General features: G+C 46.2%; 8 protein-coding genes across 14 annotated transcripts; 4 read left to right on the top strand and 4 right to left on the bottom strand.

Moving 5' to 3' along the window:
- Positions 1–23,765: 23,765 nt before the first annotated feature.
- LOC123123047 (pentatricopeptide repeat-containing protein At4g21300) lies at positions 23,766–32,555 on the bottom strand. 6 transcript variants are annotated; one of them, XM_044543472.1, is made up of 8 exons: positions 29,949–32,555; positions 29,227–29,277; positions 29,076–29,135; positions 28,784–28,922; positions 28,325–28,487; positions 28,170–28,226; positions 27,540–27,798; positions 23,766–25,163 (listed from the first exon to the last, which is right to left on the bottom strand). In XM_044543472.1, exons 1-2 carry the CDS (start codon positions 32,487–32,489, stop codon positions 29,263–29,265), a joined length of 2,556 nt encoding a protein of 851 aa, XP_044399407.1. In that variant the 5' UTR covers positions 32,490–32,555; the 3' UTR covers positions 23,766–25,163; positions 27,540–27,798; positions 28,170–28,226; positions 28,325–28,487; positions 28,784–28,922; positions 29,076–29,135; positions 29,227–29,262. The 6 variants fall into 6 exon arrangements, with proteins under 6 accessions (XP_044399407.1, XP_044399406.1, XP_044399405.1 ...); XM_044543471.1 differs by having other exon boundaries at positions 28,325–28,479; XM_044543470.1 differs by having other exon boundaries at positions 28,325–28,479; positions 29,076–29,277.
- On the top strand, positions 24,144–26,462 carry LOC123123050 (probable ribose-5-phosphate isomerase 4, chloroplastic). Its single transcript, XM_044543474.1, has 9 exons — positions 24,144–24,422; positions 24,513–24,640; positions 24,789–24,858; positions 24,946–25,053; positions 25,354–25,449; positions 25,531–25,587; positions 25,706–25,823; positions 25,934–26,000; positions 26,152–26,462. Exons 1-9 carry the CDS (start codon positions 24,243–24,245, stop codon positions 26,225–26,227), a joined length of 900 nt encoding a protein of 299 aa, XP_044399409.1. The 5' UTR covers positions 24,144–24,242; the 3' UTR covers positions 26,228–26,462.
- Positions 26,738–28,016, top strand: LOC123123051 (uncharacterized). The gene is made up of 2 exons (XM_044543475.1): positions 26,738–27,276; positions 27,655–28,016. The coding sequence occupies exons 1-2, from the start codon at positions 27,100–27,102 to the stop codon at positions 27,823–27,825; spliced, it is 348 nt and encodes a 115-aa protein (XP_044399410.1). The 5' UTR covers positions 26,738–27,099; the 3' UTR covers positions 27,826–28,016.
- Positions 32,556–32,565: 10 nt separating the features above from the next.
- Positions 32,566–35,804, top strand: LOC123123049 (ribosome-binding ATPase YchF). Its single transcript, XM_044543473.1, has 11 exons — positions 32,566–32,942; positions 33,355–33,543; positions 33,646–33,699; positions 34,004–34,114; positions 34,221–34,283; positions 34,354–34,608; positions 34,706–34,852; positions 34,933–34,960; positions 35,086–35,156; positions 35,275–35,334; positions 35,434–35,804. The coding sequence occupies exons 1-11, from the start codon at positions 32,676–32,678 to the stop codon at positions 35,500–35,502; spliced, it is 1,314 nt and encodes a 437-aa protein (XP_044399408.1). The 5' UTR covers positions 32,566–32,675; the 3' UTR covers positions 35,503–35,804.
- A 2,272-nt stretch (positions 35,805–38,076) lies between these two features.
- LOC123123045 (alpha N-terminal protein methyltransferase 1) lies at positions 38,077–40,678 on the top strand. Its single transcript, XM_044543464.1, has 8 exons — positions 38,077–38,382; positions 38,503–38,641; positions 38,782–38,840; positions 39,110–39,229; positions 39,317–39,418; positions 39,875–39,929; positions 40,042–40,139; positions 40,228–40,678. The coding sequence occupies exons 1-8, from the start codon at positions 38,158–38,160 to the stop codon at positions 40,354–40,356; spliced, it is 927 nt and encodes a 308-aa protein (XP_044399399.1). The 5' UTR covers positions 38,077–38,157; the 3' UTR covers positions 40,357–40,678.
- A 384-nt stretch (positions 40,679–41,062) lies between these two features.
- Positions 41,063–43,762, bottom strand: LOC123123046 (dihydroceramide fatty acyl 2-hydroxylase FAH1). Of its 2 annotated transcripts, XM_044543466.1 has the most exons (8): positions 43,463–43,762; positions 43,271–43,353; positions 42,919–42,992; positions 42,402–42,494; positions 42,111–42,307; positions 41,862–41,967; positions 41,605–41,751; positions 41,063–41,516 (listed from the first exon to the last, which is right to left on the bottom strand). In XM_044543466.1, the coding sequence occupies exons 3-8, from the start codon at positions 42,967–42,969 to the stop codon at positions 41,397–41,399; spliced, it is 714 nt and encodes a 237-aa protein (XP_044399401.1). In that variant the 5' UTR covers positions 42,970–42,992; positions 43,271–43,353; positions 43,463–43,762; the 3' UTR covers positions 41,063–41,396. The 2 variants fall into 2 exon arrangements, with proteins under 2 accessions (XP_044399401.1, XP_044399400.1); XM_044543465.1 differs by lacking the exon at positions 43,271–43,353.
- A 761-nt stretch (positions 43,763–44,523) lies between these two features.
- Positions 44,524–47,507, bottom strand: LOC543260 (tubulin beta-4 chain-like). Its single transcript, NM_001405743.1, has 3 exons — positions 47,028–47,507; positions 45,814–46,083; positions 44,524–45,711 (listed from the first exon to the last, which is right to left on the bottom strand). Exons 1-3 carry the CDS (start codon positions 47,419–47,421, stop codon positions 45,038–45,040), a joined length of 1,338 nt encoding a protein of 445 aa, NP_001392672.1. The 5' UTR covers positions 47,422–47,507; the 3' UTR covers positions 44,524–45,037.
- Positions 47,508–48,612: 1,105 nt separating this feature from the next.
- Positions 48,613–53,910, bottom strand: LOC123123044 (inosine-5'-monophosphate dehydrogenase-like). Its single transcript, NM_001405741.1, has 4 exons — positions 52,833–53,910; positions 51,696–51,875; positions 50,862–51,119; positions 48,613–48,922 (listed from the first exon to the last, which is right to left on the bottom strand). The coding sequence occupies exons 1-4, from the start codon at positions 53,814–53,816 to the stop codon at positions 48,851–48,853; spliced, it is 1,494 nt and encodes a 497-aa protein (NP_001392670.1). The 5' UTR covers positions 53,817–53,910; the 3' UTR covers positions 48,613–48,850.
- Positions 53,911–68,785: the final 14,875 nt, after the last annotated feature.

The following is a 68,785-nucleotide window of genomic DNA, read 5'->3' as shown; positions in this document are numbered from 1 at the left end:
TACTAAAATCTAACTTTAGGTTCTCGAAAATACTTTCTCCCGGAGAGCCCCTTCAGTCCAGATGATCGCCGGCTGCACCAGAAGATTTCGAAGATACTCTCCGATATTCTCTCGAGACCTTGTGCCCGTTGCTTTTGCAATTCCCTTCCACCGAAATATCCCTATGGATAAATACTTACACCTGTCGTGCTTACTTTTATTCCCAGTCGATCTTGTTATTACAAGATACCCAGAGAATATTTTGTGCCTACTGCCTTGCAGTTTTTGCCACCTGAATACCCCTAAGAATAATTTCTCGCACTTTCCAAGTATTCGCTCATCCCCAGTTGTTCAGGTGTTTCACAAAAGTCTTCGAAATACTATTCGATCCTCCAAAAATCCTTAGCAGCTTATTGCTCTGCAAATACTTGTCTGCTTGCATTATGGATGCTTCCCATATGTCTAGCAATATTCATTAGTCTCCTTTGACACCGTCATTTTATCCTATTGATTCAACATGAGTGCGAATGCACGCAATCATCGGTTTACCCTTTTAAATTATATTTTTGGCTCAGATGTCATTTTGAACATGAGCTGGTTCTCGACCAAACTAATTGCCGTCGATTGTACCCCTAAATCTATTCAACTTATCCATTCTTAATCAGACCGTTGGCTTCTGATCCCTTGATTTGAAAATCATAATTCCTTTGCAGATGAGCTCTGAATTAGTTAGTTGTTTCTATAATCCAATGCCTTCGCATTGTTTCTTCTTCTAGTTGAGTACCGATGCTCACATCAGATCTCTTGTGGACCATCAACTCCTTTGTTGGATTTTATCCGACAACGTCCTTCATATTCAATAACTTTGTGAGTATTTTCTCGGATACATAATGCTTTTGGTAAATTGTATCCTCTGCTTTGTCGAACATGCTCTGCTTTCGAGCTTGTGTTGTTTACTCCTGAAGTTTGTGGTATATGTTCCTTAGGTACCCCGATGGGTTGAATCTATGCCTTCCATAAGCTGTGTGAACCCGGAAACTTCTACGGGTCATACTCTACTGGTGTTATGCCAGATAAAATCTCAACACTACGACTTCCTCGAAAATGAGAAGTGAATGAAAGGGTATGCATTGGAGAAGTGGGAGTCGACCTTGAACTCTGTGTTCATGCCCATGGACCCGATGTGGAACTTATCATGGAAGCTTCTTGCCAAGTATTTACTCATTCGAGTAATTCTTTCGGTGTCATTAAACTGGACCCCTTGTAGTTATGGTTTCGACCATATTGTTCTTCTTTGTTCCCATTTCTCGGGCAAGTTTAAGCACTTGTCTTCTGTGGATCAATACACCATTCTAACCTTTACTTTGATCTTTCGTCGAGTATTACCCCCCTGGTATCTCGAGATTATCTTGGAACTGCATAACTTCTTATGAGTTCTTCATCAAGTACTACATTCTCACTGATTACAATTTTTCATGGGCTCTGAGTTATTAAACACTCAAAGACACCGATAACTGGACCGAGTCCGCACTACGGTTCAACAACCTTTAGTAATCTTATTTAAGTACGATTTTGTACCCGATCAAGTCAGTCCTAGCCTGATCAACTATATCGTTATCGTGCTATAGTTTAACTGTGCCACCCGGTCCTTATTCTCGGAGCACAGCTTTCGAATATAAGCTAAGCTTATGTCGATTTCCTCGTCTTATCGTTTCACCTCGAACCACAAACTTGATTCCGAGTTTGTGTCATATATGTGGTTCAAATAATCTTTCGTTGCATCAGTCCTTTTGCTTGATGCAGTCGTTGTTCGATTGCTTCTCCGTGGAGCCTCTCGACAACAATTGTCATGATCATCATCAACAATTTTTGGCTCCTTCCAGGATATCGATCGAATTCATGATGATAAGTGTCATCCTCGTCCCTTGGTAATTTGAGTTACCATGAACAACATCCTTATCTTCCTTCATCACAACATTGATCATGTTGTGGATGCGACTTGCTATACAGCTTGTATTATGTTCTATCTTGAAGTATTACCATCTTTTATGTCAAGATAGTCGTGAGAATTTCACCACCTCTTAAGAATTCTTGATACAGGTGATACTTCTTGCCATATTCATTCATTCCTTGGTCCCCGTGTTGTTTCTAACCAGAAAACCAACAATTAAACTATGATGTGCGACTTCAAAACTTTTAGCAACCCTATTGCTTTGGGGTTAATGGTCAATAGTTTCATTCTAAGTCTATTGCTTATTGAATCATCATTCAAACATTGATCGTGCTACCTAGTCCAGATTTCCGGGTGCACCCTTCTATCATTGTTAAATTGTGTATGTTTTCCTCGATCATACGTCATTATATCATTGATCTGACTAATGATATCTCCTTGTTCACGCAATTGTGGAAATCCCTCTTTTTGGAAGTCTTGATGAATTATTGTTGAGTTCATCAGCCACCTCCTCATCCTCTCCTTGGTTTAATGATGAACTCCTGTTCCGGAACTCGCTTCCATAGTTCATTTCCCGAGAATCTTACAATGTCATCTCGTCAAATTGTGCCGCACCTTTTCTTCTCAGGCGTCCTAAGTCTGAGGTATCGTGACACCAATCAGATCTGAATCTCGGTCAGATATGATGGTTGGAACATATTTCCAAGAGTTATAATGTTGGTCTTTATATGACCCGGTAAGGTTATGTCATGCCTAGCACACCTGGCCAGAGGACCTATTGTTATAGTTTCTTTTTAGCAAGCTTAGCGATTCTTCCATGAGGAAATCGTAAGACTTACTTTACAAGTTGTTCCTGATGGATCCCTTGTGTATCGAAAGTCCGACCTTTGCTTGAAGACCATGTCAATGCAATCTCGAAGCATGTATGTGGTACTCCTATCATCAATAGGAACATTTGAAGCATAATGCTAAGTTTTCTTTATCAATTATCCAAACACCGTTGTACGGGTAATATCATGAAATTCCTCCCCCCTTACCTCAATGGTTTTCTACTTTCTATCCTGTCATGGATATCATGCTCCGCTTGTCCTTGGGAAGGATATACCCCTGAAATATGTGCGTGTATACATTTTCCTTTCCATTGTTCTGTTTAAAACTAATAATCACTTTTCCTTTCCGTTGGTTTGTTTAACCCTTCTTGTGATCTATATCATATAAGCAGTAATATTCCCTGCTTATGTAAACACCTCATTGTACCACTCTGTCAGTAAGACCCTATTACTATTGTTGATGACATTCGGGTAACCACGGCTGGACGAGAACTTTGCCTTATTGGTCCGCCTCGTTCAACGAGCAGGAAAATAGTTCTCTTCGTCCCTCGCCCTTGGTACCAACGATGCTGCCAACATAACTGACCGGTTATCCTCTGACATGCCTTGCTTACATGATTGTGCAAGATGTCACCGCCCTTCCTACTTTTAACCCACATGGTGGGCCCATAACCCACAGTTCCACATGATCGAAACCTGACTCTCCTATACACCCCTGTTCCCAAAGTCAATCCTCGTGTTTGGCTTCGTATGTAATTCATGAGCCACCTTCCGAAAGATCACCAATTCTGGTATCAGACACAATACTTATTCCCATTGCTATGAACCCTATCACGTTTTGTTTCAGGCAATGAACGATTGCCTATCCTCTCAAAACTTCTTATTGCACCGTCTTACTTGCTCTCGGTGTTTTCTTAAGTTCCAATTCGAGAGTTACTTTCCGCCACCTTCCCCGATGTTATCGACCAGATAGTCAACCTTGTGGAGATCCATTCTCCTGGAACACCCACCCCTTTATTCTTTCGTAAGTACGATGGAGTTCCCGAAGAAAGGATGCCGACTTCATCATGACACTACAGGAAACAGGTAATTTGCCATCTGTGGATCACAGACGGCAAAGACCTAAATCCAGACGGCAAAGATTTTGCCGTCAAGAAGCAGACGGCAAAGTCAGACGGCAAAGAATACTTTGCCGTCAGCTTTTCATCCGACAGACGGCAAAGACTTTGCCGTCGGCCAAATCTGCTTCGCCATCAGCCTTATAAATCACAGACGGCAAAGAAAAGTACTTTTGCTGTCAGCCATACTACATCTTTACCGTCAGCTATTCGTGTATTTGCCGTCAGCCTCGTATATCACAGACGGCGAAGAAATGGGTCAAATTAAAAAAAACACAACAGTGTTGACTCGAGGGATGCGGTAAACGCACGCAGTGCACTGCCTATGTTTCTTCTTCTTCATTTAACACGCAAAGGCTCGGCCTTGTTTAGTGCTTTCATTCCATGATAGTCTAGTACAAAATGCAAACATGACCCCAAAAAAACTAAAGCTACAGAATAGTCCTAGAAATTAACACAAAGAACCCTAAAAAGTAAAACTAAAAAGCAATCGAGTCCTTCTTCTCCCCTGCAGTGCCCTGTTCGCCCCGCCGCCCGGCCCCAACGCTCGCCGGACTGCTCTTCTCGGTGCGCCGTCTCCCGGCCCCAACGCTCGCCGGACTGCTCTGCTCGGTGCGCCGTCGCCCGGCCCTGCTCAACCGTGTCGCTCCGGCCTAGCCGCGCTCGGGAGCTGTCTCGCTCCGACACCACGGCGAGGCACGCGAGGGAGGTCAGGGATGGGCGGTGCTCGACCAGCGGAGCTCGCGAGGCGGAGCGCACGGCTGCTCTAGCGGCGGAGCTCGGAGTGTGGACGGGCTCGGGTGCCCGGCCGGAGGAGCTGTGGTGCGCACGGCCGGTAGGTGAAGATGAGCTCGCGAGGTGGACCTTCACGCGGCGCTGGCGAGGTGGCGGATGGACGGGCAGGAGGGTGTTGGGCGTGGCGGTGGACGGACGGCGGGAGGGCGCTGGCCGCGGCATGCGGCTGCTCGGGGGCGGACGGACGGGTGGGAGGGTGTTGGGCACGGTGGTGGACGGACGGCGGGAGGGTGCTGGCCGCGGCGTCTGCTTAGGGACGGGCGGGCGCTGGTCTCAGCACGCGGCTGCTCGAGGGCGGACGGACGGGCCGGAGGGTGTTGGGCGCGGCGGTGGACGGACGGCGGGAGGGCGCTGGCCGCGGCGTGCGGCTGCTTGGTGACGGGCGGGCGCTGGGCTCAGCCCGGCGGCCTGTGGCTGCTCAGGGGAGACGTAGCTAGGGAGGAGGGAGCAGGAGAGAGGAAGGCACTGGCCGGTGGTGTGCTACTGCTCGGGGAGGTGGAGATCCGGTGGAGAGAAGAGGGAGCACAGGAGAGGAGATGGGAGTCGTGGGTGGGGCAGGTAGGCTCGTGGCCTCGTGGGTGGGGGCATGTGTGGGGGTGCGTGCATCGTGGGGTGGGTGGAGGCATGCGACCAATGGTGTGGGATGTGCGTCTGAGATATTGCCAACTCATCGATCCGTGTGATTGATCCGCGTGATTTGTTTCTTCTTTGCCGTCTGTGAAAATAAATACAGACAGCAAAGAGCTTATTTTGCCGTCTGACAAAAAAATATAGACGGCAAAGAATATTTGCCGTCTGCCAAAAAAACACAGACGGCAAAGATTCTTTGCCGTCTATGATTTTTGTTGCAGACGGCAAAGTCAGCTCTTTGTCGTATGTATTTTTTTCCGCAGACGGCAAAGTTTATTTTACCGTCAGTTTTTCTTTGCCGTCTACTGATGACGGCAAACCCACTCGTTGTCGTCTGCCCGACGAAAAGCTGACGGCAAAGACCCCTCCTGATGGCAAATTAGCTGTTTCCCGTAGTGTGATGACCTGAAGCAGAGAAATGAAGACATCAACGTAATGGATTGACCTCTTCGAGAAGAGCAACCAAGACCGACGACACTCGTCAAAATTTCGTAACCAAATCCATTCCCCCTTACTCCCGCTCCTAAATCTCGGGATGAGATTTCTTGTAGTGGAGGAGATTTGTGACGCCCGGATAATTAGGCTACAGTAATCCCGCGTTAATGATGCCTCATCACCTCGGTTACTGCTGATAATCTTGCGTTAGTTCGAAACGGATTCAAATTCAAAATTTGAACTAAAGTTAAAATAATTAAAGTTTTCAAAAGTCAAAACTAAAATGTTTGATGTGTTGAAAATATTCCCTAACTATTTGTCATGTAGAAACCATGTTTTTATACAAGGCCTATATATTTAAAATGAGCAAAAATAGAAAAGAAAAATAAATAAAAAGAGAAAGAAAAACAAAACAGAAAAAACAAATGAGGGAGACCCCCTGGCCAACTGGGCCAAATGGCCCAGCCAGCCAGCCCACCGTCCCAGCCTGGCCCAACCCCCACGCACCCATTAACCCCCCGAAACCCTAACGCCCATCCCTACTCGCTCCCACTTTCCCCCACTCGCGCACCCACTCTCCCTCTCCCCCCGATCCAATCGGGAGCGGGCTTGACGCCGCATCGCGCCACTAGGAGGACCACCTCGCCGTCGCCGCCGCCCGGAGCCCCACACCTCGCCGGACCTCCCCGACCGCCTCCCCGTCGTCCCCATCTTCCTCCTCAACCCCCGTTGCTGTTTCCCTACAATCCTGCGGTGAGGCCCCGGCCTCCTCTCTCTCCTCTGCGTCCTCGCACTCCCTCCGCTCCACACGGTCACCGCGCCGTCCCGCACCCCGCTGCTCCCGCTGCCGCCCGCGCACCCGCGCTGTGGCCAGCCCCTGTTGCTGGCTCTACACCACCGGCGCCACTCACCGCCGGCGCCGCTCGCTGTGAACCACCTGGGCCGCGCACGACCCCGCTCGGGCGCCCATGCTCGTGCACCCGTAGCCGTGCCGCCCGGGCCTCGCCTCTGTTGCCCCTGCTCCCACTCCGCCACGCGCCGCCCTGCCGACGCAGTCGCGCACCGGTCTGCGCCGATGCCGCTCGCCGGTGAGCGCACGCCCCGGCTCGCCGTGCCCCCCCCCCCCCGTTGGCCGCGCCTGAGAGAGCGGACGGGCGCCCGCTGCGCCAGTTCAGGTTGCGCCCGACGCCCACTAGGCCCAATGACAAGGGGGCCCCGCGCCTAGAACGATTAAAAAAGAATTAAATAATAATAATAATAAGTAAATAAAAATATTAATTAATTCTGATTAGTTAAACTAATTAAACTTAGTTAATCTAATTTAACTACTTAAAATATCTAATCTATTAGTTAGTACTAACAGTCTATGACAGCTGGGACCCACACGTTAGTTTGACCAGTCAACACCTCTGTTGACTGCTGACGTCATGATGACGTCAGCATGCACTGTTCTGGATAATGTTGATTTAAAATAATTAAATAAATCCTAAAATTGATTTAAATCTTTTAAAATTAATATAAAATAAACCGTAGCTCGGATCAAAAAACTTTGTACATGGAAGTTGCTCAGAACGATGAGACGAATCTGATTATGTAGCCCGTTCGTCCGCCACACATCCTTAGTATAGCAAACTCGCAACTTTCCCCCTCCGGTTCATCTGTCCGAAAACGCGAAACACCGGGAATACTTTCCCGGATGTTTTCCCCCCTTCGCCAGTATGGCCTAGTACCGCGTTAGGTCACCCTAGCACCGCGTATTGCCATGTTATGCTTTGTGTTGCTTTGATTGCTCTATTATTTATTGTGTTCCCCATCCGTTATTTCTTTCCGGTAGACCCCGAGACTGCCGGCGACCCCCAGTTCGACTACGGTGTTGACGACCCCTCCTTCTCGGCTGAGCTTCCAGGCAAGCCCCCCCTTGATCACCAGATATCGCCTATTCCTTCTCTCTACTGCTTGCATTAGAGTAGTGTAGCATGTTACTGCTTTCGGTTAATCCTATTCTGATGCATAGCCTGTCATTGTTGCTACAGTTGTTACCCTTACCTGCTATCCTACTGCTTAGTGTAGGATGCTAGTGTTCCATCAGTGGCCCTACCTCTTGTCCGTCTGCCATGCTATACTACTGGGCCGTGATCACTTCGGGAGGTGATCACGGGCATATGTTTTATACTTTATACTGTTACATTACTTATGATACTGTTCGGAGATGGGGGCTGAAGGGGCAGGTGGCTCCATCCCGGTAGAGGTGGGCCTGGGTTCCCGACGGCCCCCGACCGTTACTTTGTGGCGGAGCGACAGGGCAGGTTGAGACCACCTAGGAGAGAGGTGGGCCTTGTTGGGAATCGTAGCATAATTTAAAAAAAAATCCTACGCTCCCCAAGATGCATCTATGGAGTCTACTAGCAACGAGGGGAAAGGAGTGGATCTACATACCCTTGTAGATCGCGAGCGGAAGCGTTCCAATGAACGTGGATGACGGAGTCGTACTCGCCGTGATCCAAATCACCGATGACCGAGTGCCGAACGGACAGCACCTCCGCGTTCAACACACGTACGGTGCAGCGACGTCTCCTCCTTCTTGATCCAGCAAGGGGGGAGGAGAGGTTGATGGAGATCCAACAGCACGACGGCGTGGTGGTGGATGTAGCGGGTCTCCGCCAGGGCTTCGCAAGCTTCTGCGAGAGAGAGAGAGAGGTGTTGCAGGGGAGGAGGGAGGCGCCCAAGGCTTAGATGTTGCTGCCCTCCCTTCCCCCCACTATATATAGGGCCAAGGGAGAGGGGGGGCGCAGCCTTGCCCCTTCCTCCCCAAGGCACCTCGGAGGTGCCTTCCCCCTTTAGGACTCTCCCTTTTTTCTTATCTTTTGCGCATGGGCCTCTTGGGGCTGGTGCCCTTGGTCCATATAGGCCAAGGTGCACCCCTTACAGCCCATGTGGCCCCCCGGGGCTGGTGGACCCCCTTGGTGGACCCCCGTACCCCTTTCGGCACTCCCGGTACAATACCGATAAAGCGCGAAACTTTTCCGGCGACCAAAATAAGACTTCCCATATATAAATCTTTACCTCCGGACCATTCCGGAACCTCTCGTGACGTCCGGGATCTCATCCGGGACTCCGAACAACTTTCGGGTTTCCGCATACATATATCTCTACAACCCTAGCGTCACCGGACCTTAAGTGTGTAGACCCTACGGGTTCGGGAGACATGCAGACATGACCGAGACGCCTCTCCAGTCAATAACCAACAGCGGGATCTGGATACCCATGTTGGCTCCAACATGTTCCACGATGATATCATCGGATGAACCACGGTGTCGAGGATTCAATCAATCCGTATGCAATTCCCTTTGTCAAACGGTATGTTACTTGCCCGAGATTCGATCGTCGGTATCCCAATACCTTGTTCAATCTCGTTACCGGCAAATCTCTTTACTCGTACCGCAATGCATGATCCCGTGACTAACGCCTTAGTCACATTGAGCTCATTATGATGATGCATTACCGAGTGGGCCCAGAGATACCTCTCCGTTTACACGGAGTGACAAATCCCAGTCTCGATCCGTGCCAACCCAACAGACACTTTCGGAGATACCCGTAATGCACCTTTATAGTCACCCAGTTACGTTGTGACGTTTGGCACACCCAAAGCACTCCTACGGTATCCGGGAGTTGCACGATCTCATGGTCTAAGGAAAAGATACTTGACATTGGAAAAGCTCTAGCAAACGAAACTACACGATCTTTTATGCTATGCTTAGGATTGGGTCTTGTCCATCACATCATTCTCCTAATGATGTGATCCCGTTATCAATGACATCCAATGTCCATAGTCAGGAAACCATGACTATCTGTTGATCAACGAGCTAGTCAACTAGAGGCTTACTAGGGACAGGTTGTGGTCTATGTATTCACACATGTATTACGATTTCCAGACAATACAATTATAGCATGAATAATAGGCAATTACCATGAACAAAGAAATATAATAATAACCATTTATTATTGCCTCTAGGGCATATTTCCAACAGTCTCCCACTTGCACTAGAGTCAATAATCTAGTTCACATCACCATGTGATTAACACTCACTGGTCACATCACCATGTGACCAACATCTAAAGAGTTTACTAGAGTCAACGATCTAGTTCACATCACTATGTAATTATCACTCAATGTGTTCTGGTTTGGTCATGTTATGCTTGTGAGAGAGGTTATTAGTCAACGGGTCTGAACCTTTCAGAACCGTGTGCTTTACGAATATCTATGTCATCTTGTGGATGCTACCACGCGCTATTTGGAGCCATTTCAAATAATTGATCTACTATACGAATCCGGTTTACTACTCAGAGTCATCCGGATTAGTGTCAAAGTTCGCATCGACGTAACCCTTTACGACGAACTCCTTTCCACCTCCATAATCGAGAAAATTCCTTAATCCACTAGGTGCTAAGGATAAGTTCGACCGCTGTCATGAGATCCTTTCCCGGATCACCATTGTACCCTCTTGACCAACTCATGGCAAGGCACACTACATGTGCGGTACACAGCATAGCATACTATAGAGCCTATGTCTAAAGCATAGGGGACGACCTTCGTCCTTTCTCTATCTTCTGCTGTGGTCAGGTCTTGAGTCTCACTCAATACTCACACCTTGTAACACAGCCAAGAACTCCTTCTTTGCTGATCTATTTTGAACTCTTTCAAAATCATGTCAAGGTGTGCTGTCTTTTGAAAGTATCATCAGGCGTCTTGATCTATCTATGCCCAATATGTAAGTAGCTTTATCCAGGTCTTCCTTTGAAAAACTCCTTTCAAACAACCCTTTATGCTTTCCAGAAATTTTACATCATTTCGGATCAACAATATGTCATTCACATATACTTATCAGAAATGTTGTAGCGCTCCCACTCACTTTATTATAAATACAAGTTTCTAACAAACTTTGTATAAACCCAAAAACTTTGATCACCCCATCAAAGCGTATATTCTGACTCCGAGATGCTTGCTCTAATCCATGGAAGGATCGCTGGAGCTAGCATACCTTTTAGCATCCTTAGGATCGACAAAACCTTTCTGATTGTATCACATACAACCTTTCCTCACGAAAACTGGTAAGGAAACTTGTTTTGACATCCATCTGCCAGATTTCATAAATGTAGCTAATGCTAACATGATTCCGACGGACCTAAGCATCGCTACGGATGAGAAAAACTCATCGTAGTCAACTCCTTGAACTTGTGAAAATACTCTTTGCCACAAGTCGAGCTTCATATACGGTAACTTTACCGTCCATGTCCGTCTTCTTCTTAAAGATCCATTTATCTCAATGGCTTGCCGATCATCGGGCAAGTTCACCAAAGTCCATGCTTTGTTCTGATACATGGATTCTATCTCGGATTTCATGGCCTCGAGCCATTCGTCGGAATATGGGCCCACCACCGCTTCTCCATAGCTCGTAGGTTCATTGTTGTCTAGCAACATGACTTCCAAGACAGGATCACGCATTACTCTGAAGTAGTGCGCATCCTCGTCGTCCTACGAGGTTTGGTAGTGACTTGATCCGAAGTTTCATGATCACTATCATAAGCTTCCACTTCAATTGGTGTAGGTGCCACAGGAACAACTTCCTGTGCCCTGCTACACACTAGTTGAAGCGACGGTTCAATAACCTTATCAAGTCTCCACCATCCTCCCACTCAATTCTTTCGAGAGAAACTTTTCCTCGAGAAAGGACTCGTTTCTAGAAGCAATTACTTTTGCTTCCAGATCTGAAATAGGAGGTATACCCAACTGTTTTGGGTATTCTATGAAGATGCATTTGTCCGCTTTGGGTTCGAGCTTATCAGCCTGAAACTTTTTCACATAAGCTTCACAGCCCCAAACTTTTAAGAAACGACAACTTAGGTTTCTCTAAACGGTGTCGTCTCAACGGAATTGCGTGGTGCCCCTTTTAAAGTGAATGTGGTTGTCTCTAATGCCTAACCCATAAACGATAGTGGTAATTCGATAAGAGACATCATGGTATGCACCATATCCAATAGGGTGCAGCTATGATGTCGGACACACCATCACACTATGGTGTTCCAGGCGGTATTAATTGTGAAACACTTTCCACAATGTCTTAATTGTGTGCCAAACTCGTAACTCAGATACTCATCTCTATGATCATATCACAGACATTTTATCCTCTTGTCACGACGATCTTCAACTTCACTCTGAAATTACTTGAACCTTTCAATAATTCAGATTTGTGTTTCATCAAGTAAATATTCTCAGCATCTACTCAAATCATCTGTGAAGTAAGAACATAACGATATCCACTGCATGCCTCAGCACTCATTGGACTGCGTACATCAAAATGTATTACTTCCAATAAGTTGCTCTCTTGTTCCATCTTACTGAAAACGAGGACTTTCAGTCATCTTGCCCATGTGGTATGATTTGCATGTCTCAAGTGATTCATAATCAAGTGAGTCCAAATGACCCATCTGCATGGAGTTTCTTCATGCATATATACCAATAGACATGGTTCGCATGTCTCAATCTTTTCAAAACGAGTGAGTCCAAAGATCCATCCACATGGAGCTTCTTCATGCGTTCTATACCAATATGACTCAAGTGGCAGTGCCACAAGTATGTGGTACTATCATTACTATCTTATATCTTTTTGGCATGAACATGTGTATCACTACGATCGAGATTCATTTTAGGTGCAAGACCATTGAAGGTATTATTCAAATAAACAGAGTAACCATTATTCTCCTTAAATGAATAACCGTTTTGCGATAAACATAATCCAATCATGTTCAACGCAAACACCAAATCTCGATAGTAGAGGGAGCATGCGATGCTTGATCACATCAACCTTGGAAACACTTCCAACGCACATCGTCATCTCACCTTTAGCTAGTCTCCATTTATTCCGCAGCTTTTATTTCGAGTTACTAACACTTAGCAACCGAACCAGTATCTAATACCCTGGTGCTGCTAGGAGTACTAGTAAAGTACACATTCATATAACGTATATCCAATATACTTTGTCGACCTTGCCTGCCTTCTCATCTACCAAGTATCTAGGGTAGTACTGCTTCAGCGACCGTTCCTCTCATTACAGAAGCACTTAGTCTCGGGTTTGGGTTCAACCTTGGGATTCTTCACTAGAGCAGCAAACGACTTGCTGTTTCATGAAGTATCCCTTTTGCCCTTGCCCTTCTTAAACTAGTGGTTCTACTAACCATCAACAATTGATGCTCCTTCTTGATTTCTACTCTCGCGGTGTCAAACATCGCGAATAGCTCAAGGATCATCATAACTATCCTTGATATGTTATAGTTCATCACGAAGCTCTACTAGCTTGGTGGCAGTGACTATGGAGAACTATCACTATCTCATCTGGGAGATTAACTCCCACTCGATTCAAGCGATTGTGGCACTCAGACAATCTGAGCACACGCTCAACGATTGAGCTTTTCTCCCTTAGTTTGCAGGCTTAAGAAACTTGTCAGAGGTCTCATACCTCTTGACATGGGCACTAGTCTGAAATCCCAATTTCAGTCTTCGGAACATCTCATATGTTCTGCGACGTTTCAAAAACGTCTTTGGTGCCACAATTCTAAACCGTAGCATACGCATTGAACTATCACGTAGTCATCAAAACGTGTATGTCAGATGTTTCGTAACATCTACAAACGACGCTGAGGTTCAGCACACCGAGCGGTGCATTAAGGACATAAGCCTTCTGTGCAGCAATGAGGACAATCCTCAGTTTACGGACCCAGTCCGCATAATTGCTACTACCAACTTTCAACTAAATTTTCTCTAGGAACATATCTTAATCAGTAGAACTAAAGCGCAAGCTATGACATAATTTGCAAATACCTTTTTGACTATGTTCATGATAATGAAGTTCATCTGATTATGAACTCCCACTCAGATAGACATCCCTCTAGTCATCTAAGTGAAACATGATACGAGTTCAACTAGGCCGTGTCCGATCAACACGTGAGACGGACTAGTCAAGATCGGTGAACATCTCCATGTTGATCGTATCTTCTATACGACTCATGCTCGACCTTTCGGTCCTCCGTGTTCCGAGGCCATGTCTGTACATGCTAGGCTCGTCAAGTCAACCTAAGTGTATTGCGTGTGTTCCGAGGCCATGTCTGTACATGCTAGGCTCGTCAACACCCGTTGTATTCGAACGTAAGAATCTATCACACCCGATCATCACGTGGTGCTTCGAAACGACAAACCTTCGCAACGGTGCACAGTTAGGGTGAACACTTTCTTGAAATTATTATAAGGGATCATCTTACTTACTACCGTCGTTCTAAGCAAATAAGATGCAAAAACATGATAAACATCACATGCAATCAAATAGTGACATGATATGGCCAATATCATTATGCTCCTTTGATCTCCATCTTCGGGGCACCATGATCATCTTTGTCACCGGCATGACACCATGATCTCCATCATCATGATCTCCATCATTGTGTCTTCATGAAGTCGTCACGCCAACGATTACTTCTACTTCTATGGCTAACGCGTTTAGCAACAAAGTAAAGTAATTTACATGGCGTTATTCAATGACACGCAGGTCATACAAAATAATAAAGACAACTCCTATGGCTCCTGCCGGTTGTCATACTCATCGACATGCAAGTCGTGATTCCTATTACAAGAATATGATCAATCTCATACATCATATATATCATTCATCACATCTTCTGGCCATATCACATCACATAGCACTTGCTGCAAAAACAAGTTAGACGTCCTCTAATTGTTGTTGCAAGTTTTTACGTGGTTTGTAGGTTTCTAGCAAGAACGTTTCTTACCTACGTATGACCACAACGTGATTTGCCAATTTCTATTTACCCTTCATAAGGACCCTTTTCATCGAATCCGTTCCGACTAAAGTAGGAGAGACAGACACCCGCTAGCCACCTTATGCAACTTGTGCATGTCAGTCAGTGGAACCCGTCTCACGTAAGAGTACGTGTAAGGTCGGTCCGGGCCGCTTCATCCTACAATGCCGCCGAAACAAGAAAAGACTAGTAGCGGCAAGAAGAATTGGCAAACTCAACGCCCACAACTACTTTGTGTTCTACTCGTGCATAGTAACTACGCATAGACCTGGCTCATGATGCCACTGTTGGGAATCGTAGCATAATTTTAAAAAAATTTCCTACGCTCACCAAGATGCATCTATGGAGTCTACTAGCAACGAGGGGAAAGGAGTGGATCTACATACCCTTGTAGATCGCGAGCGGAAGCGTTCCAATGAACGTGGATGACGGAGTCGTACTCGCCGTGATCCAAATCACCGATGACCGAGTGCCGAACGGATAACACCTCCGCGTTCAACACACGTACGGTGCAGCGACGTCTCCTCCTTCTTGATCCAGCAAGGGGGGAGGAGAGGTTGATGGAGATCCAACAGCACGACGGCGTGGTGGTGGATGTAGCGGGTCTCCGGCCAGGGCTTCGCAAGCTTCTGCGAGAGAGAGAGAGAGAGGTGTTGCAGGGGAGGAGGGAGGCGCCCAAGGCTTAGATGTTGCTGCCCTCCCTTCCCCCCACTATATATAGGGCCAAGGGAGAGGGGGGGCGCAGCCTTGCCCCTTCCTCCAAGGAAGGGTGCGGCCAGGGGGGAGTCCTTCCCCCCCAAGGCACCTCGGAGGTGCCTTCCCCCTTTAGGACTCTCCCTTTTTTCTTATCTCTTGCGCATGGGCCTCTTGGGGCTGGTGCCCTTGGCCCATATAGGCCAAGGCGCACCCCTTACAGCCCATGTGGCCCCCCGGGGCTGGTGGACCCCCTTGGTGGACCCCCGGACCCCTTTCGGCACTCCCGGTACAATACCGATAAAGCGCGAAACTTTTCCGGCGACCAAAATAAGACTTCCCATATATAAATCTTTACCTCCGGACCATTCCGGAACCTCTCGTGACGTCCGGGATCTCATCCGGGACTCCGAACAACTTTCGGGTTTCCGCATACATATATCTCTACAACCCTAGCGTCACCGGACCTTAAGTGTGTAGACCCTACGGGTTCGGGAGACATGCAGACATGACCGAGACGCCTCTCCGGTCAATAACCAACAGCGGGATCTGGATACCCATGTTGGCTCCCACATGTTCCACGATGATATCATCGGATGAACCACGGTGTCGAGGATTCAATCAATCCGTATGCAATTCCCTTTGTCAAACGGTATGTTACTTGCCCGAGATTCGATCGTCGGTATCCCAATACCTTGTTCAATCTCGTTACCGGCAAGTCTCTTTACTCGTACCGCAATGCATGATCCCGTGACTAACGCCTTAGTCACATTGAGCTCATTATGATGATGCATTACCGAGTGGGCCCAGAGATACCTCTCCGTTTACACGGAGTGACAAATCCCAGTCTCGATCTGTGCCAACCCAACAGACACTTTCGGAGATACCCGTAATGCACCTTTATAGTCACCCAGTTACGTTGTGACGTTTGGCACACCCAAAGCACTCCTACGGTATCCGGGAGTTGCACAATCTCATGGTCTAAGGAAAAGATACTTGACATTGGAAAAGCTCTAGCAAACGAAACTACACGATCTTTTATGCTATGCTTAGGATTGGGTCTTGTCCATCACATCATTCTCCTAATGATGTGATCCCGTTATCAATGACATCCAATGTTCATAGTCAGGAAACCATGACTATCTGTTGATCAACGAGCTAGTCAACTAGAGGCTTACTAGGGACAGGTTGTGGTCTATGTATTCACACATGTATTACGATTTCCGGACAATACAATTATAGCATGAATAATAGACAATTACCATGAACAAAGAAATATAATAATAACCATTTATTATTGCCTCTAGGGCATATTTCCAACAGGCCTGGCCTTGGTCGGCGTTCGTGGATACTTAACACGCTTAACGAGTTCTTAGTATTTGATCTGAGTCTGGCCATTTGGCCTATACGCACTAACCAACTACGCGGGAACAGTTATGGGCACTCGACGTCGTGGTATCAGCCGAAGCCTTCTTGACGTCAGTGACTGAGCGGCGCTCGCCGGATTGGACTGGAACGCCTGCTAGGCTAGGTCTGCTTCCGGCCGCGTTCGCAACGTGCAGGTGTGCAATAGGCGATGGGCCCAGACCCCTGCGCCATAGGATTTAGACCGCCGTGCTGACCTCTCTGTTGTGCCTAGGTGGGGCTGCGACGTGTTGATCTTCCGAGGCCGGGCATGACCCAGGAAAGTGTGTCCGGCCAAATGGGATCGAGCGTGTTGGGTTATGTGGTGCACCCCTGCAGGGAAGTTTATCTATTCGAATAGCCGTGTCCCTCAGTAAAAGGACGACCCGGAGTTGTACCTTGACCTTATGACAACTAGAACCGGATACTTAATAAAACACACCCTTCCAAGTGCCAGATATAACCCGGTGATCGCTCTCTAACAGGGCGACGAGGAGGGGATCGCCGGGGAGGTTTATGCTATGCGATGCTACTTGGTGAACTTACCATCTACTCTATTCTACATGCTGCAAGATGGAGGTGGCCTGAAGCGTAGTCTTCGACAGGATTAGCTATCCCCCTCTTATTCTGGCATTCTGCAGTTCAGTCCACCGATATGGCCCTTTACACATATACCCATGCATATGTAATGTAGCTCCTTGCTTGCGAGTACTTTGGATGAGTACTCACGGTTGCAGGTTCGGGTTAACGACGGGCTGGCTCCTCACCAAGCTGCGCCCCTCGGAAGGTAGCGCCTCCTAGTACCAGCCCGACGGAGCCCAGTCCCAGACATGTCCCCTCTGATCAAGCAGGCCTCCTCCGCCGAGTCGATGACGAGGATGCGGGATAGGCATCGTCGACGTCGATGCGGGAATAATTGCTTTAACTAAAAAAAATAACAACAAATGTGACATGTTCAAAATAAACTAGTTCTATTAATTTTCTTACTAAAAATAAACTAGTTCTATAGTAAAATTTTAATTAGATCATCAAATCTCATATACCTAAATTTTCTTACTAAAAATAAACTAGCTCTATTAATTCAACTAGTTCAACTAAGCATTTACTATAAATAAAAATAAACTAGTTCTTACTAAAAATAAACTAGTTCAACTAGTTCTATTAATTTTCTTACTAATTCTATTAAACACTTACTAAAAACAATAAAAAACTACATAATACAATAGTAAGAAAACTACAGAAAAAATAGAGATGTAGGGAGGAGGGAGGAGGAGGGGGGAGGAGGAGGAGGGAGGAGAGAGGAGGAGGGGGAGGAGGGTGGTGGGATCGGAGGAGGGAGGAGGGGGCGGCCGAAGGAGGAGGGAGGAGGGGCGGCTGGAGGAGGAGGGAGGAGGGCGCGGTGGGAGGAGGAGGGAGGGGAGGAGGGATGGAGGGACTACCTCAGTTCCGGAGGAGCAGGACGACGGGCGCGGCGATGTCGACGACGGTGGTCGAGGAACGGCGGCGGCGGCGGACGACGGGGGTTGCGGGGGAGAGTGAGTGAGAGGGAGAGTGAGAGGGTCGACCGCGCGGGGACGATAAGTTAGGGGTAGTAGCAGCGCGGGTTAGAGAAAATCGCTACTACTATGGAGAATAGCAGTAGCGCTGGGTAAGTATACGCACTGCTGCTAAGTGGGGCTAGCCATGTGCGCCCAGTTCAAACATAGCAGCAGCGCGTTTTGCTAAAACGCGCTACTGCTAACAGGATAGCAGTAGCGTCTTTTACTTCCACGCGCTACTACTAAGTAGCAGTAGCGCTTCATTTTATCAAGCGCTACTAAGATTCTGTGTATAAGGTTTTCCTTAGTAGTGCATGGACGACCTTGGCAAGCCGCCGCCTATCTCGATGCTCTGCTCGCCCTGTGTCGCCAGTTGCCCCCGGCCATCTCCAGGTTGCCGCTGCCTAGTTCGTCCTCCATGTCCATGTCCAAGCCGCCGCCTCCGGACTGAACTATCACTGGCCAATGCTCCTGCAGTGTTTTGACATCGACGTTGTCTGCGCTCTCTGTTGCTCCCCTTGTTGTCCGCCTTTGAACTCGACATCGACGACAAACTCTGAATTTTTATCATGCTTGTGTGTGCATTGAGCAGTGATAATTCTGTCATGCTTTTGTGTGCGATATGAAACAATGAGCATATTCGTTAGATGGTAATTGAGACTGAACATATTTGATAGTTGTAGAGAGTGAGCATATTTGATACTCCCTCCGTCTCATAATTTTAGAGCGTTTTTTACACTACATTAGTGTCAAAAACACTTTTATATTATGAGGCAGGACTAGATGATAATTGAGTTGTATGCATTTTTTATAGATGGTAGGCAAAGTCGATTTGGTGTCAGTTCCCTTATCTTGATGTCAGATCGGCGCTAGATCCTCACATCGCCGGTACGGTCACTCGACGCTGCTTTGCAATCCCGTCTTGAGTCGCTTGCTGGAAGGACTCGGCATCGAAGCTCCCTGAGGATACACATGTTGGGCGCGTAATACGCCCATGAGCAACCATATTGGAGGATTAATTCCTTAACTCTTTCGATTTATATAGATGGACATAAATACCCTATTTAAAACTTTTGAGAACGGGTGTACGAGGAAAGCCTATTTTTGAAGCACGGGTGTGCATGGGAGCATTTTATTATGAATAATTTAAAAATTACATTTTAAAGTTTCAAAAACCTTCAAAAAAATCCTACAAGTTTATATGGATCTGTATTACACAATTATTAATCTAAACACAAATTCTAAACATGTGTAAAATGTACTAATAGAAATGCACCCGATTCGGGAAGTCGGGAAATCACTCAACCCGGAAAAAAAGTTAGAGAAATCACTCCATGACAGTGCCACAGTCACCGCGTGCATCTTCCAGAGCCATGACAGTGCCGGAAGGGCCAAGTGGCCTTGTGAATACTGTTATTAAGTTCAATAAGAATATAGAATGTTGGGATGCCGAATGCAATGAGTGCGACAGTCACCGTGTGCATCTTCCAGAGCCATGACAGCGCCGGGAGAGCTGATGTGGGACGCATCTTATGAGGAAGAAGCCGATGCACGTCCATGCAAATTGGTTTTGAGCGCTTTACCGAGGCTATGTTTCACCTTGATGGATCCAGCCAGGTAAGCCATCCATGCCTTGTCAACCTAAGATGTAGAAGATGTTTTCACGATGCCACTCATTTCAAAGTAGTGCTTGCATGCACCACATTCGCATCAGCAAAATAATTTTATCTTCAAGACACTCGGCAAACAAAGAATCTAGGAGGTATGGGCTTAATTAAGACTCACAACATTGTGTGCATGCGTGTGTCCGTGTGTGAACTGACCTTTAGATAGGGAAATACAAAGATCATGCTACTTTATTTATACTACTTGGTCAAGGAACCGAGGTAATAAAGCTTTGCACATGGCAAAGTTACTTTCAAGTCTCTCCCTGCCATGTTGATGGCTCTAAGTACCGTGCAATTATTAACCATGATAGGTGACAAGTAGAAGAACTCAGCCTCTTAGAGCATCTACAGCCGGGCCTCTCATACCCGTCTCAAACGCATGGGCAGACTGTCCGGTCAATGACCGGTCACAAAAATTTGATCCAATCAGACCTCTCAAACGGGCCTCAAACGCCCGGGCTGACCGGCACCCCTCACATCCAACCCAAATATAGGGCGGATATGGGGCTGCTCGGGCACGCCCGGGCGCGTCCACCTGACAGGTCCGGCCCACCACGGACCCCACAAAAAATCACAATCCGGGCGGTGACCTCAAACCCTAGCTCACTCTCTCCCTCTCTCGCTCCGTCCATCCACTCCTCTCCCTCTCCGGTTCCGATCCCATCCACCACCATGAGCAGCTCCGGCAGCGACTCTGGCTCGGAGCTCGACTACGAGGAGGAGATGGCCCTTCACATTGCGCTGGAGCGGTCCAAGGTGGAGACCGGCGGCAGCTCCGGATCTGGAGCGTCGCCGCACCTCCCGCGTCGGCGCAGCACGGACGTCGGTGCTAGACCTTCTCGGCCCGCGCGCAGCGAGGCCCGGTCAGCACAGTCTGCGCTAGCCCCGCGTCGTCTCCTCCCCCCCCCCCCTCGGCCGCTCCTGCATGCGGCCAGCGCCGGGCCCGCACGCGCACTCCGGAGTCGGAGGCGCGCACTGCACGCCGCAAGAGGCAGCGTGCACGGGAGAGGGAGGCGGCAGAGCAGTCCGCGCACCGCCGCCGCGGCGGAGACGGGCGCTCGCCGCCTCCGACGAAAGAACGGCAAGGCGCTCCGGCTAGCCATTGAGCACTTGGACCTCGAGGCGAAGGAGGCAGCACCGGAGAAGGCTCGGGTCGCAAGGCTGAAGCGGGAGCAGGACAGGGCGGTCCGTCGGATGAAGGTGCTCATTGTCCTCTCAGACTCCGACTCCGACGGCGGTGACAGATGCACCTCGTCGTCCGACGACCAAGATCCTCCACCAGACGCGGACGCCTACAGCTGCGCCGGCACCCGGAAGGGCAAAGGCCCGGCGAGGAAGTGGTGATTCCGGCCCCCCTCCTCATCAATGTTTATATCGTTTTAGTTGTAGAAGTTTATGAGCTGCAAACGTGGCCGGACGCGTCCGCGGGTTTGAGGGACCGGATTTGCCAAGTCCGACTGTAGATGCTCTTATTTTACTCATTTTTTTTTAACCTACCATCATGGTGTCCAAGGTCGGGGCCAAGCTGTGTCTATCTTGAGTGAAATATGCTTCTACATCACTCACTAGATACAAGCCAGTGTGACCAAATATTAATAACGACTTGTATACACTTTTACACCGCGTAAGTATCATTATACCAGCCTTAGAATCATTTGATAAACATAACTCATTTTATTCATGCGAAGCTCAGGACGCTAGGCCAAAAACAACATGCAAAAAAAAAATTCGGTTATCATCGCTTAAGCAGACCACCGATTACACGACAGCATGTTAATCTTGCAATTCATTACTAAATTTAAACCACTAAAAAGAGGCAACACATTTAGTATATGGGTCAGGGCACCAAGACAACACATTCAACAAGGTATCAACACCAGCACACCAGCATCTCTTGAACCAGTCACTGAAGGCGGAACACATGATTTTACTGTCTGAGTTCGCCTCACTACCATCTTCCTGATCCAACAACTGAAGGCTAGATTTCAGCAGAGGCATACTAATATCCAAGACAACCAACACATAGTCAATGACACACGACTTATAGTTGTCAGATCCAACCAATGAAAGCTGATGTGTCAAAAAATGTCAACAACCGCTCGGCCCAACCAACGTAGGAAAGCTGATGTGTGGTTGTATGGCAAAGCCAAGGTGATCGAAGAAGCTCCCTGCCGCTTTTACCAGATTCGAAAAGATTAGTCATGCAGTGCACGCTAGCATTGCACTGCTACAGTGTCAAAAATCCTATGGGGCCACCCCGCCACCTGCATCTGTGAACTAATCCTAAAAATGACCCTCCAATCATTTGATGGATCCATAGAGTGTGGATGGATGAAGACAACATCAAGGTACACCGTGAAAGGACACCTGCACAACCACCATGTATGGTGACCGACACAATGTCTAGATTTCTCTTGCCTAGTGTACAGTACTTCCATGGTCGTCCAGCCGACAAATCCAGCGCAACAAAAATCGTTATCGGTATGAAACAAATCATCAATAGAAATGATTTAAATGAAATGTTTAGACATAGTGGAAGTTCAAGAATTTGTTTTCTTAGATGGAACTCTTGATTCCATTAGCACCAACACTATAACATCATCGGGCACACCTTCTTGTCATAGTAGCCTAGGTCCATGCGTCCCCACTCCCATTGCCGCCAAGGAATGGGCAATTTTATTACAAGCCCCGTGGTTCAAAGAAATAACGACTGAAGCAAAGTTTATGACGCCAGTAATGTCATGATACACAGGGACACAGGGTCGAAGTCTAATCTGCAGTGCACCAGTCAATGAGAAGTCAAGGATTGGTAGAAAGAAAATAGATCAGAAGTCACGTACGGGAGAAGATGTAACAAAAAAAACTAGCAGAAATATCTATACTACTTGCAGGGGATTGGGGGGGGGGGGGGGGTAAACCAAAGGTCAAAACGGCCTGGGAAATTGGAGAGAAAAACTTACATCTGCCATAGAGAAACTAAAAGAAGTGAAGCGCGACAAACTTGATGTCTCCAAAGACCAAACTATGATAGTTATTTTCCTGAGACCACTTATTCCGAGTAACTTATAAAACGGTTAACTTGTCTATATATGTTACAACGCGCACCTTGTGCATCATGCCAATATATGGCGCTTCCACTGACAACCTCAAGTGATGTAAATTCCATGTTCGAGTATGGTCTTGTTTTGGTGGTCTATTCGAACAAACTAACATGTACTAGAATGATAGAGCTTAAATGATCACATAGTTTGAACCATTCACAAGGGGCGCTTCTGATGTATACATGAGTAGTAGTTTCATTGTTATATATAGAAGTGTATTTAGAGCAAGATGCAGCTGGTAGATGACATATATTAGACCTATTAAATGCACTTTCCCATATGAACCGGAACATGTAAAAGTTCAAAGTTGTACATATAGGCTGCCGCATGAGGTAGATGACAGTGGTTTCTAGGGTTCGTTGATGTTGTCGCCCATGTGGCAGCAGCAATAATGGCTAAGATGTAAGGCACGCTTGACTTGAAGAGTACAACACAAAGACATACAAGTACTAATTGCTAAAGATTCCGCAAACAAAAAAAAAACTACTCAATAACGGACATGGATAATCTAATCTCAAGCACAAATGCACCTGCATGAATAGTACATTACGAAAAATAGTAAAAAAATAAAAAAAACATCTGAATATTTTTGTGGATGAACATTTTCTGACATCATGCAAATTTCACCTTGAAATGACATCCGAGGAGGCCTGCACATAAAAAAAACAAAATTCAAGGCTCGAAAAGACACATTTTGGAGCACACATTTTTTGGCACAAACCTCAATATATATATATATATATATTAGTGGAGAAATTTTGCAGGATGTTGGAGAACTTGTTGATGTTCATCCAAAAAAATCAGATGTCTTTTAATATATTTTTGCAATTTTTTTGGAATTTAGTGTCCATGCGGGTGCATTTGCGCTCGAGATTAGAGTGACACTTTCGCTCAATAGCACCTACTAATTAACACGTGACACGTTTTTACAGTTATCTCTTGAAACTGAGGATAACAAAAGTATCATTATACCACGATGAAAATCTATAAAAAAAACAGATAACTTCACAATTTTTTTGGAGTGGGCAGAACAGAGAAAAACATGGGTTCCCAAGTCCCAACACATCTTATTCACTTGGAATTTGTCGCGCTGCTCGTGCGCTGTCACACTCCTTATCCTCTGAAGCGCTGGTGCTTACCCAAACTGTGTGGCAGGTCTCGAAACCGCTAGGCTGCACCGGCAAAGCTGACGCTCGAGCAGAGAGGCAGCCCCCGTATTCGCCGCTCGTCTCCATGGAGGCAGTCGCCAGAGCAAGCATCGCGGCAAGCTCGCACGCGCGGGTCCCCCTGTGCCGGCGACCGCGGCCGCGGCAGCGCCACGCCGCTCGGTGTCTCCAGGGGCGACGTTCGGTGGCCTGCGCGGCCGCCGCCGACGCCGATGTCGTCCGCCTCTTCGACGCCGCCAAGCTCACGGTAATAAGGGAGACACTTGCTGACTCTTCCGCCCGCCGGCTTCGTCTGAATGCTGAGGCACTTACCTCATGTTATGCGGCATTGATTCAGGTGGACGAGTTCGTGAAGAGCGGCATGGTGGTCGGGCTCGGATCCGGCGCCGCGTCGGGGCTCGCCGTCCAGTACCTCGGCACGCGCCTCCGGCGAGGCTCGCTGACCGGCATTGTCGGCATACCCTCGTAAGCGTTGCAATTGCTTCACTGCCACTCCGTGGTTCATCTGTGCCACATGAGCTTTACTTGCATCCTGAACATCTGAAATCCCTCGTGCATTCGCTCACTCTGATCATCGGTTGCGTCTAATCGGTTGTTGGGGTTGATCAGCCAGGTCTGTGATCTGTGCAAGTGAGGCAGAGAAAGCAGGGATAAAGGTCGGCAACCACGAGGAAGGCGCCCAAGTAAGCTCTATTCTCTTGTCACCATTGTAAATCCTGCAGGCAGGAAAGAAAAGAATTTTGGCTGAAACCATGCTCACTGACGTATAGATTGATTTTGCTTTCGCTGATGCTGATGTAATTGAAGAGGGCACACTCGCTGCTGTCATCGGGCGCGGGAAAACCGAAAGCGGACAGCCTTCTTTCATACAAGAGAAGGTTAGCGCAACTCTTCAGAAATTTGTTAAGCCAGCTCTTCGGAAACTGCTTAAACCCATTCAGGCTCCCTGACTTGTGTCTGTCTAAATTATCACTTGTCCTTTTGTTTCCTGAAAAGTCGAACAAGCATGCATCTTAGTAATAAGTTCATCAAAATGGAACTGTCGCTGTTTTCTGAAAAAAAAAATACTCTATATATAACTATTTGCTTGTGTTCAGTGCAGATACTTCTGTTATGTCAATTACTATATGATTATCTCATCTTCCTATATGCAACTCTTGATTGGTCTGGATCCACAGGGTATTGTTAAATCGGCTGACAAGGTTGCCTTTATCATTGACAACGACAAATATGTGAATGGCATAGAGGGTTCCATTCCAGTTTTGGTCAAAAGTGTAAGCAATCTCTACCTTCTGCCACCAGATACCAGATCAGTTTTGTGTGATGTTCATTAAGAGAGGAGCAGATCATTTCAGGGAAACTGGATTGACACCGCTGAAGAGATTGATGATCTGTTCCTAGGTGACGCAGAGGTGCACACCACCCATCAATCTGATAATTATTTATACTAGACTTCTGAACCTGAAACCTGTCCGTGCCGACCCGGCAAAAGAAAATAAAAAACCTTTTGACTGATACCATTGCCTGAAGGTTTGGAGGAGGCCATCCATTGGAACTGCCGGTCCATCAGGAGGCGACTTTCCCCTGGTTACCAAGGAGGGCCATCACGTACTTGATGTTATCTTCACAACCCCCATCCAGGATCTTGGTATGTATAAATGGAAGCTTGCCACTCTTTGAGGATCTAAATTCGACATGATAATTCAGTAACTATTTCTCCAATGGAGGTTTAGCTGGTTTGCCTTGGTCACCTTGCAGGAAAGGTAGCGGAAGGCTTGGAGAAAATTGTTGGCGTTGTGGAGCATGGGATAATTTGCAACACTACGTGAGTTTCTCAACCTAGACAAACTATATAGTAAAATCTAGTTATTAACCAGCATGTTTCAAGAAAGAAAGAAAAGCTCTTATACCAAGAAAGCAGCCCGTGTGTGGTTACACAGTGCAGTGCCTAAGACATTGCAATCTGTTGCATGCAGGCCGTATGCTGTCATCGCGTCGAAAGGGGAAGTTCAGGTCTTGGATCGGAAGTCATCGGTGATACCAAACACATAAAGCTACAATTGAGTTGCAGAGCAACCATTTCTCCTGCATTTCGACAGGAGAATCTGCTGCTGGTCGGCTGAAAAATGCAACCGAATCAACCGCGCGAAAGCTTTTTTTTTCTGTCGGTAAAATTCTGTGTGGCATGTCCAAACTCCAAAGTTTTCCCCTCCGGATGTACGAGTATATCCACAGATGTGCAGACTCTGCAAGCACCCTGGAGAATCTAAATCACATGTTTATGTAAGTTGGCCATGTGATGAGAGTTTTGTGAGGGCATCTTCCAGTTCCAAGAGAAGCGGCTGGCCTGGCCAGCGGGCCAAGTAAAGTATGGCCCGGCTTGAGGCATCTTTTTTCCAGCTAAAACCTCTACGCTTTCACTACTACTGTGACTTGCGTATTGCAATGGACCGTCTCTGACCCAGCCGTGCACACAAAGGAATGCATGGCTGCGATCAACCATGGCTAACTAAGCCTGTGGACTTAACTTGGATTGGAAGCCACGCTTAATCCTACTGTAGATGGTCGCTACCTCGTTTTCGCCCAAGTAAGAGCCCTGATTACTTGGTCCGCGGACTGGAAACAAAAGTGATCAGCGAAGAGGCCAAACGCGTTCCACTTCCACCTAAGTTTCAACTCTTCTAGAAAAACTTTTCTAGAAAAAAATCTACTCAGGTTTCAAACTAACGTTGTACTACCGGTCAACGGTCCGTAGGACCCGGTCGGTTCAAACGAGGTCACCCACCGACGCCCTCCGCGACCAGCCAAGATGATGCGATACCTTGCGTACTGGTGCTGCTGCTACTAGTACACCTTGGACGGCTCTATTCTGTTCCCACCCAAGTACTTGGAGCAGGGGAAAGCTAGAGGAGAGGGGAACAGGCATGGCGTCGGAGATGCTGCTCAGGAGGATCCATTCCATCTGCCGTCTCGCCGGCGGCGACCGTCGGCTGCAGCTGTTCGGCCGTGGGGAGGGGCTGCGTCGTCTGGTTTCTCCGGCGAGCCATCCATCATTCTGCAGCAGCGCGTGTGAGCAAGCCGGCGCGGGCAGCGCAAGCAAGGTTCGCCCTTCTTTACTTTACCCACAAATTTCTCCCAGGAATGGATGGATGCAGGGTCTCTTCCTGCAACTTGGCTCATGGGCAAAGCAATGGATGCTCATGGACCCATTTCTCCGCCAAATCAACATGATTTTTTTTTTTATGTATAACGGCTGAAGGTTTTCTTGGTCTACACGAATAAATGCAAGATTGCTCGGTGTTTTATTACAGTTTCAATTTGAACGATGACATAGCCATGAAAAAAAAACCTAGCCTGTGCATACCTCTGAACAAGTAAACAGCACTTGCATTTCTGGAGGATGGCTAGTACCAATGTGTCTGTTGCTTCGGTTGGAGAGACCGTCTATTTATCGATGCTTTTTGCTGGTAATGGTGCAGGATCAAGATAACCTCGCTAGGTTTTCAGACCCACAGGTTGCTCACGAGGATCGCCGGTTCGTTCAGTTCTTGGATAGGATGCTGGACGCGACAAGAAATCCCCAGAGTCTTGCGCAGATACGGCGCGAGAAGCTTCCAAATGATCTGAAAATATTGGATGATGAGATATGAGTTCAGATTCTCTTACAAGAATTTGTAAGAGTTAAGAAAGCGTGGTTTATTATATGTAAAGTGACCTTGAGATTAACCATGCCAAACTTGAGCCTGCAAGATTGTTATTGCAAAGTTCTAGTTATGGACCAAAACATCGGCTGATGTCAAATGTATTATGTATTTGAGTTATTTTTCTGCAACTGATTTCATATCAGCTATGAAGTATGAACTCAACAACCCATAAAAAACAAATATATGACGAACCAATTAGCTTCCATATTCCGTTCAGGAACATCTGAAGAGCAAATGTGAATTTCCATAGTCATGAAACAATAGTATTTTTTGTCAAGATTTGAACAGACCTATTGGATATCTCCAAGCCATACCACCCAGGGGTCCTCTGTTCTAGATCCAAAGCCCTGTGACATGAATTCAAGCATATATGGCGATCAATTCAATGATATAAGACTTGTTTGTAAGGTGTACACATAACAGTAGGGAGAAACGATAAAATTACCTTCAGATCAGTTAAAATGATCGACTGACTCAACAGGTCACGCACATTTCATTGTTAACCTTGTTGTGCTGCACAATCTTGTTTCATAAGCATGCCAAGCTGCTGTGAAAATGTTGAATCTCGCGTGTTCTCATGGTTTTGACAGGCCTGTCAACCTGCATAACTATGCTTACGTAATGACCAAAAAATTGTGTAGAGGGCAGAAGCACGCAACTCAGAACCAACAGAATTAGATGCTTTTTTTGTTCATGTCATTGGACAAAAGTGATTAACTTTAGCACAATCTATACACCAATAGCTATTTATCCATCTGGATAGCACTTTTAGATTTTCTTTTCACCGGACAAAACTTTCCAAGAAATTACACAAATAGCTTCTAGAACATTATGGTGCAGAAATAGAATAATGTTGTCCAGGTTCAAGACGGAAAAGCCATACAAGTTAGCTTGCAGAACTTACACAGTACAAGGAATAAACTGTCAGCATTGAGAGTTTGACCCTTCAAAGAATTATATAAACTTTGCTGATCAGACCGCGCCTATGTACAGGTGATACATGGCCAAGATGGACAAGATACATTCCATGGCCATTTGAATTTCTGTGGAAAAGTACAGTGTTAGGAATTAGAACTCATAGTTAAACAAAAAGGAGAAAATGAGAATAGGTTTTTTCTTACAACTATCATATCTTTGCAAAGGATGATAAAAAAGTTAACCAGAAAACAAACAAAACAAAAGGGGCCTGTTCTTACTGCATTACGAATTGAGCGTTTAGGGTTCAGCTAATGCACAAGCAAGTCAACTCGCCACTTCTTCACATGGAAACATGGAATCGTACTGCATTAGAAGCTTTGCTTTGCTCTATGCAACAATTTGTACAAAAACGAATTCTCCTTTTATTACCATTAGAATATCAGATTCCACTGGGATAAATCACAATCAAATTGCCATTACCTACAGTAAGAAAAGAACATTAGTATACTCTCAATTGCAATGGAGAAGACAATAGAACTAACTGCATGGAACAGTCTTCCAAATCGCCCAACCTTGCCTTCTACAGCAACATAGCAACAGAACAAAACAAGCAAGCAAATCACTAAACAACTATACCATATTAAAATGGCTTTTCTGCAATCCCTTGCCAGGAGATACGCAGTAACAGAGAGGCATTATATACATTATACAAGAACGGCCCTACACCAGCACCCTGCTTGCAGTAGGCTAACTGTACAGTTTTGGGTTTTGGTCGGCTTTGGTTCTTAGTTCTTCGACTCCTTTAATTTAATACAATGGCATGCATTTGGGTGCATGTTCGAGAAGAAGAAAAAAGATATACCAGAACGATATTTTTGACTAACCTGCAAACTATATTAAATTAAAGGAAAAAATGTAATGTGTTATCACCTCATTAGCAATGATAGTATAACTGATCCTGATTCCTGTGTCTCATGAAGTTGGACATGGATGGATCAGCAATACAGTGGTACCTTGTCCAGATAGTTCATTTTTGTATCATTTTAGTTACAGAAGGTGGTAAGAACAAAGAAAAGCAATGGTTGAACAAGGGTTTGAACTATGAAAATGCATGCTGAATAAAATAATCTGCAGAGAAATCATTGCTGAACCTGGGTGGTGTTGTCTGGTTGCGTGGTATAACATATGTCTGGCCTGGGAACGTAACCTTCATGTTTTAATTCTAGAAGAAGGCTCTTCAAAGACATGTAAATATCTTCAGAGTCAGGATGGCTTTTGTCTGCTGCAACAAATAAATGGCTGGTATTATTAACATCTACCCAGCTGTAACCAGGTATCTTCTGAACTTTCTTATCCTTCATCAATCTTCTCATTTTTGAGACACCATCCCACCGTCCAGCAACAGCATTGATATTGGACATGAGCACATAATAACCTGAATTATGAGGATCCAACTTGAATAGTTCTTGAGAAGCAATCTCTGCAAGTTCAACATCGCGATGCACACGGCAAGCGTGGAGAAGAGCACCCCAAATGCCAGCATCCGGCTTGAAAGGCATGTCAGCAATAAATTGCATGGCTTTATCCAACTTCCCAGCCCGGCTATATAAGTCAACCATGCAAGCTAAGTGTTCCACTCGAGGTGCAATCTGATATTCCTCAGTCATGCATTTAAAAAGTCGGAGTCCTTCTTGAACCTGCCCAGCGTGAGCACAAGCAGATATCAAAGCAAGGAATGTTACATGGTCTGCGTTGAATCCTTCCTCTTGCATGCGGCATAATAAACTCACCGACTCTTCAACAAGGCCATGAGCCCCGTAGGCAGAGATTATACTATTCCATGACACTTCATTCTTCTCAGGCATGAATTCAAAAACACGAAAAGCCAATTCTAAGTTCCCACATTTGCCATACATATCTATGAGAGCACTCTCAGCAAACACATCTGCTCTTATGGGACCCTTTATGATGATACCATGGATCTCCTTTCCATAATATATAGCTGGTAAGCCTGCACATGCTGATAGGATGGAAGATATAGTCACATTGCTGTACTTCACTCCTTCCATACTCATTTGACGAAACAGCTCAAGAGCTTCTTCAGGTTCCCCATTCTGTGCAAAGCTTGAAATCATCGAGTTCCATGTCACCTCATCCTTAGCAGACATCTTAGAGAAGATATAATGGCTAAGGTCAAGTCTACCACATTTCGCATACATGTCCATTAATGCACTCTCCACATAACACCTTCCTTCATATGCATTTTTCAGAACATACCCATGGAGCTCCTGACCAAGCTTCATAGCAGCCATGCAAGCACATGCTGGCAACGTGCTAGCTACCATGACGGCATTTGGTTTGATGCCCACTTCCAAGAGGTAACGAAACATTTTCACTGCCGCTTCACTCATCCCATTAAGAACATAACCCGAGATCATTGTGCTACCAATAACCACATCGATGGTCTTTGTAGCATCAAAGACATTCTGTGCCATCCTCACATCCCTGCACTTGAAATATATGTCCACCAAAGCACTCACCAAGAAGACATCCAAATGCACACAGTTCCTGACAATGTAGCCATGTATCTCCTTCCCCTGCTTGAAACCATTCAAATCAGTCAAAGCTGGTAACAAGCTCGCCAGTGTAACTGAATCAGGCTGAAGACCACTCTTCTGCATGTCACAGAACAATCTCAACGCATCGTCGACAAGCCCGTTCTGAACGCACCCAGATATCATCCCGTTCCAGGTTACCAAATCGTCTCGTGGCATCAGGTCAAACAGCCTCCACGCATCATCCAAGCACTGGCATTTGGCATACATTGACACCAACGTGTTAGCCACGGCGACCTCTGGCTCTAGCCCATACTTCACCGCCAGGGTGTGGAGCTGCAACCCAGAGAGCAAGTCAGTCTCCGTGGCGCACACAGACAGAAAGCACGCCAGGGTCGCGAAGTTGGGGTCGCAGCGGGACGCCCTCATGGCTCCGAACAGCCCCACCGCGCTGGCCACGTCGCCGCCCTTGACGTACCCGTCCATCATCACGTTCCACAGGACGCAGTCCCGCTCGGCCATTCCGTCGAACACCTCGCGCGCGCCCCCGAGGAGGCCGGCGTCCGCGTACATCTTGATGAGCGCGCTCCCGACGTACATGTCGCGGTCGAGCCCGAGCGCCCGCGCGGTGCGGTGCACGAGGCGGCCGAGGGCGAGCGCGCCGAGCGCGGCGCACGACTTGACGACGTAGGGGAGGGTGTGGCCGTCCGGCCGCGGCGCGGACGGGTGGGCCCACATCTTGACGTAGAAGAGCACGGCGAAGCGGTGGTGCCCGGCCATGGTGAGCCCGCGGATGAGCCAGTTCCAGGGGAGCGCCGACGCGGCGGCGGCGCGCGGGAGCGAGGAGAACACCGCGACGGCGTCCCGGAAGCGCCGCGCGAGGACGTACATGCCGATGAGGCGCGTCTGGAGCGCGGCCGCCGGCCCGTCGGCGGCCGCGAGGAGGCCCGAGGTGACGGCGCGCGCGTGGATGCGGAGGCCCAGCGGGAGGTGCGGCGGGGCCACGCAGCCGCGGAGGAGGGCCAGCAGGCGGTACGCGCTGGGCGCGGCCGCCGTCGTCGAGGCCGCGGTCGAGAGCGCCGCGCAGAGGCATCGCCGCGCCGGTGGCCTGAGGCGGAGGAGGACGCGGCGGCGCATGGCAGCGCCGGCGAGGCGAGGAGGCAAGGAGGGAAACGAGGCAGAAAATTGTGTTATGGACTTGAACTCTCACGTGGCGCTCACGTGCCATCCATCGTTCTATCGTTCTATCTCGGGCTAGTCCCTCGTGCCTCTCTCGCCGTACGCTCCTGCGCCGGCGGCGACTGCTCTTCTCGGCGGGCGCCCATGGCGACGATGTCCCGCGCGCTCGGCTCGGCGTTCGTGGGGTTCACGCGGACGCCCGCCGTGCCGGCGACGACGCCCTTGCCGTTGCCCTCCTCTCGCGCCTCCTCGGCGCTCCTCCTGCGCTGGCAGCGGAGCCGGGGCGTCGTCGGCGGCGGCGGGGGCGCGCGGCGGTACTCCTCGGGCCGCAACGCGAAGATTAGCATGAGCCTCCGCGCCGGCATCGTCGGCCTGCCCAACGTCGGCAAGTCCACCCTCTTCAACGCCATTGTAAGTCACCGATTGAGCACAGACAGAACCCGCCGCTTGAAAATTAAAAATGCTCCTGTCCGTGACAAGGATGTCATCTCGTCGAGAGCTCGAGGTAGCCGGGGGCAATGAATTCTCGCTCCTAGAGCAACGCCTTTCGATTAGTGCACTGGTCATTCAAGCAGATGAATCGTGCGTGTAGGGGCAATGTCACTGCATTTGAACTGTTCGATGTTTTGCCGCTTAGAGGTGATACTGTCAAAAGGTTGAAATGGTTAATATCTTTGAACTTGGTTCACGCTCACTGCATAATTTATGTTCTTGCAACAATGATTGCTTCATGGAATGGTTTCTATGTCTCGCGATTTTGAGACGCAATTGGCATGTATTTATCGCAAAAACAAAATGTGAGTTCGTTTCTCAATGCTATTAGGTTGAAAATGGGAAGGCCCAAGCTGCAAACTTTCCCTTCTGCACCATAAACCCAAACACCGGCGTCGTGGCTATTCCCGATCCTCGCTTGGACGTGCTCTCGAAGTTAAGCAAGTCCAAGCAGACGGTCCCGACGTCCATTGAGCTTGTCGACATTGCAGGCCTCGTCAAAGGAGCGAGCAAAGGAGAGGTAGCGGTTGCCTTCGTTTTATTCCGAGCGCAGCACAGAACATGTCGATGATTGTTTTCACTAGTTTATATATGAAAATGTTTACCTGGTTGTTGACTTCAGGGACTGGGAAATCAATTTCTTTCAAACATCCGTGAAGTGGATTCTATACTCCAGGTAAGTTTGCTGACTTTGTAGTATATATATTTGTGCTCTCAGGCATTTTTCAGTAGCTGCATTCCCATGTTTCTCAACTGCTGCATACCATTCTGTTGGTATCCTCTTATTTTGCAGAGTTTGAATCACTATAATTCTCCAATAGATGTTCCTTTACCTTCAGTTCAGCGGTTGTACTATGTTTGAACATCCAATGATTGCCTTCTTTTGCTTGCACTTCCAGTTTGAAAAACATAATAGGCTATTGGTTGTTGGGGTTCTAAGGATTGACTTAGCACCAATCTTTTCTTCATTGGATTTTCAGGTTGTGCGATGTTTTGAAGATGATGATATTGTTCACGTGAATGGAAAAGTTGATCCCAAGTCAGATATTGATGTGATTAACTTAGAACTCATATTTTGTGATCTGGAACAGGTAATATAATGAAAAGTTCTGCTATCCTTGCTTAGTAGCATGTGGGATTTATTTTTTTCTTTATGTTCATATCTTAACCAAGACAGTTTTGTAAAAAAAACTGCAGATAGAGAAGAGATTGGATAAGCTTAAAAAGAGCAAAACTAAGGATCCACAAGTAAAAGTTAAGGTAAGTTATATTCACAAACTCTACCATTATTTGATAGGTTTTGTTCTTGATTCCAGTTTTCACTACTCAGGAAGGAGCAGAAAGGTCGGGCTTAGAAAAAATTCTGGATGCACTTATGGATGGAAAGCCTGCAAGATCTGTTGATTTGCCTGACCATGAGAAAGAAGCTATACAACATCTTTATCTGCTCACTATGAAGCCAGTCATTTATGTTGCTAATGTAACAGAGTCTGATCTTGCCGACCCTGATAAAAATCCCCATGTCCAAGAGGTGGCCAAACTAGCATCAGAGCTGAAATCTGGCATGGTTACAATATCAGCTCAGGTTTGTGATAAGTGATACCATATGCATCGACCTAGGCATTAGACAATTTCACCTGATCTATTATCTATGTAAGCTAATGAAATTGTGAGTGCACCAGGTTGAGGCTGAACTGTCTGAACTACCACTGGAAGAGAGAGTTGAATACCTAAATTCTCTTGATGTTGCCGAAAGTGGGCTAGGCAACTTGGTAAAAGCAACGTATAACCTTTTGGGACTAAGAACTTATTTCACTACCGGAGAGCAGGTGAATCTCTTCTGCTGTCAAGACACTTTGTTCTTCAGCTATTGATCCTAACTTTCAAATCCTTTTTTTCCTTTTGTCAGGAAACAAAAGCTTGGACCATTATTGCAGGTTTTATTCACATTCTCACAATTCTGTTACTGTATTATTTCAATTACTGTAGGAACTGCCTTCATCTTTTTGCACCGTGGGCACAAAGTTTTGACTATGTTTTGTCTTGGATGTTATTGTTACAGGCATGACTGCACCTCAAGCAGCCGGAGTTATTCATAGCGACTTCCAGAAAGGCTTCATTAGAGCTGAAACTGTAAGTATCAGGGTACTGTGCTAGTAATGAGATAGTTTCAGGTTCTTTTCATGTACTGTACCATTATTTTCTGGTGTTAATTTTAATAATTTCACAACGGTCACATACCATGACTCAGGTATCTTACGATGATTTTGTTGCGGCGGGTACTCTTGGAGCAGCAAGGGAGAAGGGAGTGGTAACAATATGTGCACTTATATGAATAAATACTAGCTAAGTTTTAGAGATGAAGCACACAAGGAAATTTCTTTATTTCTTTCCCTCTCTATGACTGCAGATGAGGTTGGAAGGGAAGGAGTATATTGTGCAGGAAGGAGATGTCATGCTCTTCCGATTCAATGTGTGACAACAATACCATGCAAGAAATTCCAGGCTTTATTCAGCTCGAATTTCATACGGACTTACAAGGCAAGACAAAATTTGGGTAGACCATCAGATTTTGTCTTTGAGGCAACAATTGTTCATGTACTCGGCATCGTTGCATTTTCGGAGGAAAATACAGTCATTTTTATTTCATGTAACATCTGCAGATACTTAATGGGTCTGCATCATAACTTGGGATCCTTAGTGAGTTTTGTAAATCACTTCAATAAACTCTGCTGTTATATTATGAGCAATAATATGTAATCCTTTTTTGAAGTAACAAAACAGTAGGAGAGTGTCCGACTGCAATATATTAAGACAAAAGTTATCTACAAAACAGTTATAGTATTATGTGATCCCAGGAGTCTATGACTCCAATATACTCCAACATCTGAAATTCTTAATTACCCCCTAAATGACTTCGGTGTGCTTAAAGTTACTTCTAAGATTGCCTCATTTTATGTTACATGATTTGATATCACAATATAAATACACATCATCGCAATCGATAATCCAATCTACTCCTCATGAAAAGTAAATTTGGTAGATAAATAGAAAAATAATCTGAATTTTTAGCACCAAGGATGCTCGAGTGTGCTAGGAGCATGCAAATTTCCGTGGTCATTTGTCTGAAATTTTCCATAGCACACTCGAGCATCTTCAGTGCAAAAAACATATTTTTTTAAAACTTTTCTCTAAAACAAAAATCAAATTTATTGTTCATTCCGGAGCAATTTAAAACCATCAATAATTTTTTTAACACAGATGCTCACATACACATACATACACTCACCCCCTAAAACGCACACACACCCAACCTACCCCTATGGGCACCTTCGGGATACTGGGCCGGCACAACATCTTAAGATTGGCGAAGTCACCACAGACGCCTTCGTAGTCGATAGGAATGTCTCCTCTCACTAAACGAACATCGCCGAAAAGTCTGAAATAAATCCAGGAAAATGAGAGCATCAGTGTCAAGTCTAGAACTTGAACCCTGGTGGGTTGGTTCCACCTCAAGAAACATAACCATCTTAGTTAGGCTCAGTTCGTAAACTATCACTACTAACTTCACAAAGATAGGCTTGCAATAAGTGCATATACTATTATGATTAAGTTGTTTGATCAGCACGGAACATCAGGTTTTTTGTCTTGCAATCATGATGCAAAAGCCACCAACAATAGTTTGATCATCTATCATCAACATCAGGTATTTCTAATATACCCCTAACCCAAAGCCCACCACAACATACACAAAACCCTCCTCATAAGTAGCGAAAGATAGGGTGATAATGACGAGTGATCACCCTCTCAGTGTAGTCGACAGAATCATAGATCCCAACCTTCGGCTTGACTTGTGCTTGAGCTTCAAGGTCAGGATGTCATTGTTCATCGAGCCATGGAACTCTACAAATTGTGTCCACCGGGCATGAAAGATGAGCTCCCTAGCAACGAGCCTAGGTTGTTGATACCATGAGTAGCCAGCATACTCCTGAGCCTCGAGCTCCTTGGCAAAAGACCTTTGACCATCGGCGAATGACCTCGACGTGACAAGCATCTCAAGGTCAGTTTCATTGAGTTGCAAATAGACATGTGTTGGCTCATCCTCATTAGCGAAGTGGCCTGGCCGACACGGTCATTTTTATAGCCTTTATCAGAATGATGCTCTCTAAACCTGGTGCGACAAAAGGATGTTGGGCATCAATAGCGCGATCGAGTTCAGTATCATGTTCTCCAATCTTCACGGCCAAATTCTCATCCTTCAACCGCTGTGCAACTACTGGAGACACCATCGAGATAGAAGAGTGTCCTACTGAGTGGAGAGTGATGAAATAACGATGTTCCACAATGCATTGTCACCAACAAGCTCAAAGGGGACAATTACTTAGATGAAAAGGAGGAGCCACTGTCACGAAGTGCCGAAAATGAAAGAGCATTGAATGTGGCAGTCGCTCGACGGGGAATGATGTTGTGTGGAGAGTGGAGAGACGACAATGTTTTGCAATGTGCCGTCATCGATGACAATAACCACCTTCGCTATTGTCAAAATACCCTCTTCAATCAGCTTATGTGTTAAACATAGAGAATGTAACAATGCTTTGTGCTCCCGTACCAACCACGCATAAAACTTTTGTTGGAAGTAGCAACATTGATACCATATGGATCTATCGTGCGACAGATTTTAAATTCCAACATTGGTCCACAAATCGAAATTCAAAAGACCGCAAATATGTATAGGAATAGTATCAATTTATTATATATGTTGCAAATAATAGATGCTTTATTATTATCTCTTGCATTAAAAAAACTGTATCCAACCGATGGATCAAATTTTCCTTGAAATATTGTGCCATTTTATATGCACCATGCATCAACAATGTTAAAGAAGTTTTGACTCTTTTCTTTCATGATTTTTTGTGGTGATTCGAGGTAGAGTTTTTGGAAAATTGCACATCTTGAAAATTTAAATGCCAGATATCATCAGGTCCCACCAAAGCGGCAAAGATTTCACTTGCCTCCGGGTGGTGGGAATATATGCAGAAGGATACCTGTAAAAACCGAATATACAGTTACACCCACAAGCTTCCCCTGCTCGCGCGCGACCAACTCTAACTTCGCCGCCGCCGCCGCCGGAGAGATGGACTCCCGGGGCTTCGATTCCACGGGCCGCGAGTTTTCCAGCGCCACGGAGATGTGGGCGCAAGAGATCGGCGCCACCGCCTCCGCCTCCGCCTCGGCCTCCGAAGTCCCTCCGGGCGCCGCCGCCGCCGCCGCCGCTCCAAGCAATGGGGACGCCGGCGAGGAAGCGGGCGGGGAAGGGAAGCGCGAGGAGTGGTACTCCAAAGGGATCGCCTACTGGCAGGTAAATTCTAAAGAGCACCCGCGCTCAGCCGCCCCTCCCTAAACCCTAAACCCCCAATCCGATTGCACGTCCTCTGGCTGCAGATTTAGCTTACCAGTTGCTCCAATTGGTGTGTCCTAGGGCGTGGAGGCGTCGACCGAGGGCGTCCTGGGAGGCTATGGGTGCGTCAACGACGCCGACGTCAAGGGCAGCGCCGCCTTCCTCCGCCCCCTCCTCGCGGAGCGATTCGGCGCCGCGAAGCGCCATCTCGTCGCGCTTGGTGAGCTGAGCTCTGCCGCGGAGAGCATTTTATTAGTTCTTCTATCTCTGCGACTGCATAGCTTGCTCATGTCATGGGATCCTGTGTGCTCTCTGTTATATAATTGTGCACTTATATTGTCATCTCTGAAATTATGGCAGATTGTGGCTCGGGCATCGGGCGGGTTACGAAGAATTTTCTTATCAAGCATTTCAATGAGGTATGCAGTGCAACTCACGGTTACAAGTTTTACTTTGTAGCATGATCTATTGAAGCCTGAAAAGACCTGCTTATCCATACATGATACCAGTTCTAGACTAATGAATTGTTATCCTCACTCCATGCAGCTTCTGTTGTTGTACGCACACAGTGATTTTTGCAAGAACTTACAATTTTTCTTTTTCTCCCTGATGTAACACAACTTGAATTGTGATTTTCTGTTTCTCCCAAATTTTGATGATTCATTTTAAACTGGCTTTGGATTTTCAGGTTGATCTCGTTGAGCCAGTAGCCCATTTTCTAGAAGCGGCACGGGAAAATCTTAGTAGTTGTATGGATGTAGGACATGATACCCACAAGGCTGCGAACTTTTATTGTATACCTCTTCAGGTTGGTTGAGCATTCTTATTGTGGTTATGCTCTTTGCAAATTTCTTACCACTTCTTTCCATATGGTAAATGCCGCTTCTTGCTTCAGGACTTCACTCCCGAGGAAGGAAGATATGATGTGATATGGATCCAGTGGTGCATAGGGCAACTTACTGATGATGATTTTATTTCATTTTTTAACCGTGCAAAGGTGATTCGGTTTACACTCGCTTATATTTTGTTTTAACATTATGCTGATTTCTTGCCTTGAAGTTTTTTTTTCTGTACTTTTAATAGTGTAAATTCAACATGTACATTGTATGCAGAAGCATGCTTTAGTGTTGTACTATTATTGGAGAAAGGATGTTGATATTTTTCGCTGCTAAACAAATGCTTGCAATAAATTTCTTATGCATATGTAGAAAGATGCTCACCATATAGTTTCAACAATTACATGTACAGTGCAAGTTGGAACAAGCGACATCTTCTAAGCCAACTCCAGTCTGTATTTTTTACTTATGGCTTAATTCCAGTTCTGGCTCTCTTTCACCATGTCAGTGCGCCTATTAGTATAGTCAAACAGTCAAACTCTGATTTAATATTATGTATATTCTGTTCAACCATCTATGCATATTAATTGAACATACATGGGTGGTGTTGTTTACAGGTTGGGCTCAAACCGGATGGTTTTTTTGTTCTGAAAGAGAACATTGCGAAAAATGGTGAGCTTACTATATCAAATGATCTGTATCGTTACTGCAGCAGCTGTACTTTATGATAGAGATGCAGTCCATGTTATACTTATTCAGAAATTTATCATGTTTGTGTTGTCAGGATTTGTTTTAGACAAGGAGGATAACAGTGTCACCAGGTCTGATGCATATTTCAGGGAGCTATTTAACAAGTGTGGGTTGTATATCCACAGCATCAAGGTATGCATCTCGCAAAATATTAAATTTTCCCAAACGACAAACTTCAGCTTCCATTTGTCAGCCACATAATCTCGCAATTTGATAACAGAACCAAAAGGAGCTGCCTGAGGAATTATTTGCTGTCAGAATGTACGCTTTGGTGACCAGCCAGCCAAAGGTGACAAAAAATGGCAAGAGAGGGCGACCTAAAAATTCACCCCGTATAATCCACTCTTGAACATCCCCAGATTAAGGGGGGACTGTTGTGCCAGCGTATTGTCTGGCAATGCATTGTTGTTGACTTGTTTCTAGTCGCAATTTAGCTCAGTCTACATTTTGTTTTGAACAGGCTGTTTCTTTCGGAGATCAAATCCACTAGTTACTGTCAAAACTTAATTCATATGGCATCTAGCACCTTTTGATTCTGAAATGGAGGGTATCTGAACCAATAGTCTCATGTGCTTCTGATGCCCCAACTGGCTGTAGATCTGTACTATGAACCACGGAATTGTTGCGAATGAGATGGCTGAGTGCCTGAGTATATGGGTGTATCTCTGCCAGGTATTGCTATGACCCATGTGCGATCTCCGACCGCAGGAATGGCTTCAGATTTGCCACGTTCTCATGGCTTAACATTAGTTCCACCGGAAAATTTTCTTTGTTTCTTCACTCATATGTACAAGTTCATTTATTTCTATCACACACGTTCAAGTTTGTACACACTCTTCTAAAGGTGCAAAGGCTATCCAGAGAATATCCTTCAGATATCCCTTTATGCTGATACTCCCTCTGTTCCCAAATATAAGTCTTTCTAGAGATTCTAACAAGTGACTACATACGGAGCAAAATGAGTGAACCTACACTCTAAAATATGCCTACATACATCTGTATATTGTTGTCCATTTGAAATGTCTAGAAAGACTTATATTTAGGAACATAGGGGGTAGAAGGCAACTCATGACGAGGACCCAGAAAAGAGCATCTCGCACCATTCTCTGAACAGCCGACAACTAAAACTCAAAGAGAAAGATGACAGAAGATATCACAATTCAACCAAGGAATATGACTATTTATCCTAACATCGACTAGAACGAAATGAATAGCCTATTGCTGGGGATGAAAAGTCGAGGCAGCCAAAACGTCTTCACATCAGGACAGACATCTCCAACCGTGCAGATATGCGAACCCATTGCAGAAATGCAAGATGAGCTTTGCCCCTAACCTAAGCCTACAAACTCTCTACTAAAATTCCTCGTGCAAAGAGCATGTTCATGCGTGTCAGCTGAGCTTCGCGGCGATCTTGGACGAAGGCAAGGTCCCGAAAACGGCGTCCCAGAGCGACGAGGTGATGCCGAAGCCCTTGTCCTGGATTCTGAAATGGTGGCTGAGGTGATACCGCTGCATCACGAGTCAAGTTTGTGAGGAATGAGCAACAGCTACTGGTAGACTATCGGTGGCTTCAAGTGGAATCATGCTAGTTAGTCACCTTGAGATGCTTCGCTGGATCTTTGGACGGCTGTCCATGGTGCAGGTAGTAGTGCGTGCAGTCATACATCACGTACCCCAGCAGGCCGCCGGCGAACAGCGCAGGAGTCGTGGATGGACTTGCGAAGAATGCCACAACATTCCAGAACTGAAAAATAAGAAACAAAAACAAAACCACTTTGGGTTATGTTTCATGGAGGCAGTTTGCAAATGTATGTTCAGCATTTCCATTCCATGGGTTCAGTCAGGGATATGTACCGGCACGCATATGATCGCTGCCCCAGCAGGAGGGAATACGAGCCTGAGGGAGTCCATAGGATGCTTATGGTGGCATCCATGGATAAGGTAATGCGCGGTGTTCGACCTGAAATGCCGCACCAACCATCCATCAGTTACGAGCATATATAACCACGACACTTATTACGGATCGGAGGGGGGTACGATTTACAAGCATGAGGAGAATCCCGATAAAACATTCCCAGGTGAAGGTTGATAAGTTCTTCTTACCAGTAGCTTCTCGTCTCGATGTGGAACAGGAAGCGGTGCAAACTGTACTCGATCAACGTCCAAACAAACACCCCAAATAGGGCCATCAAGATTACTTCCTGAATGGTGTGACCCATCCGAACAGACTTGGCAAACAACCAGCAGACGACAGGTAGCCATATGACTGGCACAGCCCACCACTTTGTGCGTGTCAAGAACTGCACAAAGAAATTTATTACGTATATGGTGACAGTTCAGTTTCCAAAATCCCCCAATGACGTTAATATATACACCGGAGCGCATTGGCGTTACCTCCATGGTATCATTTGCGAAAAAGCGTGGACCTTCTTTGCTCACGATGGGCTGGTGAACCCATTCCTGGTAATGTTCCTCGAGATGGCCAACCTTGAGCCACAAAATACACAGCACGGTCAAAAGTAGTAGTTTACTTCAACTGTCAGGCAGAAGCAATTCTCAGTAAGTTAAAACTTTTTTTTCTAGAATATGCACGAGCGTGCATATCATATATTGATAGAAGAAGAGTAGGGATAGAAGCCTCCACCGGATAAGTTAAAGCTTGTAAAACCACAAGTTCACCACTACAGCATATTATTTCAGAAGAGTAGAGCAAAGTCCACCAAGCATCACTTGAAATGTTGACAGTTCAGCATTTCAGCACCTCAGAAGTGTATGGCTGTATGCCACAAGCTCAAAATGACGACAAACTTAAAGTGGGAAAGGAATGGGAAATGTGCACACCTAAAATTTCCGAGAAGAGTTGCTGCAACAATTGATGTGAAGAAGCAAATATTGAGAGAGCAGATGGTACCTGGAAAACAAGAGGCTTGTTGAGATCAACGGTAAACTCCTTGACGACCATCTTCTACTCTTCCCCAATCAGAGCTGCAACGTACGTGCAATCAGTCAATCACACATGATCACACGTGACACGACGTACGCAGTCAGGCTTCATAAATCATAACCATGCATCCTTCACACAGACACAGCGATTGCTCGCAGGGATTGGGCAGAGCAGAGCACTGCCCGCCTCAGGCGTTTCTTACAGCACTAACACTAGCCCTTTTATCGTCCACACGACTCGGACCTGAATTACACCGCGCAGTAATAATAAAGAAAAATAAGTAAGTAAATAATTAACGCAGGAACGAAAAGCCCATCACCATCTCTCCTAGTCCTAGTAGATCCGATTCCGCCGAGGAGGAATCGCCGCCCCGAACCATGCATCCCTGGCAATTCGCGTCCGCTGCCGAAGCCATTACATTACATAACACAAAAGGGCAGAAACCACCGCGAGACGGCGAAGGGGCAGCGACCAGCGAGGGCGAGGGTTCGAGATGGCGGGGCGAGGGTACCTCGGGAAGACGCGCCAATGGCGGCCGGCCGTGCAGACCCTCCCCGCCGGTGAGAGAGGAGAGGAGATGGGATGGCCGAGGCGACGAGAGAGAGAAGGACGATGAGGCAGGCAGCAACGGCAGGAAGGAAGGAGGAGGCGAGGCGAGGCGGAATAGGACGGGGGGGTTCCTGCAAACTGCCTCCGCCTTGCCCTTGCCCTCCTCGCTGCCGGGTGGGGCCGCGGGGGTGGGGCCCGTGACCCAGTGTAGGTTCTGCAAATTTGTGGGTTTCTCGGGGGCGATCTGCAACAGTCGGGTCGGGCGATCCGCTAGCTATGCCCTCTCGCTCGCTCGCTCTCTGATATAGGGGGTCGGGGTGGGCGTGGGTGGGGCCACCCGCCTGCCAGCTCGGCGACGGGCTTTGCCTGCGTGATGTGCTCTGCTGTGGCCAGTCAAAGCATCAGCTCAGCCACGAGGATGCACGGTTTGACGACTACGGATGATACCACGGGACGACGGGGTCAGGATGGCTTGCTTGGTGGATCCGGATCCACCCCACGTGCATTGCGTTTGACTAGACCACATCCACATCACTGGATCAGCAGATCCCGTCTGACTGAACCGCCGCACGAGCCCGAGGGTCTCTGTTGCGACCCTGCGGTGAGTGTCGAGGCAGGTTGCTAAAAGTCCCAACTAGCATTACCGCAATTTTCTTTTATCGAAACATAGCCCACAATTTGTCCAACCTCTCCGATGAAGTCTATCTGCAGTCCAAGCTCGATCTTGAATAATGAGCCACCAAAAGAATTTGTGTTTTGCTGGCAAATGCGAAATCGCAGCAAAAGGGAGGAGGATGGATGATCCATCGATCGCACGAAAACAGCAGACACTAAATTCATCAATCATCATCACAACTAAAAAGCGTCATCTGAACAAGGAAATCCCATCGAGTTACAGTTAGCCGTTCCATGTTTCCGATTCCCGGAAACCCCATGGAACAATCCTCACTGAAGCTCTGCCACGATGGCCCAACAGAGAGTGATCAATCACAATACTACTCTACAAGAGTATGCCTGGGCGAGCATACGCACATATCATTCATGTTGACAAAGAACGAGGCAGAAGAAAAAAAAACACCACACACAAGATTCACAAAGATGAGAAACCACTGCTGGTACCAAGAACACAAGATACGAAATATACACAAATAACAAGGCAAAAACATTCCGACATAAGTACAATATTCACAAAGATAATGAGAAACCACTACCAATACTCATTTTTTGGTTGCTGAAGCGAACGACTAACAATAATACTTGTCAGAACTTACAAGGCGACGACTAGCTCAAGGAGAGCACTCGACAGTTCAGGCCATCGTCAGCTATGGACCGACTGACCAAATGATGCTGAACACGACAGACTGCAACGCACTACTAGCCGTAGCAAATTACAAAACGGAGCACAAGACGCAACCTCGACTCATCCAAGCCACAGGAGGAAACCACACAAACCCTCACCGGAGGAAACGCGACCTGGACATGGCGACAGACCTGAACCGGGGGACATATAGCTGGGGTGGAGCAGGGCACGGCGCCACTACTCCGCGTCGCGTTCCTCTTCCTCCTCCTCGTCGTACTCCTCGTCGGCGGTCGCGTCCTGGTACTGCTGGTACTCGGCGACGAGGTCGTTCATGTTGCTCTCGGCCTCGGTGAACTCCATCTCGTCCATGCCCTCGCCCGTGTACCAGTGCAGGAAGGCCTTCCTCCTGAACATGGCCGTGAACTGCTCGCTCACCCTGCGGAACATCTCCTGGATGGACGTGGAGTTGCCGACGAAGGTGCCCGCCATCTTCAGCCCCCTGGGCGGCATGTCGCACACGCTCGACTTGACGTTGTTGGGGATCCACTCCACAAAGTACGACGAGTTCTTGTTCTGGACGTTGAGCATCTGCTCGTCCACCTCCTTGGTGCTCATCTTCCCTCGGAAGCAGGCCGAGGCGGTGAGGTAGCGGCCATGGCGGGGGTCTGCGGCGCACATCATGTTCTTGGCATCCCACATTTGCTGGGTCAGCTCAGGGACTGTGAGAGCACGGTACATTTGTGACCCACGCGACGTCAGTGGTGCGAAGCCAACCATGAAGAAGTGGAGGCGGGGGAATGGGATGAGATTCACAGCAAGCTTGCGAAGATCGGAGTTGAGTTGTCCAGGGAACCTCAGGCAGCATGTGACACCGCTCATGGTAGCAGAGATAAGATGGTTCAGGTCACCAACTGCATTATTAGAACCAAAGCTGTATCAGTGCCTACTTCCAACTGAACATAAATTTTGGGAGATGTCACAGAAAAGTAAAGATCAAGAGAAGATTAGCTTACAGGAAGGGGTGGCAAGCTTTAGTGTGCGGAAGCATATGTCGTATAGAGCTTCATTGTCAAGCACCATACACTCATCAGCGTTCTCAACAAGTTGGTGAACAGAAAGTGTAGCATTGTATGGCTCAACAACGGTGTCGGAGACCTTTGGTGATGGGAAGACAGAGAATGTCAGCATCATTCGGTCAGGGTACTCCTCCCTAATCTTAGAAATAAGAAGGGTGCCCATCCCAGATCCAGTGCCTCCTCCCAAGGAATGGCAAACTTGGAATCCTGTAAAGGAAGCAAAGAAAGCCACACCATTATTCACAAATACAAATGGCGATGCAGCATGCAAAATCAGACATCTGTAGTGAACTGCAAAAGAGTACAAAGGATGCAGCAACACTCCAAGGGCACAAGAAGTATATCAACATCACCCTGTGCTCCACAAAACAGGAGTTGGTGGGCAAACGAGCTAGATCAGTAATGCTACACAAACATGCTACTTGGGCCTACCATGTTTAATAGCACACCAAGATAACTAGGGATGACCAAAGAAATAGAGCTAAAGACTTCTTTATTCACCATTTAGATATGGACTCCATTTTGTATAGGTAAAGTTAGGTATGACAGTTCTTAATTTAGTTTTTCAACAGGGCATTAACGGGTGCAAAGTGGAGCCTCAAGCAAGCCAATCAAACACTACCTACTTTAATAGAATATATCAGTCCTGCCGACAACCGAGATTGGTGAAGCTAGCTAGGTGCTTATCCAGAATAGGTAAATTAATTTTGTCTAGCGCATGCACACGATCCCTTAAAGCTACAGAAGAAGCCAGCATACTAATCACAAACAGACCACACAGTAACAGGACAACCTATATCCTATCAGCTTCCACTCTTATGTTCCAAATTGGGATAACATAGCATCCTCGTAATGGACAAATTGGACACGACCTATCATCGTACTAGACTTGGATCAACAGTGACCAGCACTTAAATGATCAAATTCATGCAGATAACAAAGAACTAGACATGAATTGATGAGATCAATACATCGACAATTAGCACTAGCGATGTAAATCAGGCATAAATGCCAAACAGACGCCGTAGTAATGACAACCTGATATTTGGAATGGATCCAACTCCCTGGCGAACGGCTGAGCCCAGATCTAAACGCTAGCTCATCAGTTCCCTAACATAAATTCACGCGGAAGAGATGGTATAATTAATTACCCTGGAGGCAGTCGCAGTTCTCGGCCTCCTTGCGGACGACGTCGAGGACGGAATCGATGAGCTCGGCGCCCTCGGTGTAGTGTCCCTTGGCCCAGTTGTTGCCGGCGCCGGACTGGCCGAAGACGAAGTTGTCGGGGCGGAAGATCTGGCCGAAGGGGCCGGAGCGCACCGAGTCCATGGTCCCCGGCTCGAGGTCCATGAGCACGGCGCGGGGCACGAACCGGCCCCCGCTCGCCTCGTTGTAGTAGACGTTGATCCGCTCCAGCTGCAGGTCCGAGTCCCCCGCGTAGCGCCCCGTCCCGTCGATCCCGTGCTCGTCGCAGATCACCTCCCAGAACTTGGCCCCGATCTGGTTCCCGCACTGCCCGCCCTGTATGTGCAGGATCTCCCTCATCGTGCCTTCGCCGCCGGTGACGGTGGTCCGGTGGTGGTGGTTGCGGGGGAGGGGGTGGAGGTGGGGGATTCGGGAATTCGGATTTCGAAATGGAGGATGGTGTTTTCCGGGCCTTTATACCGCGGGCGGGGAGGGAGACCGCGGCTTCGGGTTCGGGCTCGGGCTCGGCCGCCCGGTGGTTGCGGGCCGCGGGGCCGGGGTGGGGCCCGGACCTAGTGGCGGTAGGGGGGGTGTGCTGGCGTGGCGTGGGCTCGGGATGGCGGACTCGGTCGCTGGAGCTGAGCGTGCCAGGCTGGCGTAACGGAAGCCGCGGGCCCCACCGGCCGCAGCTGGGCAGTCCGGTGGGAGGGAGGATGAGCGGATGGGATCGGCCACCGACGGCTGGGGCCGACGGAGCGTGGGGCCCGCGCACCGGTTCGCTGTGGACGGATCGGGTGTGGCGTAGCTGTCATTGACGTGTGGTCGGCGCTGGAGCCACCTGGCAGGGTCGGCTCGGCTCGGGGGATGGATTCGTGTGGATGGGGACGAGAGCGGCCGATGACGCGGCGGTAGGGCCGGACGGCCGTCCGTCGCCGGTGAACAAACCCCGGCGGAGAATCCTACAATGTCTAATTTTCACGGAAGATGGTCAAACAGTTGAACGACTGCAAACTATGCCATATGTACCATTTCATCTATGCCTTCCTATCCACCGTCCCCGCAAAGGGAAAAAAACAGTCCCTCCGTTATCCGAATATATATGCCCTGAACTGATCGTAGTACCTACAAGTTGGTGCGCTCCTGTACAGCAAGCTTAACAAGGAAGAATGATTAGACGGCGAATGATAGCGGCGGCGATTTTATGGAGGCGATAGGGATGCTTCACTAGCAATCCAATCAGTGTACAGTTCTGAACTGTATGCAGTCTGCAGAGCGGTGGTGTGTATTGGGACGTCAAAGCACGTAGCTGTTGCTTGGGAGAAACGACAGAGACAAATCAACAGCACACCCACCACCCTGAAGCACGGACGCACGACTCCCTCTCGCTTTCAGCAGCGCGTGAAGTCGGCCCGATCGGGAAACAAAAGCAAGCAAGCAAGCAAGCAGCTGGACGTATGTGATCCTCCGAAGTGGCTGAGATCGCAAGCCAAGCTTCCTGTCGCGCACGAAAAGAGCACTGAAAACGGCCGTTCTTCCTTTCCACTCACAGTGTAGCAAACGGAAACATCACTTTTATTGTTACAGCCATTACGATGTCCAAAAGTTTTCAACCATGGCCATGGTGGAAAGATGATGATGTTACAACCATCCTAGCGGTAGTGGTAGATCGATAGCCCCACCCACACGGACGAGCTGGGAGGCTGCTCTCAAGCACTATCAGGTGACCCGCTGCCAACCTTGGATGGAACACGCGGAGAACCGGTACGCCGGTCCTCGATCAAAGATGGGGCTAGAACGATTTCTTCTCGTACGACACCAGCCCGTGGATCCCTCCCTCCACTTGAGCGGCGCCGGTCCTCACCTGGTAAAGGAAGGTTGTTACCAAGACTGAATATCAGTTCTGTTGTCAACACTGTCTGTTTACCAATTGGGAGATACGGAGTAGTACAAGACAAAAATGAGGTTCCAAAACAGTCAATGTAAACCTGAATCTTTGGTCAGTATTTCACTATTTGAAATGACAAACATGCATGCAAACCATCCTACTACAATATAAACAAGCATCTTCAGGGAATTTTCAATGCACTTCTTTTGCACTGCACATCATCCATGACCAGGCATGACACCTCTCATTCACTGTAACAAGTGCTACGAGCACAATTTCTACATAAACTGTGGTGCGTGGTTTTGGTTCTAAGTGGGACCGAGGCCAGCTATATTGGTAAGAGAAAGGGACAGATTTGGGTCCCTGCTTTTTTAACATGATAACATCTGATTTGGAACTATTTTGTCAACAAACGAGATTAAATGCGCCATGGTCTGAAGAAAGAAAAAGAGTGAGCAGATAGGTGCAATGATAAAAGAACGTTTGAGCTTCCATTGCAAATCAAATTTCCCTTGGGAGTGAATATGGAATAGCATAACCTTAAAAGTAATTTAAGACTTAGTGATCCAGAATCCCTCTAAGCATCGAATATATGCATTCACTACTGATAATGACAAAGTAAAGTTTCATAGTCTGTACACGGAACAGATTCTTGAAGAATCAGCAAAAGGGAATATTTTGGAAGGAGTGCTTTGGAGCGGTGCCACCCCAGGAAGAACAACGATATTAATGAGAAGGGCACACATCCTAAGGAAAGAAAAGCACCTTAAACTAGATTCAGTGACAGATATTCTCATACCACAGTGATCCATTCAACAGGCACGTAAACTAAAAATAGGCTATTTTGCAAGGTAAACAATTAAACAAATATGAAGTCTGGGAACTGCAAAATAGCTTTCAGGCAGATCACTGAGTTAATGACCGTTAAGGACAATAATCTATAGAATTTAGCAGTTAACAAATGAGCGTTGAATATTACGGATAAAGAAGGCACAGTGCCATGTCCACCCCGAAACAGAACCAAGAGACACTAGGGGCATGTTTGGTTGCCGTCCACACTTTGCCATACTTGTGTGTCACAAGTGTGGCATGCCACAGTTTTTGTGGTGGCCAAATTGACTAGCAACTGAGTATGACAAATGGGGTATGTGACTGAAAAAGTGTGGCATGCACAACTGTGGCTGCAACCAAACATTTGTCTCAATTTGCCACACTTATGGCACAAAAGTATGGCAATGGATGGCAACCAAGCATGCCCTAGGTCTCAGTGTTAGTTAATCCCCATTCCAAAATCAACGATTTATGTCAGCTGCAGATATGAAAATATTCTTTTGGCCTGTGAACATATGTCAGCAAAGAAAAGCACCTTAAACTAGATTCAGTGACAAATATTCTCATACCACAGTTATCCATTCGACAGGCACGTAAAACTAAAAAATAGGCAATTTTGCAAGCTGAACCATTAAACTAATATGAGGTCTGTCAACTGCACAATAGCTTTCATGTAGATCATTGAGTTAATGACCGTTAAGGACAACAATCTATAGAACTTAGCAGTTAGCAAATGAGTGTTGAACATTACGGATAAAGAGGGCACAGTGCCAATGCCCACCCCAAAACAAAACCAAGAGACACTTGGTATCAATGTTAGTCGATCAGAAATGTTCCTCATGAACAGAACCATGGGCTTGTGATTTACGTCAGCTGCAGATATGAAAACATTCTTTTGGCTTGTGAATATTGTTATGAGTTGTACCTAAGAAACATGGGCTTCGTCCATTATCGAGAAAAGAAATAACTGATTTGAACGTTTGTCAACAAAATCTATTTCTCTAATTTTAGGTATTTCAAATTATGAATCACTCCAAATAAATAAGGAGTTAAAGAGCAGATATGTAATCCAGCAAGTAAATACCTCTAATCTAAGAGTCTCCGCTCGTAAAAGATCATGAGCTGACTGCAAAGAGGATGCACCAAGATCTTGGAATCCTTGCTTAACAGCTTGCATTGTATACGGAATAAACCTCAGAACAGAACCTTTGTCAGCTACCGCTCCAACAACTCCCTGGGCAACTTTAAGCTTCAGAGTATCACCAAGATACCTTGCATCGCTCCCCTTTGTCATGGCTTCGAGGGAGCCCATGCCTCTGTATTTTTTCACTCGATGGCCGTCCTAGCAAAACACATTCAAAGAGTCACAATATTAGCGAAGCAAGTAAAATTGCAAACTTCAGTTGAAGAAGAGCATAAAAGTACTCTTAAACATAGCATAAAAGTACAATTAAACTGACCAATATATTTGATTACTTCAATCAACTTATACATCAACCCTTAATGGCATTGTCTGGTTAGACTTCATGATATCTAAGTACACTGAAGTACTGAACTACTAGGTGGCCATTAAGGGACCTTTTTAATTGCAGCGGACAAATAGAATGTACTCCCTCCGTTCCTAAATATAAGTCTATGTAGAGATTTCACTATAGACTACATAGTACATACGGAGCAAAATGAGTGAATCTATACTCTAAAATGCATCTACATACATCCGTATGTGGTTTACAGTGGAATCTCTACAAAGACTTATAGTTAGGAACGGAGGGAGTATATTTGCATGTACATGGTTGTAGTTTTCATCAAAAGTAATGAGTTTAGTCTCTAATGTGTGGATTTGTGGACTTGAGCACACATCACTACAGGACATTGAAACTAACCCTGTTGCAAAAGGCTAAAATATACCAATGTATACCTTGTATTCATAGGCCCCAGGAGCCTCATGGCTGCCAGCCAAGAAACTGCCCATCATAACAGTTGAAGCCCCCAGTGACAAAGCCTTCACAATATGGCCAGAGTATGAAATACCACCATCAGCTATAACTGGCACATTGTGATCCTTGGCATATGATGCAACCTTGTAAACAGCAGTGGCCTGTCAAACCAAAACAGAAAAAACATCAAATTAGTTCGGTCTCTCTATACAATGTGTTGACATGCACCTGCAGCCATTTGAAACCAAACATACTAAATTATTTTCTAACATAGACCAGCAAGACTGCCAGGCTATGTGGAAATATATGGAGCAAGTTACCATCCAAATCAAACTAGATTGCAGTTCTGAACAACAGAAGAAAACAAAGCATCATATAAGGTCCATAAACAGAATGCTACTCCCATTTCAAGAATGGGAATATAGACTAAAACATCAATGATACATATGATTGTTTTAGATTTTCCAATATTCCAAAATTTCCTAAGAATTTCAAATTTATTTTCCGAACTCTAACCCCCAAAATGTGACATATTAAGCATGAACAAGACTGTTAAGTTGTCATGTGTTCCAACCATATGGTTTACATGGCATCCAGACTCGTTCCTGTGTTAATGCAAATGGACACGAGGCATCATTCCTGATAGTGTTTGCTATGTGCACTGTAGGAGTTCAGAAAATTGATTTGGTGATAGAGCTTGAGCTTGACTATTTTTGCATGATAAATATTTATATACTTCAATGTTGGGTGGCTGGCCACTTTCAAAGCCGCATACTGCAATAGCACTATAAGTTTCAGCCACTTACTAATTACTTGAAATTATACCTTTGATAGCGATCAAAATAGGATGTTTGGAATGGATATGGGTGAGAGTTTGATGTGTATTTAAAGTTTCCAGTAACTTATCAGACTTTTCCCCATCTTGGTTCTAAAATAGGATTGTAAATTTTGGGTAACTTTACACTCTACAAACAGCATGCTCGTGCTGGTCCTACCAATCGCAGAGGATCTAAGCTGATAGGCAAGATGAGCAACTATTTGGCAGCAGACAAAATGAAGTTAACAAGCATGAAAACAAACTAAACTATCAAGGGAGCGGGAGTTTATGAGAAATATACCTGTCCTCTACCGACAGCACAAACCTCCTGGGTAGTGCAAATTGAACCAGAGCCCATTCCAACACGCAGGCCATCCACTCCAGCAGCAATCAAATTCTGCGCCTGCCCAATTGTCACCACATTGCCTCCAATCAAATCCACCTCCGGAAACGTCTTCTTGGCATACCTTATCATGTCAAGCTGATAGGTGGAGTTCCCCTGCGAGCTATCGATGACAATAGCATTGGCCCCTGCCTGAATTAGCTGCTCTAGCCTTCGCTTGTCATCCTCACGGGTTCCAATAGAGGCCGCAACCACGAACTTCCCGTCTGCTCCGAGAGATGGCTTGCCTAGCTTCGGATAGCTCCGAATGCGCTCAACGTCCTTGGAGGTGACGAGGTCGATTACCTCACCCTCCTCGGACACGAGAGGGGCGTAGTCCAAGCCCTCGTCGGCGAGGAAGGCCGCCGCCTGCTCGAAGTCAAAGGAGGCGGAGGCCGAGCGCGGGGCGGGGCGCATGTACTCGGACACCGGGGCAGGGGCCTCGGGCGAGGCCGCATCGGCGGCCACCGCGACGCCGAGGAGCCTGGAGAGCGAATCCCCTTGCTCGGTGACGAGGGCGTAGTCGTGGCCCGCGAAGTCGTTGAGCGTCGGGGCGGAGGCCGGGGAGAAGATGGGGAGGGAGGAGACGAAGGGGAGGCGGCGGGACTTGGCGGCGCGGACGATGGAGGCCTGGGCGCGGGGCTCGGTGTTGGAGTGGACGACGGCGACGCCGCCGAGGGAGGCCATCGCGGCGGCCATGGCGGCCTCGGAGACGGTGTCCATGGGGGAGGCGACGCAGGGGACGGAGAGCGGCACGCGGCGGGAGAGGCGGGTGGAGAGGTCGACGGCGTCGGCGGGGAAGTCGATGAAGCCCGGGAGGAAGATCACGTCGTCATAGGTGTAGGACACGCCCTGCGAGAAGAGGCGCGCCGCCGAGAAGCCGTCGTCGGCGAGGCTCGCCATTTTCGGGTGGGGGTTCTAGGGTTTTGGCGCTGGCGGCGGCGGCGGCGGCGCGGCGGGCGATGTGGGCTGTGGCTGGATGGGTGCTGGATGGGTCGAGTGGGGATAGGGACCTTTGTTTTGTTTAGGTCGCTTGGCGGGCAGTGGGAGCTTCGCCGGAAACCTCCATGACATGTGGGGCCCCGCGCGGACTCGTATCTTGTTTATTTTTTTGGCAACTCGCGGGCTCACATTTCTCTAGCCAAATGCAGGCGCTGTCGTGCGTTTTAGGAGCTGATGCTGACCCGTATCTGGATTGAGCATGGGAGCTTTTTTTTTTATGTGCCTGCCGCTCCTTTTACGGCAAACAATTGAAATCACTGGTTAAGAGTTTTTTTTTTGCGACCGATTGAGACTAGTTAAGAGCTACTCCGTACCTCTTCTAAGTGTCACTGTCCATCTTCTCAGATGCTGATAAATGGCGTACTGCATGTACGTCATTTGTCGTAATCTGAGAGTTTTTTAAATTTTGTTTATTCGAAACATTTTATCTGTTGAACCATGCGTTCAAATATCAAACTATTTTCATCGTTGGATTTCTCATGTTGAGATTTTTGAAACTAAGTCCATGTGAAGACAAAAAAATGTTACTAGGTTTCATCGAATTTCTTCCCCAAAAAATGAGGGGGGGGGGGGGGGGGATAAAAACAAAATATAAAGAAGAAAAAAACCGACAACCAAAAAAACAGCAGAAAAAACAGAGCCCGGATGCACAGTTGTTGGTTTTCACTTTTTGGGGGGAAGCAGAGGTGGTATTTTCCCCTTTTTCTAGAGAAGCACATGTTGCACTTCTTGCGAAAATAAGGTTGGGCTTCTCATAGAAAATAAGGTTGCAAAAATAAGGCCGCGCTTCTCGTATAAGCACATGTCATGATTTTCCTTTTTTTTCAAAAAAGTACAATCATGCTTCTCGTGGATGCCTAGGTTGTGCTTCTGACGGAAACAGAAGTTGTGCTTCTCGCTGAAGCAAAACTGTACTTCACGAGAAACATAATTGTTCTTCTCTTAGAAACGCATGCTATGTTTTTTCTTTTTTCAAGAGACACAGTCGTACTTCGAATAAAAAATCCACCAACAACAAAAAGCCAAAAAAGTGCACGAAACAAAAAAACATCTTCCTGCAGGGTGCGCTTGAAGCACTAGGAGCGCGAGGAGGAGATCTCCTATTCCGCACCTTCCGCGCCACAGAAGGCACCTGGCGCTCACTGCGACCCTGGTGCACCGGCCCACGAACGCATAGCACAACGAGTTGTATTAAAGCATGAAAAAACATCCCCTCAGAAATGGCTCTCAACGAGGAATCAAACTCGTGCCGTTGCTATCATGTAGATGTTTGGCTAATTATACCGTTTACTGTAGCAAACAGATTTTTCAATTGTTTGAAAACATTTTGGAAAACATTATATTTTTAAATGTGAACCAAATTTGAAAATTCACAGATTTTAAACAAAAGTTCACAAACATGCAAAAAAATGTATTCACAAAGAAGTCACCAAATCGAAAAAAGTTCATGAATTCCAAGAAGTTCATTTTTAAAAAATTCAAGTACTTTAAAAAAGGTCACAAGTTTTTTAAAAATCATCAATTTTAAAAAAAGTTCACCAAATCAAAAAAAATCATGTATTAAAAAAGTTCACAAATATTTTGATAAAAAGTTCATCCATTTTGGGAAAAAGTTCATCAATATTCAAAAAAAGTTCATTGATTTTGAAAAAAATGTTCAACAATTTTGAAAATTAAATTATCAAATTTAGAAAAGGTTCGTGCATTTTTTAAAAAGAGAAAAGAAAAAGGAAAAATAAAATTAAGGAGAAGGAAAAGAAAAAAGAATGAAAAAGAAAGGAAAAAAACCATAGAAAAGCCAGAGATCCTCTTTTTTACTGTTACAAGTTGACATAGTACATCAAAAGAAGGAAAAAACAGTAGGAAGGCACAAAAGGTGATGTGTCCCAGGTGGTTATTGAGGTATATCCATAAAAAAGCGATAGTAATTTTGTTTACACATTTTAATGTTACTTGCTTATTGTGAATTATAGATTATTGCTTTAGATCACTTTTTTCCCAAGTTCACACCACAATTGTTACATCAATTTGATCAAGAACATGCTAGGTAGTATTCAACATCAAAAAAATATCTTTGTTTATCATTTACCTACTTGATGATGAGCAGGAATTAAAATTGAGGATGCTGATACGTCTTAAACGTATTTATGAAAAAAGATCTTTCCAGTTTAGATTGGAGTAGTAGAGTATTTTCTTTCCCATAAGCTCACGGAAATGGTTTAGCGGAATTTGTTCATTCGCGCCATGATCAGAGACATCTCCTGTTGGTCCTCTGAGTGTTTAGATGTAATTCTTCCTCCTTCGGCCATTGGCCTTAGTGTCTAACCGAAGCATTCAGAGTCCTTTGTGCAAGCTCTTCCAACGGATTCAAAGCCTGCCGCTGCCAACTGCATTAGGGCGAGTATATAGCAAAAAAACTATCACATTACAGGCTAGCTCTACAAAAAAATATCACTTTTTTTATGTTTCAAAAAGCTACCACTTTTTTGGTTCCCTGTTCCAAAAAAACCCTAAAGGTTGAGCAGTTAAGTTTTAAGCCAGATTATGATAGCTTGGGCCCACTCGTTAGGTTGTACGTTAGGTTGACCGTTGATAGGTTATGACAGGTGGGGCCCAAATAATTTAAAGAAGCAATTAGGTCCCTATTATATTTAAAAAGCAATCGGGTTCTCGTAAAAAAATACAAAAAGCAATCGGGTCCTCGCCGGCGAGCTCGTCGCCGAGCCGATGTGCTAGTCTGCCGGCGTTGCTCAGACTGTGGTTGCGGCGGCCACGGCCGGTGGCAAGCAGCCTCCCTGCGAGCTGTCGCCGCCTCCCTGGAGCGGCCGCGGTGGAGACATGCCCCTGGAGCTCCGTCCAGCCGCTCCACCCTGTGCCCAGCCGTGATCCAGGCGAGCTGCGGCTTCCCTCCGCCCTCGGGTTGCCACCGCCATTCCCACAAGAACTTAGGTCGCGGCGCACCAGCCATGCGGAGGAGCTTAGGCGCTGAAGGAAATATGCCCTAGAGGCAATAATAAAGTTATTATTTATTTCCTTATTTCATGATAAATATTTATTATTCATGCTAGAATTGTATTAACCGGAAACATAATACTTGTGTGAATACATAGACAAACAGAGTGTCACTAGTATGCCTCTACTTGACTAGCTCGTTGATCAAATATGGTTATGTTTCCTAGCCATAGACATGAGTTGTCATTTGATTAAAGGGATCACATCATTAGGAGAATGATGTGATTGACTTGACCCATTCCGTTAGCTTAGCACTTGATCGTTTAGTATTCTGCTATTGCTTTCTTCATGACTTATACATGTTCCTATGACTATGAGATTATGCAACTCCCGTTTACCGAAGGAACACTTTGTGTGCTACCAAACGTCACAACGTAACTGGGTGATTATAAAGGTGCTCTACAGGTGTCTCCGAAGATACTTGTTGGGTTGGCGTATTTCGAGATTAGGATTTGTCACTCCAATTGTCGGAGAGGTATCTCTGGGCCCTCTCGGTAATGCACATCACTATAAGCCTTGCAAGCATTGTAACTAATGAGTTAGTTGCGGGATGATGTATTACGGAACGAGTAAAGAGACTTGCCGGTAACGAGATTGAACTAGGTATTGAGATACCGACGATCAAATCTCGGGCAAGTAACATACCGATGACAAAGGGAACAACGTATGTTGTTATGCGGTTTGACCGATAAAGATCTTCGTAGAATATGTAGGAGCCAATATGATCATCCAGGTTCCGCTATTGGTTATTGACCGGAGACATGTCTCGGTCATGTCTACATAGTTCTCGAACCCGTAGAGTCCGCACGCTTAAAGTTTCGGTGACGATTGTATTATGAGTTTTTGTGTTTTGATGTACCGAAGGTAGTTCGGAGTCCCGGATGAGATCAGGGACATGACAAGGAGTCTCGAAATGGTCGAGACGTAAAGATCGATATATTGGACGACAATATTCGGACATCGGAAAGGTTCCGAGTGGTTCGAGTATTTTTCGGAGTACCAGGGAGTTACGGGAATACGGGGGAAGAAGTATATGGGCCTTATTGGGCTTTAGGGGAGAGAGAGAGAGGCAGGCCGCGCGCCCCCCCAATGACTAGTCCGAATTGGACTAGGGGGAGGGGCGGCGCCCCCTCCTTCCTTCTCTTCCCTCTTCCCCTTCCTTGTCTCCTACTCCTACTACTTGGAAGGGGAGGAATAGGACTCCTCCAGGGCGCGCCATACGGGCCGGCCCTGTCCCCCTCCTCCACTCCTTTATATACGTGGCCAGGGGGCACCCCATAGACACAACAATTGATCTCTTGATCTCTTAGCTGTGTGCGGTGCCCCCCTCCATCATATACCACCTCGATCATATCGTAGCGGTGCTTAGGCGAAGCCCTGCGTCGGTAGCAACATCATCACCGTCAACACGCCGTCGTGCTGACGGAACTCACCCATGAAGCTCTGCTGGATCGGAGTTCGCGGGACATCATCGAGCTGAACGTGTGCTGAACTCGGAGGTGCCATACGTTCGGTACTTGGATCGGTCGGATCGTGAAGACGTACGACTACATCAACCGCGTTGTGGTAACGCTTCCGCTTTCGGTCTACGAGGGTACGTGGACAAAACTCTCCCCTCTCGTTGCTATGCATCACCATGATCCTGTGTGTGCGTAGGAATGTTTTTGAAATTACTACGTTCTCCAACAGTGGCATCCGAGCCAGGTTTTATGCGTAGATGTTATATGCACGAGTAGAACACAAGTGAGTTGTGGGCGATACAAGTCATATTGCTTACCAACATGTCATACTTTGGTTCAGCGGTATTGTTGGATGAAGCGGCCCGGACCGACATTACGCGTACGCTTACGCGAGACTGGTTCTACCGACGTGCTTTGCACACAGGTGGCTGGCGGGTGTCAGTTTCTCCAACTTTAGTTGAACCGAGTGTGGCTACGCCTGGTCCTTGAGAAGGTTAAAACAACACTAACTTGACGAACTATCGTTGTGATTTTGATGCGTAGGTAAGAACGGTTCTTGCTCAGCCCGTAGCAGCCACGTAAAACTTGCAACAACAAAGTAGAGGACGTCTAACTTGTTTTTGCAGGGCATGTTGTGATGTGATATGGTCAAGACATGATGCTATATTTATTGTATGGGATGATCATGTTTTGTAGCTGAGTTATCGGCAACTGGCAGGAGCCATATGGTTGTCGCTTTATTGTATGCAATGCAATCGCCCTGTAAATTGATTTACTTTATCACTAAACAGTAGCGATAGTCGTAGAAGCAATAGTTGGCAAGACGACAACGATTCTACGATGGATATCAAGGTGTCGCGCCGGTGACGATGGTGATCATAACGGTGCTTCGGAGATGGAGATCACAAGCACAAGATGATGATGGCCATATCATATCACTTATATTGATTGCATGTGATGTTTATCTTTTATGCATCTTATTTTGCTTAGATCAACGGTAGCATTATAAGATGATCTCTCACTAAATTTCAAGGTATAAGTGTTCTCCCTGAGTATGCACCGTTACGAAAGTTCTTCGTGCTGAGACACCACGTGATGATCGGGTGTGATAGGCTCTACGTTGCTACCTCTTGAGCACTGCAATGGTTTTCCCTTGAAGAGGAAAGGGTGATGCAGCAAAGTAGCGTAAGTATTTCCCTCAGTTTTTGAGAACCAAGGTATCAATCCAGTAGGAGGCCACGCACGAGTCCCTCGCACCTACACAAAAAAATAAATCCTCGCAACCAACGCGATAAGGGGTTGTCAATCCCTACACGGTCACTTACGAGAGTGAGATATGATAGATATGATAAGATAATATTTTTGGTATTTTTTGTGATAAAGATGCAAAGTAAAGAAAGTAAAATAAAAACGGTAAAGGAAATAGCTTGTTGACAGGAGATTAATATGATGGAAAATAGACCCGGGGGCCATAGGTTTCACTAGTGGCTTCTCTCAAGAGCATAAGTATTTTACGGTGGGTGAACAAATTACTGTTGAGCAATTGACAGAATTGAGCATAGTTATGAGAATATCTAGGTATGATCATGTATATAGGCATCACGTCCGAGACAAGTAGACCGACTCCTGCCTGCATCTACTACTATTACTCCACACATCGACCGCTATCCAGCATGCATCTAGAGTATTAAGTTCATAAGAACAAAGTAACGCTTTAAGCAAGATGACATGATGTAGAGGGATAAATTCGTGCAATATGATAAAAACCCCATCTTGTTATCCTCGATGGCAACAATACAATACGTGCCTTGCTGCCCCTACTGTCACTGGGAAAGGACACCGCAAGATTGAACCCAACGCTAAGCACTTCTCCCATTGCAAGAAAGATCAATCTAGTAGGCCAAACCAAACTGATAATTCGAAGAGACTTGCAAAGATAACCAATCATACATAAAAGAATTCAGAGAAGATTCAAATATTGTTCATAGATAAACTTGATCATAAACCCACAATTCATCGGTCTCAACAAACACACCGCAAAAGAAGATTACATCGAATAGAACTCCACGAGAGAGGGGGAGAACATTGTATTGAGATCCAAAAAGAGAGAAGAAGCCATCTAGCTAATAACTATGGACCCGAAGGTCTAAGGTAAACTACTCACACATCATCGGAGAGGCTATGGTGTTGATGTAGAAGCCCTCCGTGATCGATGCCCCCTCCGGCGGAGCTCCGGAACAGGCCCCAAGATGGGATCTCACGGGTACAGAAGGTTGCGGCGGTGGAATTAGGTTTTTGGCTCCATATCTGGTAGTTTGGGGGTACGTAGGTATATATAGGAGGAAGGAGTACGTCGGTGGAGCAACGTGGGGCCCACGAGGGTGGAGGGCGCGCCCAGGAGGGGTAGGCGCGCCCCCCTACCTCGTGGCTTCCTGGTAGCTTTCTTGACGTAGGGTCCAAGTCCTCTGGATCATGTTCGTTCCGAAAATCACGTTCCCGAAGGTTTCATTCCGTTTGGACTCCGTTTGATATTCTTTTTCTGCGAAACTCTGAAATAGGCAAAAACAACAATTCTGGGCTGGGCCTCCGGTTATAGGTTAGTCCCAAAATAATATAAAAGTGTATAATAAAGCCCAATAATGTCCAAAATAGAATATAATATAGCATGGAGCAATAAAAAATTACTGATACGTTGGAGACGTATCATACGTTCAAATACAACGGGTGCAAAACAGTTGCACACGCGGAATACTCGGGTTAAACTTGACGAGCTTAGCAGATGCAGATATGGCCTCGGAACACTGAGACCAAAAGGTCGAGCGTGAATCATATAGTAGATATGATCAACATAGTGATGTTCACCATTGAAACTACTCCATCTCACGTGATGATCGGACATGGTTTAGTTGATATGGATCACGTGATCACTTAGAGGATTAGAGGGATGTCTATCTAAGTGTGAGTTCTTTAATAATTTGATTAATTGAACTTTAATTTATCATGAACTTAGTCCTGGTAGTATTAGCATGTCTATGTTGTAGATCAATAGCTCGCGTTTAGCTCCCCTGTTTTATTTTTGATATGTTCCTAGAGAAAAATAAGTTGAAAGATGTTAGTAGCAAAGACGCGGACTAGCTCCATGATCTGAGGATTATCCTCATTGCTGCACAGAAGTATTATGTCCGTGATGCACCGCTAGGTGACAGAACTATTGCAGGAGCAGATGCAGACGTTTTGAACATTCTGACAAAAGCTCGGCATGATAACTACTTGATAGTTTAGTGCACCATGCTTTACGGCTTAGAACCGGGACTTCAAAAATGTTTTTGAACGCCACGGAGCATATAAGATGTTCCAAGAGTTGAAATTGGTATTTCATACTCATGCCCGTGTCGAGAGGTATGAGACCTCTGACATTACTTTGCCTACAAGATGGAGGAGAATAGCTCAACCAGTAAGCATGTGCTCAGATTGTCTGAGTACTACAATCGCTTGAATCAAGTGGGAGCTAATCTTCCAGATAAAATAGTGATTGACAAAATTCTCTAGTCACCATCACCAAGTTAGTAGAACTTCGTGATGAACTATAGTATGCAAGGTATGACGAAAACGATTCCCTAGCTTTTCATGATGATGAAATCGATGAAGGTAGAAATCAAGAAAGAGCATCAAGTGTTGATGGTTGACAAGACCACTAGTTTCAAGGAAAAGGGCAAAGGGAAGAAGGGGAACTTCAAGAAGAACGGCAAGCAAGTTGCTGCTCAGGTGAAGAAGCCCAAGTCTGGACCTAAGCCTGAGACTAAGTGCTTCTACTACAAAGGGACTGGTCACTGGAAGCGGAACTGCCCCAAGTATTTGGCGGATAAGAAGGGTGGCAAAGTGAATAAAGGAATATTTGATATACATGTTATTGATGTGTACTTACTAGTGTTTATAGCAACCCCTCAGTATTTGATACTAGTACAGTTGCTAAGATTAGTAACTCGAAACGGGAGTTGCAGAATGAACAAAGACTAGTTAAGGGTGAAGTGACGATGTGTGTTGGAAGTGGTTCCAAGATTGATATGATCATCATCGCACACTCCCTATACTTTCGGGATTAGTGTTATTTGGTGTTTGCGTTGAGCATGAATATGATTTGATCATGTTTATTGCAATACGGTTATTCATTTAAGTTAGAGAACAATTGTTGTTCTGTTTACATGAATAAAACCTTCTATGGTCATACACACTAACGAAAATGGTTTGTTGGATCTCGATCGTAGTGATACACATATTCATATTATTGAAACCAAATGCAAAGTTAATAATGATAGTGCAACTTATTTGTGGCACTGCCGTTTCGGTCATATTGGTGTAAAGCGCATGAAGAAACTCCATGCTGCTGGGCTTTTGGAATCACTTGATGCTTGCGAACCATGCCTCTTGGGCAAGATGACTAAAACTCCGTTCTCCGGAACAATGGAGCGAGCAACTGACTTATTGGAAATAATACATACTGATATATGCGGTCCGATGAGTGTTGAGGCTCGCGGCAAGTATCATTATTTTCTGACCTTCACAGATAATTTGAGTAGATATATGTATATCTACTTAATGAAACATAAGTCTGAAACATTTGAAAAGTTCAAAGAATTTCAGAGTGAAGTGGAAAATCATCGTAACAAGAAAATAAAGTTTCTATGATCTGATCGTGGAGAAGAATATTTGAGTTACGAGTTTGGTCTACATTTGAAACAATGCGGAATAGTTTCGCAACTCACGCCACCTGGAACACCACAGTGTAATGGTGTGTCCGAACGTCGTAACCGTACTTTATTAGATATGGTGCGATCTATGATGTCTCTTAATGATCTACCACTATCGTTTTGGGGTTATGCATTAGAGACAGCTACATTTACGTTAAAGAGGGCACCATCTAAATCCGTGGAGATGACACCGTATGAACTGTGGTTTGGCGAGAAACCTAAGCTGTCGTTTCTTAAAGTTTGGGGCTACGATGCTTATGTGAAAAAGTTTCAACTTGATAAGCTTGAACCCAAATCGGAGAAGTGCTTCTTCATAGGATACCCAAAATGTTGGGTACACCTTCTATCACAGATCCGAAGGCAAGATCTTTGTTGCTGAGAATGGATCCTTTCTGGAGAAGGAGTTTCTTTCGAAAGAAGTGAGTGGGAGGAAAGTAGAACTTGATGAGGTAACTGTACCTGCTCCCTTATTGGAAAGTAGTTTATCACAGAAAACTGTTCCTGTGACTCCTACACCAATTAGTGAGGAAGCTAATGATGATGATCATGCAACTTCAGATCAAGTTACTACAGAACTTCGTAGATCAACCAGAGTGAGATCCGCACCAGAGTGGTACGGTAATCCTGTTCTGGAGGTCATGTTACTTGACCATGACGAACCTACGAACTATGAGGAAGCGATGATGAGCCCAGATTCCGCGAAATGGCTTGAGGCCATGAAATATGAGATGGGATCCATGTATGAGAACAAAGTGTGGACTTTGGTTGACTTGCCCGATGATCGGCAAGCCATAGAAAATAAATGGATCTTCAAGAGGAAGACGGATGCTAATAGTAGTGTTAATATCTACAAAGCTAGAATTGTCGCAAAAAGGTTTTCGACAAGTTCAAGGTGTTGACTACGATGAGATTTTCTCACTCGTAGAGATGCTTAAGTCTGTCCGAATCATGTTAGCAATTGCTGCATTTTATGAAATCTGGCAAATGGATAAACAAAACTGCATTCCTTAATGGATTTATTAAAGAAGAGTTGTATATGATGCAACCAGAAGGTTTTGTCAATCCTAAAGGTGCTAACAAAATATGCAAGCTCCAGCGATCCATCTATGGATTGGTGCAAGCATCTCGGAGTTGGAATATACGCTTTGATAAATTGATCAAAGCATATAGTTTTATACAGACTTGCGGTGAAGCCTGTATTTACAAGAAAGTGAGTGGGAGCACTACAACATTTCTGATAAGTATATGTGAATGACATATTGTTGATTGGAAATAATGTAGAATTATTCTGCAAAGCATAAAGGAGTATTTGAAAGGAGTTTTTCAAAGAACGACCTCGGTGAAGCTGCTTACATATTGAGCATCAAGATCTATAGAGATAGATCAAGACGCTTGATAAGTTTTTTCAATGAGTACATACCATGACAAGATTTTGAAATAATTCAAACTGGAACAGTCAAAGAAAGAGTTCTTGCCTGTGTTACAAGGTGTGAAGTTGAGTAAAGACTCAAAACCCGACCACGGCAGAAAAATAGAAAGAGAATGAAGAGTCATTCCCTATGCCTCAGTCATAGGTTCTATTAAGTATGCTATGCTGAGTACCAGACCTATTGTGTACCTCACCATAAGTTTGGCAAGGGAGTACAATAATGATCTAGGAGTAGATCACTGGACAGCGGTCAAAATTATCCTTAGCGGAATAAGGATATGTTTCTCGATTATGGAGGTGACAAAAGGTTCGTCGTAAAGAGTTATGTCAATGCAAGCTTTGACACCGATCTGGATGACTCTAAGTCTTGATCTAGATACATATTGATAGTGGGAGCAATTAGCTAGAGTAGCCCCGTGCAGAGCATTGTTGACATAGAAATTTGCAAAATACATACGGATCTGAATATGGCAGACCTGTTGACTAAACTTCTCTCACAAGCAAAACATGATCACACCTTAGTACTCTTTGGGTGTTAATCACATAGCGATGTGAACTAGATTATTGACTCTAGTAAACCCTTTGGGTGTTGATCACATGACGATGTGAACATGAGTGTTAATCACATGATGATGTGAACTATTGATGTTAAATCACATGGCGATGTGATCTAGATTATTAACTCTAGTGCAAGTGGGAGACTGAAGGAAATATGCCCTAGAGGCAATAATAAAGTTATTATTTATTTCCTTATTTCATGATAAATGTTTATTATTCATGCTAGAATTGTATTAACCGGAAACATAGTACTTGTGTGAATACATAGACAAACAGAGTGTCACTAGTATGCCTCTACTTGACTAGCTCGTTGATCAAAGATGCTTATGTTTCCTAGCCATAGACATGAGTTGTCATTTGATTAACGGGATCACATCATTAGGAGAATGATGTGATTGACTTGATGTTGGAAATATGCCCTAGAGGCAATAATAAATGGTTATTATTATATTTCTTTGTTCATGATAATTGTCTATTGTTCATGCTATAATTGTCTTATCCGGAAATCGTAATACATGTGTGAATACATAGACCACAACGTGTCCCTAGTAAGCCTCTAGTTGACTAGCTCGTTGATCAACAGATAGTCGTGGTTTCCTGACTATGGACATTGGATGTCATTGATAACGGGATCACATCATTAGGAGAATGATGTGATGGACAAGACCCAATCCTAAGCATAGCACAAAAGATCGTGTAGTTCGTTTGCTAGAGCTTTTCCAATGTCAAGTATCATTTCCTTAGACCATGAGATCGTGCAACTCCCGGATACCGTAGGAGTGCTTTGGGTGTGCCAAACGTCACAACGTAACTGGGTGACTATAAAGGTACACTACGGGTATCTCCGAAAGTGTCTGTTGAGTTGGCACGGATCGAGACTGGGATTTGTCACTCCGTATGACGGAGAGGTATCTCTGGGCCCACTCGGTAATGCATCATCATAATGAGCTCAATGTGACTAAGGAGTTAGCCACGGGATCATGCATTACGGTACGAGTAAAGTGACTTGCCGGTAACGAGATTGAACAAGGTATTGGGATACCGACGATCGAATCTCGGGCAAGTAACGTACCGATTGACAAAGGGAATTGTATACGGGATTGATTGAATCCTCGACATCGTGGTTCATCCGATGAGATCATCGTGGAACATGTGGGAGCCAACATGGGTATCCAGATCCCGCTGTTGGTTATTGACCGGAGAGGCGTCTCGGTCATGTCTGCATGTCTCCCGAACCCGTAGGGTCTACACACTTAAGGTTCGGTGACGCTAGGGTTGTAGAGATATTAGTATGCGGAAACCCGAAAGTTGTTCGGAGTCCCGGATGAGATCCCGGACGTCACGAGGAGTTCCGGAATGGTCCGGAGGTGAAGAATTATATATAAGAAGTCCAGTTTCGGCCACCGGGAAAGTTTCGGGGGTTATCGGTATTGTACCGGGACCACCGGAAGGGTCCCGGGGGTCCACCGGGTGGGGCCACCTATCCCGGAGGGCCCCATGGGCTGAAGTGGGAAGGGAACCAGCCCTTAGTGGGCTGGGGCGCCCCCCATGGGCCTCCCCCTGCGCCTAGGGTTGGAAACCCTGGGGTTGGGGGGCGCCCCACTTGACTTGGGGGGGAAGTTTCCCCCCTGGCCGTCGCCCCCCCTTGTAGATGGGTTCCAGGGCCGGCGCCCCCCTCCAGGGGGCCTATATATAGGGGGGGAGGGAGGGCTGCTGGACCCTAGCCCTTGGCGCCTCCCTCTCCCCTTGCAACACCTCTCCCTCCCGCTTGCGCTTGGCGAAGCCTTGCCGGGATCCCGCTACTTCCACCACCACGCCGTCGTGCTGCTGGATCTCCATCAACCTCTCCTTCCCCCTTGCTGGATCAAGAAGGAGGAGACGTCGCTGCTCCGTACGTGTGTTGAACGCGGAGGTGCCGTCCGTTTGGCACTCGGTCATCGGTGATTTGGATCACGGCGAGTACGACTCCATCAACCCTGTTCATTAGAACGCTTCCGCTCGCGATCTACAAGGGTATGTAGATGCACTCCTTTCCCCTTGTTGCTAGTATACTCCATAGATGGATCTTGGTGATGCGTAGGAAATTTTAAAATTCTGCTACGATCCCCAACAGTGGTATCAGAGCCAGGTTTATGCGTAGTTACTATGCACGAGTAGAACACAAAGCAGTTGTGGGCGTAGATGTTGTCAATTTTTCTTGCCACTACTAGTCTTATCTTGTTTCGGCGGTATTGTGGGATGAAGCGGCCCGGACCGACCTTACACGTACGCTTACGTGAGACAGGTTCCACCGACTGACATGCACTAGTTGCATAAGGTGGCTAGCGGGTGTCTGTCTCTCCCACTTTAGTCGGAACGGATTCGATGAAAAGGGTCCTTATGAAGGGTAAATAGAAATTGGCATATCACGTTGTGGTTTTACGTAGGTAAGAAACGTTCTTGCTAGAAACCTATACAAGCCACGTAAAAACTTGCAACAACAATTAGAGGACGTCTAACTTGTTTTTGCAGCATGTGCCTTGTGATGTGATATGGCCAGAAGATGTGATGAATGATATATGTGATGTATGAGATTGATCATATTCTTGTAATAGGAATCACGACTTGCATGTCGATGAGTATGACAACCGGCAGGAGCCATAGGAGTTGTCTTTATTTTTTGTATGACCTGCGTGTCATTGAATAACGCCATGTAAATTACTTTACTTTATTGCTAAACGCGTTAGCCATAGAAGTAGAAGTAATCGTTGGCGTGACAACTTCATGAAGACACAATGATGGAGATCATGGTGTCATGCCGGTGACGAAGATGATCATGGCGCCCCGAAGATGGAGATCAAAGGAGCAAAATGATATTGGCCATATCATGTCACTATTTGATTGCATGTGATGTTTATCATGTTTTGCATCTTATTTGCTTAGAACGACGGTAGTAAGTAAGATGATCCCTTATAATAATTTCAAGAAAGTGTTCCCCCTAACTGTGCACCGTTGCGAAGGTTCGTTGTTTCGAAGCACCACGTGATGATCGGGTGTGATAGATTCTAACGTTCGCATACAACGGGTGTTGACGAGCCTAGCATGTACAGACATGGCCTCGGAACACACGCAATACACTTAGGTTGACTTGACGAGCCTAGCATGTACAGACATGGCCTCGGAACACGGAGGACCGAAAGGTCGAGCATGAGTCGTATAGAAGATACGATCAACATGGAGATGTTCACCGATCTTGACTAGTCCGTCTCACGTGATGATCGGACACGGCCTAGTTAACTCGGATCATGTTTCACTTAGATGACTAGAGGGATGTCTATCTGAGTGGGAGTTCATTGAGTAATTTGATTAGATGAACTTAATTATCATGAACTTAGTCTAAAATCTTTACAATATGTCTTGTAGATCAAATGGCCCACGTTGTCCTCAACTTCAACGCGTTCCTAGAGAAAACCAAGCTGAAAGATGATGGCAGCAACTATACGGACTGGGTCCGGAACCTGAGGATCATCCTCATAGCTGCCAAGAAAGATTATGTCCTAGAAGCACCGCTAGGTGAAGCACCCATCCCAGAGAACCAAGACGTTATGAACGCTTGGCAATCACGTGCTGATGATTACTCCCTCGTTCAGTGCGGCATGCTTTACAGCTTAGAACCGGGGCTCC

Source organism: Triticum aestivum, chromosome 5D (assembly GCF_018294505.1).
Source record: "Triticum aestivum cultivar Chinese Spring chromosome 5D, IWGSC CS RefSeq v2.1, whole genome shotgun sequence".
Lineage (NCBI taxonomy): Eukaryota > Viridiplantae > Streptophyta > Magnoliopsida > Poales > Poaceae > Triticum > Triticum aestivum.
The sequence above is the reverse complement of the archived record's forward strand: the minus strand, read 5'-3'. Positions and strand labels throughout refer to the sequence as shown.

Excerpts from the sequence above, each read along its gene's own strand:
- LOC123123051 (XM_044543475.1), top strand. The coding sequence starts at position 27,100 with ATGGCGTCGGAGATGCTGCTCAGGAGGATCCATTCCATCTGCCGTCTC. Across the intron at positions 27,277-27,654 it reads GCGCGGGCAGCGCAAGCAAG|GATCAAGATAACCTCGCTAG; the intron begins GTTCGCCCTTCT and ends GTAATGGTGCAG.
- LOC123123050 (XM_044543474.1), top strand. The coding sequence starts at position 24,243 with ATGGAGGCAGTCGCCAGAGCAAGCATCGCGGCAAGCTCGCACGCGCGG. Across the intron at positions 24,641-24,788 it reads GGCATTGTCGGCATACCCTC|GTCTGTGATCTGTGCAAGTG; the intron begins GTAAGCGTTGCA and ends TTGATCAGCCAG. Across the intron at positions 26,001-26,151 it reads GGGATAATTTGCAACACTAC|GCCGTATGCTGTCATCGCGT; the intron begins GTGAGTTTCTCA and ends TGTTGCATGCAG.
- LOC123123044 (NM_001405741.1), bottom strand. The coding sequence starts at position 53,816 with ATGGCGAGCCTCGCCGACGACGGCTTCTCGGCGGCGCGCCTCTTCTCG. Across the intron at positions 51,876-52,832 it reads GTGCTGTCGGTAGAGGACAG|GCCACTGCTGTTTACAAGGT; the intron begins GTATATTTCTCA and ends TTGGTTTGACAG. Across the intron at positions 51,120-51,695 it reads CTGGGGCCTATGAATACAAG|GACGGCCATCGAGTGAAAAA; the intron begins GTATACATTGGT and ends GTGTTTTGCTAG.
- LOC123123049 (XM_044543473.1), top strand. The coding sequence starts at position 32,676 with ATGGCGACGATGTCCCGCGCGCTCGGCTCGGCGTTCGTGGGGTTCACG. Across the intron at positions 34,115-34,220 it reads TATTTTGTGATCTGGAACAG|ATAGAGAAGAGATTGGATAA; the intron begins GTAATATAATGA and ends AAAAAACTGCAG. Across the intron at positions 35,335-35,433 it reads CAGCAAGGGAGAAGGGAGTG|ATGAGGTTGGAAGGGAAGGA; the intron begins GTAACAATATGT and ends CTATGACTGCAG.
- LOC543260 (NM_001405743.1), bottom strand. The coding sequence starts at position 47,421 with ATGAGGGAGATCCTGCACATACAGGGCGGGCAGTGCGGGAACCAGATC. Across the intron at positions 46,084-47,027 it reads GAACTGCGACTGCCTCCAGG|GATTCCAAGTTTGCCATTCC; the intron begins GTAATTAATTAT and ends CTTCCTTTACAG. Across the intron at positions 45,712-45,813 it reads AAAGCTTGCCACCCCTTCCT|TTGGTGACCTGAACCATCTT; the intron begins GTAAGCTAATCT and ends CTAATAATGCAG.
- LOC123123046 (XM_044543466.1), bottom strand. The coding sequence starts at position 42,969 with ATGGTCGTCAAGGAGTTTACCGTTGATCTCAACAAGCCTCTTGTTTTC. Across the intron at positions 42,308-42,401 it reads TCGCAAATGATACCATGGAG|TTCTTGACACGCACAAAGTG; the intron begins GTAACGCCAATG and ends TTCTTTGTGCAG. Across the intron at positions 41,517-41,604 it reads ATCCAGCGAAGCATCTCAAG|CGGTATCACCTCAGCCACCA; the intron begins GTGACTAACTAG and ends CTCGTGATGCAG.
- LOC123123047 (XM_044543468.1), bottom strand. The coding sequence starts at position 32,489 with ATGCGCCGCCGCGTCCTCCTCCGCCTCAGGCCACCGGCGCGGCGATGC. Across the intron at positions 29,185-29,948 it reads AACCAGACAACACCACCCAG|AGCAAAGCAAAGCTTCTAAT; the intron begins GTTCAGCAATGA and ends ATTGTTGCATAG.
- LOC123123045 (XM_044543464.1), top strand. The coding sequence starts at position 38,158 with ATGGACTCCCGGGGCTTCGATTCCACGGGCCGCGAGTTTTCCAGCGCC. Across the intron at positions 39,930-40,041 it reads AGAGAACATTGCGAAAAATG|GATTTGTTTTAGACAAGGAG; the intron begins GTGAGCTTACTA and ends TTGTGTTGTCAG. Across the intron at positions 40,140-40,227 it reads TGTATATCCACAGCATCAAG|AACCAAAAGGAGCTGCCTGA; the intron begins GTATGCATCTCG and ends ATTTGATAACAG.